Source organism: Nelumbo nucifera, chromosome 2, assembly GCF_055504915.1.
Source record: "Nelumbo nucifera cultivar China Antique chromosome 2, China Antique-T2T, whole genome shotgun sequence".
Classification (NCBI taxonomy): domain Eukaryota; kingdom Viridiplantae; phylum Streptophyta; class Magnoliopsida; order Proteales; family Nelumbonaceae; genus Nelumbo; species Nelumbo nucifera.
This window is the reverse complement of record NC_142650.1, coordinates 43,050,481-43,122,569: the sequence shown is the minus strand read 5'-3', so window position 1 is coordinate 43,122,569 and position 72,089 is coordinate 43,050,481. Positions and strand designations below refer to the sequence as shown.

Sequence of the window (72,089 nt, the reverse complement as noted above, 5' to 3'; positions counted from 1 at the left end):
CATCCAGCTGCTGGATCGTGACCAGAGGTCGAGCTGCAGCAACAGCCATTGAGAGGAGCAGTGGATGGGATTGATGGACTAGGGTTTAGGGAAATGAGAGGGGAAGGGGAAGAGAGGGTGAAGAGAAGGGTGGTTAGAGACAGAAATCTAGGGTTTTGATAGATGTTATATGTATCCTAGACAAGATGTCAAAATTACGAAAATGGCCTGCACTTGGGTTAAGGAGGAAAACGAGCAGACGAGAGAACTGTGAGTGATCGTGTCCCAAGTTCCAAAATGATGGATGCTTGCAGAGAGCTAGGACCGTTCGATTAGAAGAAAAAATCCAAATTACTGGAATGACCACGAGTGTAGGAGTGCAACTTGAGCCGGGTTGGGTTAGGAGTTTGTCAACTAATCAATTTGCCCAAACCCTAGCCTGACCCAGTGACCCAGAGCCTGTAATTCAAATTCTTCAACTCGGGTTTACAGCAAAATATGTCAATGGGTCGAGTCTAGTTCGGGACAAGGTTTATAACCCAGATTAATTATTAATCGTTCCCAATGATTAGATCTGTTAATGGGCTGGGTTGGGCTCGGGCCAGGTTTTCACTCTTAATTAACAGGTTTTTTTTAAGGCCCGATCATCAGGCCTACAACTTGGGCCTGAGCTCAGCCCTCATAAAAAGCCCAAAGCTCGGGCCTGGGCTCGAGGCCAAAGTCTAAAGTTTATATCGCTGCTATTGCTAAAGCGACTGAACAGAGAGAGAGAAAGAGATTATAAAGAAAAAAAAAAATAAAAAATATTAATATATATATCATAATAAATATTATATATTTTTATATAATATAAATTAGTCGAGTCGAGCTGAGTTTTTTGACAAATCCCAGGCCCGGCCCAAAACACAATCAGGCTTGGTGTTTTGGGCCCGAGGTAAGGCCCACGGGCCTAACTACATGTCCAAGCCAAGTGCAGGCCTGGCCGGGCCGTCGGGCTACCCAGCCCATGAACAGTCTACGTATGATAGATTCATAATTGGATATGGCTCAATTAGACCCGATTTTATTTATCTATAACAACTTATGATAATAAAACTTAACAAAACGGTTGATAAAAATATTTACCTTTTGATAATATTAAATTTACTCTTTTGGACATAGAAATAGTAAGTGTGCACAGTTGATGTATATACAAATTTCAAATAATAGTAATATTAGAGATATGTTCAATTTTTTTATAAAAAAAATATTATTTTTTATAATTTTTTTATATTTTTATCTAATTTTAAATTTGTATTATTTAATTATTACATCTGATCCATTTTATCTAACACAGAAAATTGTTTTATTTATGTCAATTTTAAATTTTTTATTCCATTTCCACAACCAATAAAATAATTCTTTCTTATGACATTTATTTTTATGATGAATGTATAACATTATGCGTGTTTCCCAACTTTTCTACAAAACTCTTTATGTTATTTTTATAGTTTTTAGTATTTCTATCTATTTTTAGATTTTTATTATTTATTTATGGCATCTTGCATTAGCCTAAACCATTGAATTCCCGGTCTAGCCCCTAAATATAAAAGAGCTCCCTTTCAAGAAAATTTTTAAATTTTTATTCTATTTTCCCACTATCAATAAAAATAATTTGTACTCAACACATTCAGTTAGCATGAAGGTTATATAATATTAAGTATGTGCCAAATTTTCTACAATACATGTAAATCATATTAAAAAAAATATTTTTGTGAAACCATATTAAAACAATATATGTAACAAAAGAAAAATATTCAATAGCTATAAACGAAATAAATTATAACTTCTCATAAAATCATCACACGTGTTAAGATCAAGTCCCTTGTTAGAGCAATAAATCCCCATAAAACTTAGAAGAATTGCCTTCAACACTATTTTTAAATGGAGTTTGTGTTCCCTAAATTGAGGATGCAATTAAGGGTGTCCATAGACTGGTTTTGGGCTGAATTTCATTTAAATCAAAATCAATTTAGGGTATGATGGAGGACGATTTAGCTCGATCTCGTAGCATCGGTACATGTGTGTGTGACATTGCTCAAACGATGACTCAGCGTGACAACACAGCAGGCGCAACTACAACTCGGAGGGAAGGTCCCACCAAGTTTAGCCCGGCGACTCGACGGAATATACTCACCGGGAGCTGCCTGGCCTGCACCGCCACCCCGGGGGCTAAGGCACCCTGAGCCACCTCCGAGCTCGGGGTCCCCCTGACCTTTCCTAATACCCGAGCTCCTCCCAGTGGATCTCGGACCACCCAGACAGGAACACATCAATCTGCCTATAAATACCACGAGGTAATGACACCTCGGGCCAAACAGCTCGGCTTAGCTTGCCACAGGCAGCTTGCCTTTTAAAAGATAGCCAGGCACAGGGTAGCTCACGGAAGGGTAGTCCGGCACATCGCAAGAAGACCTCCCGCCAACCACCGTACCCGACAAATCTGGGAACAACAGCCATATCCCTCGTTAGACAGCGTCGTGTCTGCCACCTTCAAAGGGTGCCTTACACCTGACAAGCACGTACCCTGCGGTGACGGCCTTGCGCGTGCCACCTTAGCCCAGCCAGTAACGGCTACGGCAGGATGACAGTGGCGGTTATACCCGCCCTGTCAGAAGCCAAGGGGCCAGAGGCAACGGATTTCTGTTATAAGGAGCTTAGTATCAAGGAGGACAGGTATGATCATTATCATCTTCTACTCTCGTGCTACCTGCACTCTTAGCCTTCATCTTCTCCTTGCTTCTCCTACTGAATACTAACTTAAGCATCGGAGTGTTCCCATCGGGCAAGCCCCCGGGGATTCTTCTTCTTCTCCATCTCAGGTATCTTCCAGGAGCCATGTAAGTGCCATCTAGGAGTGACCGGATTGCGCACCATCATTTGGCGCCGTCTATGGGAATACGCTTTTAAAAGCCTTCCTCTAAACCTTCATAGTTCTTCCTTCTTTGAAAAAATCGACACTCATGGCTTCCTCAAGCAACATTGGACGAAGCATGGAGATGAGTAACTCCAGGGAACAACCCAGGTTCCCACGGTCTGCATTGGGCAGTTCACCATTCCCCTTTCGGTGGACGGAGTCCCCAACCTGAGCACGTCGCGAGCAACGGCGCCTGTGGGTGTTCCCCTGCCTACCTCGGTCGAAATGACCTTGGCTGAACCAATTGTCATCCCTCTGGCGACCAGCCAGAGCCAGCTCGACGATTTGATGCAGTGCATGCGGGCCATACAAGCCCAAGTGCAGCAACTCCAGCAACACTAGCTTTATCAGCAGCAAGTGTTGCACCACGTCTCCCAGTACCAGTATTAGCAGCAATTCCTTTAGCTGCCTCAACCTCAGCTTCAACAGCCGCAACTCCCTCCTCGGCACCCAGTCTCACCGCGGGCTAGGTCTCGCTGCCAGGAGGAGCGTCTTTCTCACCAAGGGGAAGTCCCTCAAAACCCTCATAAGAGCTAAGCCTCCTCCCGCGGCAAACAAGAAAGACTGGTCCACATCGTCTCAACCCTCAAAGCCTGATACCCCGTTCCTAGAGAACCGGTTCGAGACCCTGGCCGCAAGCTCCAAGCAGGATCCCTTTGTCTGCAGTCATCACCAGCGGCCTAAGCTACTTCCTGCACACACCATTCCTGACAGCACAGAGGTAAGCAGCACGAATGTCGAGCCCACCAAGAAGCAGAGACACCGCCTCCGAGCTCGCCGATCTGCCACCCACAACTTGCCCGAGCTCAAAGCCAGAGAAGAGGTAAGCTCAAGCAAAGCTAAGGCTCCCCTCCTTTCAGTTCCATCCCCCCTGTCTTCCGAACTCCTAGCAGTTCCAATGCCTAAAGACTTCAAGTTCCCCCCTCTTGATAAGTATGACGGGTCGTTTGACCCAAATGACCACGTAGATGCCTTCCAGTCGCAGATGCACCTGGCGAGAGCCAGTGAGTCGTGCATGTGCGTGGCCTTCTCCACCACTTTCAGAGGAGTAGCCCGCACATGGTATCGGAACCTGGCACCCGGATCAATAAGAAGTTGGGCGCAGTTCGCGCAAGCCTTCACGTCCCACTTTGTCACTAGCAAGCGGTGCCTGCGAACTGAAGAAAGCCTCCTCAACATAGTGTAGAGAGAGGGAGAGTCCATTTGGGGCTATATCAAGCGGTTCAACGATGCGTACATGCAGATACCTCACCTGGACCCCACTGTGCGCCTCGCAGCAGCCAAGAAAGGCATGACGCATAAAGAGTTCAAATGGCACATGGTCGTCAACCAACCGACGACCATAACCGAATTCCTTAAGCTCGCAGACAAGTTTATAGCCACGGAGGAAGTGATCAACCAGAAGGGCGAAGGCGCGCCCGATAAGAGAAAAAGGGAAGGAGAGCCTCCCATTCAAGGGGACAACCGAAAGAAAAAAGATGCAGCTCGGGGGGCAAAGTCGGGTCAGTCATTCCAAGCTCCTGTAGCGGACCAAACTGATTACACCCCACTGAACGTGAAGCTGGCCGAAATCCTGATGGGGATCAAGGACGCCCCGTATGTGAAGTGGCCACCCCATTTGAGGGGGAATCCCAATGAGAGAAATAAGAACCTGTACTGTACTTTTCACAGAGATCACGGTCACAGTACCGAAAATTGTAAGAACCTTCGCGATGTGATAGAGGAGCTCATCCGTCGCGGATATCTAAGGAACTTTGTACAAAATAATAATAATGATAGTAATAAAACAGGTCGGCAAGGGGAGCACGGTAAGGACGCTCCCGAGTCTAGCAGTAGGCCGGCCGAACAGTCGCAGAAGAAGCCTCCGGACCAGTTCGGGGCACCATCCACGTGATAGTGGGAGGCAGAGAAGAGGTAAGCAGCATGAATGTCGAGCCCACCAAGAAGCAGAGACACCGCCTCCGAGCTCGCCGATCTGCCACCCACAACTCACCGCGGGTAGTCAGGTCGGGAGGACCTCAGCTCACCAGGTCCACATCGTCTCAACCCTCAAAGCCCGATACCCCATTCCTAGAGAACCGGTTCGAGACCCTAGCCGCAAGCTCCAAGCAGGATCCCTTTGTCTGGAGCCATCACCAGCGGCCTGAGCTACTTCCTGCACACACCATTCCTGACAGCACAGAGGTAAGCAGCACGAATGTCGAGCCCACCAAGAAGCAGAGACGCCGCCCCCGAGCTCGCCGATCTGCCACCCACAACTTGCCCAAGCTCGGAGGCAGAGAAGAGGTAAGCTCAGGCAAAGCTAAGGCTCCCCTCCTTTTAGTTCCACCCCCTGTCTTCCGAACTCCTAGCAGTCCCAATGCCTAAAGACTTCAAGCTCCCCCTTCTTGATAAGTATGACGGGTCGTTTGACCCAAATGACCACGTAGATGCCTTCCAGTCACAGATGCACCTGGCGAGAGCCAGTGAGTCGTGCATGTGCGTGGCCTTCTCCACCACTTTCAGAGGAGTAGCCTGCACATGGTACCAGAACCTGGCACCCGGATCAATAAGAAATTGGGCGCAGTTCGCGCAAGCCTTCACGTCCCACTTTGTCACCAGCAAGCGGTGCCCGCGAACTGAAGAAAGCCTCCTCAACATAGTGTAGAGAGAGGGAGAGTCCATCCGGGGCTATATCAAGCGGTTCAACAATGCGTGCATGCAGATACCTCGCCTGGACCCCGCCGTGCGGCTCGCAGCAGCCAAGAAAGGCATGACGCATAAAGAGTTCAAATGGCACATGGTCGTCAACCAACCGGCGACCATAACTGAGTTCCTTAAGCTCGCGGACAGGTTTATAGCCACGGAGGAAGAGATCAACCAGAAGGGCGAAGGTGTGCCCGAGAAGAGAAAAAGGGAAGGAGAGCCTCCCAGTCAATGGGACAACCGAAAGAAAAAAGCTGCAGCTCGGGGGGCAAAGTCGGGTCAGTCGTTCCAAGCTCCTGTAGCGGACCAAACTGATTACACCCCACTGAACGCGAAGCGGGCCGAAATCCTGATGGTGATCAAGGACGCTCCGTATGTGAAGTGGCCACTCCATTTGAGGGGGAATCCCAATGAGATAAATAAGAACCTGTATTGTACTTTTCACAGAGATCACAGTCACAGTACCGAAAATTGTAAGAACCTCCGCGATGAGATAGAGGAGCTCATCCGTCGCGGATATCTAAGGAACTTTATACAAAATAATAATAATGATAGTAATAAAACAGGTCGGCGAGGGGAGCACGGTAAGGACGCTCCCGAGTCTAGCAGCAGGCCGGCCGAACAGTCGCAGAAGCAGCCTCCAGAAGAAAGGCCAGTTTGGGGCACCATCCACGTGATTGTGGGAGGCTCGATCATCGCGGGTTGTACTTCAGCAACAGCTCGGACGTCAGTTCATGAAGCTGCTCGGGAAGAACAGAATCCTCCGAAGCGGCCAAAGACAGAAGAGTCAATTTTCTTAACAGAAGATGATGCGCGAGGGGTCCATTACCCCCACGACGACGCGCTTGTGATAAAGTTGATGATCAACGACTTCGTGGTCAGGCGCGTACTCGTTGACTCGGGCAGCTCAGCGGATATTCTCTTCAAAGCCGCGTTCGACCAGCTTCAGTTGCAGGGAAGTGACTTGAAGCCCGCGAACACTCCTTTGGTGGGCTTCAGCGGAGAAGATGTCAGGCCCCTTGGGAAAGTGACAGTACCTGTGGAAGTCGGCACATGGCCCTACGTAGTCAAACTCAACCACGACTTCCTGGTGGTCGCGACCCCCTCCCCATACAATGCCATAATAGGTTGTCCGATCACCCATGTCCTACGGGCAGTGGTCTCCACTTATCATTTGGCAATGAAGTTCCCTACAGACTTCGGTGTGGGGGTGGCGCGGGGCGACCAGCTCGAGTCCCTGAAATGCTATGTCGCCGCCTTAAAGGGAAAGACCAAGGTGGCCGACGACCTCGAACTAGAGCGGCCTACAGAGCAAGACGAAGAATGAGCTGCACCCACGGAAGAAACAGTCGCTGTTCCGACCTCAGCCGCAAACCCAGCTCGAACGCTTCAGATCGGTGCTTCCGTCCAGGAACCTCTACGATCCGAACTGGTAAGTTTCTTATTTCAAAATTTAGATGTTTTTGCATGGTCCGCGGCAGAGATGCCCGATATAGACCCTAACCTTATAACTCACAATCTGAATACTAATCCTGTAGTTAGAACCATTAGACAGAAGAGACGCAACCTAGCCCCGGAGTGGTGGAAAGCGGTCGACGAGGAGGTCGAGAATCTCCTCGCAGCTGACTTCATAAGAGAAGTCCACTACCCGAGCTGGGTAGCCAACCCCATTCTGGTAAAGAAAGCTAATGGCAAGTGGCGCATGTGCGTCGACTACACCGACCTAAATCGAGCCTGCCCAAAAGACTGCTTCCCGCTCCCCATAATTGACCGTTTGGTGGATGCGACCTCAGGGCACAAGTTGCTGAGTTTCTTAGACGCCAATTCGGGCTATAACCAAATCAAGATGGACCCGGCGGACGAAGAAAAGACTGCCTTCATCACGGAGTTCGGTCTATACTGTTACAAGGTTATGCCCTTCGGGTTGAAAAACGCAGGGGCAATTTTTCAAAGGCTTGTAAATAAGTTGTTTGCGCCACTAATTGGCAGAAAAGTAGAATGCTATGTAGACGACATGGTCGTCAGAACCCAATTTTCACATGAATTAATACAAGACTTGTATTTTGTTTTTGAAATTTAGCGTAAGTTTAATATGAGATTGAATCCAAACAAGTGTGTATTCGGTGTGACCTCGGGCAAGTTCCTAGGATACATCGTTAAATGGCGTGGCATTGAGGCCAACCCGGATAAGATTAAGGCTATCTTAGATATGAGACCACCCCGGAAGTTGAAAAAGGTTCAGAGGTTGAATGGCCGCATAGCCGCCCTGAGCTGCTTCATGTCCAAATTGGCGGACCACTGTCTGCCATTCTTTAAGGCAATTAAGAGCAAAGGGTTCGAGTGGACCCAAGACTGTCAGCTCGCATTTGACGAGCTCAAGAAATACCTCGCTAGTATGTCAATCTCAACCCGGCCCGATGAGGGTGATGTTTTAGAACTGTACCTCTTGGCGAGCGACGAAGTGGTCAGTTCGGTACTAATAAAGGAAGTAGATCGGGTCTAGCGACCCATCTATTATGTTACTAAAGTATTGCAGGGAGCAGATACGAGATATCCGGAGATAGAGAAGTTGGCATACGCACTGGTAGTTGTAGCTCGGAAGCTCCGCCCATACTTTCAAGCTCACACTGTTATCGTCCTCACCGACAAACCTCTGAGGCAAGTCTTACTCAAGCCCGAGGTCTCCAGTCGGTTGACGAAGTGGACCGTTGAGCTCAGCGAGTATGACCTCTAGTACAAGCCGCAAACTGCCATTAAGGCTCAAGCCTTAGTAGATTTCATCGCCGAATGCACATTCAGTTCCAAAATTCCCAGGCCGGTTGAGTTCGAGCCCCGTGAGGTAGCAGCCAGTGTGGCATCTCTCCTAGTTTGACCAAACGCGAGCTGGGATGAGGAGCCCTGGATCCTTCACGTAGATGGCTCCTCGAATCAACAGGGCAGCTGAGCTGGAATAGTCCTGCACGGCCCAAGTGGCACGAAACTGGAGTACGCGCTACGCTTCGAGTTCGCGGCATCTAACAATGAAGCAGAGTACGAGGCGTTGATAGCTGGACTAGCTCTAGCCAGAGAAGTAAAAGCCAAGCACATCGTTATTTGCAGCGACTCCCAGCTCGTGGTCAACCAGGTCACTAGCGAGTATGAAGCTCGCGAGCCAACCATGGTCGCCTACTTAGCCAAAGTCAGAGAAGCCCTGCTCAACTTCCAGTCACACTTTATCAGGCAAATCCCTAGGTCGGAACACTGAGGCCGATGCCCTGTCTAGATTAGCCAATGCCAGCGACATCACCATGAGAGCCGTGTACATAGAGGACCTGCCTCGGCCTAGCATTCTCGGGGGGCAGAGGAGGTCGCTCCCGTCGTTCAAGCAGAGCCGAGATGGATTGACCCGTTCGCGAGCTTCTTGCTACACGGGACCCACCCTGCAGAACGCAATGCAGCGTAAGGCAACCAAATACGTCATGATAGACGAATGACTATACCAGAGATCCTACACGCTCCCCTACCTGCATTGCTTGCGACCTACCGAAGCCGAGCTCGTACTCCATGACACTCATGAGGGGTTGTGCGGCAGACACTTGGGGGGGCAGGGCCCTCGCCCAGAAGGCACTTCGACAGGGGTATTATTGGCCAACAATGAAGGCATATGCTATTGAGATCGTTAGAAAATGTGACAAGTGACAGAAGCACGTCAATATTCACCATCAACCCGCTGCCGACCTCAAGTATCTCACCAGCCCGTGGCCCTTTGCACAGTGGGGCATCGATCTACTCAGGCCATTCCCGCCAGCAACGGGTGGGAGGAAGTTCTTAGTAGTAGCAGTGGACTACTTCACCAAGTGGGTAGAAGTTGAACCCCTTGTAACGATCACGGCCCGGAACGTCCAAAACTTCTTTTGGAAGAACATCGTGTGCCGCTTCGGATTACCTCGGGTGTTGATTTCTGACAATGGCAATCAGTTCGAGGACATCAAATTCCAAGACCGGTGCCAAGACATGGGAATCCGGTAGAATTTTACTTCAGTCGCACACCCTCAAGCAAACGGTCAGGCATAAGTCACGAACAGAGCCATCCTCCGCAAACGGAAAGCACGGCTGGACAGAGCTAAAGGGTTGTGGGCAAATGAGCTACCCAGTGTTCTATGGGCCTACCGGACCACGGAGAAGACCACCACAGGAAAAACACCCTTAAACCTCACCTACGGCACCGAAGCAGTTATCCCCGCAGAGATCGAAGTCCCTACGCTGCGACTAAAAGCATACAGTGACCAGGCGAATGAAGATGAGCTCCGTACCAACCTCGATCTACTTGACGAAGTAAAGGACCTCGCGTACATCAGGACCGCAGCCTACCAGTAGAGAGTAGCTCGGTACTATAATGCCAGGGTCAAGAAGCGGAACCTCCGCGTTGGTGACCTGGTTCTTCGTAAAGTTATGGTACTTGAGCCCGACGCTGGTAAGCTTGGGTCTAAGTGGGAAGGACCTTACCGAGTGAAACGAGTACTCGGGGAAGGAACATACAAGCTCGAGACCCTCGAAGGGAAACAAGTACCTCGGGCATGGAATATTGTCAACTTAAGACAATACTATTTGTAACAACTGAGTAGGCTACGAGCCACTCCCCGAGCCTAAGGGCCAAAATGCCGAGCTAACATGACCTCGGCGCAATAAGACACAGTCGCCTCTATGGCATGGGAAAACTCCAGGAGAACGGATTATAAGCCGCTCCTCCAGCCTAAGGGCTAAAACGCCGAGCTAATGGAAGACCTCGGCAGAATACAAGACCTAGTTGCCTCGTCGGCATAGGCTAAATACTTGCGATGCCTAAGGCACAGGCAGTTCGGGCGAGAACCTTGTGACGGATAGCCCGCCCTGGCATGCAACAAGTTAAACCCGTAAAGGACAACTGGTGTCAACTTAACCCGGGCACAGATAGGTCGGGCATGTACCCTACTATGTCACAAACCTCGGTGTACAGAAGGCTACCCCTACAAAGTGTTGGAATACAATTCGGGGCCACGACAGTTGAGGAACCCTCACTTCGGGTAATTAGCCTAGTAGCCTAACAGTTTAGAATAAGACAACCACTTCGGCAAGTAAAAGAACATTGCACAAGTGTTTTCCAAAGTGAATTTTTCATTACATAAGCTCCACTACATTGCCTAAATATGTGCAATACAAAAGAGAAGGAAGTCGAGCTCGCAGGCCCAGAATACAAGGAGCACCTGACTATTTGGGAGGCTCATCAGCCTTACTCGGGGCTTCTTTAGGGGCCTCCTCGGAAGAATCAGTCAGATCGGTAGCGTCAACCTCCCCGTTGCCACCATCATCCTCAGAGTCTGGGTCATCCGCGGCCTGGTGTGCCATGTCATCCGTGATGTTGAAAGAAGTGAAGGCACTTATATCCAGGTTGGGGTAGGCACGCCTTATCCACCACCGACCGAGCTTGAACCCCCTACGGTAGGCCTTTGAGATCACGTTATCGAACCTCAACGACTTGACGTAGTTTATGAAAGACTGAACCTTGGTCTACTTCAGAGCGTCGTCGAAGATCTCCGTCTTCTCCTTAATATCGGCCTTAAGAGACTCCACCTCGTGCTCCAAGGCCTCCTTGGTTCCCTTGAGGGCCTACATCTCGAGCTGCGAAGCCTTTTGGGCCATTTTGAGGCTTTCCACCTCGAGCTTCAGAGCTTCCTGACCAACTCGGAGCCCGTTCACCTCGGCCTTCAGCCTGTCTCGTTCACGGGCCAGCTCCTCCCTCTCTAACGCCAAGGCGTCATTCAGGCTCCTCGGCGGCAGCACTCTCCAACTGATGGACCTTGTCATGTGTTGCCTTCAGCTCGGCATGAGCCACGCGGGATGACTCCTCAGCAGCCAAAGTGTGCCTCAGGTGTTTGTCAGATTGGAAAGTCAAGGCATGCACGACAGTGTTCGCCTAACATAAGGAAACTTGTCAGTAAAAAAAAAAAGGGATAGAGTGTTGACTCACGGAATACGAACTTACCACCATGATGTGGGTTGTAGCGCGGCCCCCGAGCTGACCTGGGGAGAGTTCGACCCAACTCACGACCTCTGCATTGAAGACGCCCCTCTTACTTTGGTCGAGGCTGATCTCAGGATCCAAGATGGACTCCTCCTCCTCTCCGGTCCCTAAACTGGACGCCGCCGCATTTGTAGCGCGGCGAGCCGACTCTTTGGTGGTCTCGGCAGCTGCCCCAGCAGAACTCGGAGCCTCAGCGGCAGCCCCGGCTGGCTCGTCCACCAACCCCTCCGTAGCCTCTGGCTTTTGGGGTGGAAAATCACCCTCCAGGTCTATCACTGGAGGGGCATTGCTGAGCTCGGGCTCAGGGGTGGGAACCCGGGGATGATCGGGCTCGGGGGAGGGAGCCCTCGGCAACTCCACACGAGCCTTCTTGGCAACCTGCTTTTTCCTCTTTTTCATTTGATCGAGGAGCCTAGGAGCCGTAATCCTTTCTTCTTTGTCCATGGGACCTGCAACAAAGTTGGCGTCAGTAAACCCGAAGACACCAAGCAGATAAAAGCAAAGCACTAAAAGATAGAAATAGACCTACCCGGGCTCAAACCGGCCTGAACGAGCTTCTCTTCGACGATGTACTCCCGATGATCGAGCTTAGCCTGAGCCCATGAGTGGAAGGTCTCCCACATCTACTGGTTGAGGGCGATGCTGGTAGCCTGGGTAGCCACCCTCTAGCTAGTGAGGAAGGGCCACCCCGTGCTGGCCCAGACCACAAAATAGTCTCGCTTCTAGGCTAGGACCTTGCTCGGGAACTTATGCAGTAGCTTGAAGCCTGGGCGAGGAGACAAGTAGTAGACTTTCCCATGCTTGGGGGGAGCGCTAGAGGCGCTCTTCTTTATTAACAATATGGAGCAGAGTATGTCCACGTCCAAAGAGAACTGTCGTTCGCGACAGAGGGAAATGGTTCCCCCCAAATTTTGAATGGAATTGGGGTGAAGCTTGTCCAGTGTGATGCTGAAACGCCCCAACACCTCGGGGATAAGGGGGTGAAGAGGGAGACGAAGCCCACCGACGAGTTGTTCCCTGAAGATCATGACCTCATGTGGACCGTGCTCCCAGGGGAAATTGCCGGTGGGAAGGCTGTAGGAGTACTCTGAAGGAAGGTTAAACTGCTAAATGAGGTATTGGAGCCTCTCTAGCGTCAGAGTAGAAGGATCGAACTGATCCGGCATCCGACCTCGATGAGAAGTGGACGCCAGTTTACCCAAGGTTGCCCGTGCCTCGTGGGAAGGCCGGGCAACAGCAAGGTCACCATGACCCGAGGTGCCCGCCTCGGGTCCGTCTGAGAAACTGCCCCCACTAGACATAAGGAATAATGAACTAAGGAGAAAGAAAAGAGGGAAGACTCGAGGACTCACCAGAAAGAGACGAAACCAAGCTGGAAGACCCGAGCTCAAGGCGAAAAAACACTTAGCGACGAAGGAAAATGGCCAGGGTCCCGCTATTTATAGCCACGGGGCCCGGTAGCCAACGGTCAAGATTGGGTCAATCCAACAGACCTCAAAGAAACCGGCTGCGAGACTCTCAAGGCGAATTTGGTTTAGTGCATTTTTTGGCGTCCGCGCAGCATGAAGCGCGTGACGTCCGTGCATGAATTGACTCGATTTTTTCCCTCCGCACAAACCAAATACCCAACCGGTCCGGCCGCTAAACCGTCCAACATCGTGACGTGAGAACTGAGCCAAATCCACCCAGCAAACCATGAACTCCTCGCACTGGGGCCCCGTCCCCAGCATGGGGAGTGGGGGCAATTGATGGAGGGCGATTTGGCCCGACCTCGTAGCACGGGTACACGTGTGCATGACCTTGCTCAAACGATGACTCAGTGTGACAGCATAGCAGGCGCAACCGCAACTCGAAGGGAAGGTCCCACCGAGTTCAGCCCGACAACTCAACGGAATAGACTACTCGCCGGGAGCCGCCTGGCCTGCACTGCCACCCCCGAGGCTAAGGCACCCCGAGCCACCTCCGAGCTCGGGGTCCCCCTGACCTTTCCTAATACCCGAGCTCCACCCAGTGGATCTCGGACCACTCCTAGATAGGAACACACCGATCCACCTATAGATACCCCGAGGTAAAGACACCTCGGGCCAGACAGCTCGGCTTAGCTTGCCACAGGCAGCTTGCCACTTACGAGATAGCACGGCACAGGGTAGCTCGCGGAAGGGTAGTCTGGCACATCGCAGGAAGACCTCCCACTGACCACCGTACCCGACAAATCTGGGAACAACAGCCATATCCCTCGTTAGACAGCGTCGTGTCTGCCACCTTCAGAGGGTGCCTTACACCTGACAGGCACGTACCCTACGATGACGGCCCCGCACGTGCCACCTCAGCTCTGCCGGTAACGGCTACGGCAGGATGACAGTGGCAGTTATACCCGCCCTGTCAAAAGCCAAGGGGCCAGAGGCAACGAATTTCTGTTATACGGAGCTTAGTATCAAGGAGGATAGGTATGATCATTATCATCTTCTACTTTCACGCTACTTGCACTCTTAGCCTTCATCTTCTCCTTGATTCTCCTACTGAATACTAACTTAAGCATCGGAGTGTTCCCGTCGGACAAGCCCCCGAGGATTATTCTTCTTCTCCATCTCAGGTATCTTCCAGGAGCCACATAAGTGCCAGCTAGGAGTGACCGGATTGCGCACCATCAGGGTCCATTTGGTTCATAGCTAGAGCTGGAATCAAAATTCGTTGGAATCAGAATCGTAATGACCTATTCCCATAGTTTGTTTGGTTTAGGTAAGAATCGGAATGAGAATTAAAAACAGTTGAGGTGAGAAATCACAAATGGTCTCAAGAATATTTATGGAATTTTCTAAGGACAAAATTTATCCCTTTATATTTAAATTTGCTGATAAAAAATGAGGCCAAAAAGGATAATTGGTTATTGATGTTAAATGAGTTGAAAATAGGTAATTTAAAGATATTCAGTTCATTCAATCATCTCTCATTAAATCCAACATTTTAAGATATTAACTTGCATGGAATCATATATTTAAGTCATTTTTGTTTCTTCCAATCATTAAGTTATATTAATTAAATCCATACTTAATAAATTAATAATTTCAATAACATAAAAGCTTATACTTTTAAAATCTACCTAGCAAAAATAGTATTTTCATCTAGGTGGTGGTAAGAAATTAAATCATTTTGGGTCAAATGGGTTAATCCATGTTGTCACAATTAAATAATAAAATTAAAAAATAGATAAAATGAAAAAATAGAAATTAAAAAAGTTGAGAACATTTTTAGCATATATATTAAACAACAATAAATATGATAAATAAGAAATGTTTTTATTAATGATGACAATGGAATGTAAAATTTAAAACCAATTGGAAATAATAATATTTTCCTATTCTCTCTTATTAAATCCTATATTTAAGATATATTTTTTTCATCATTAAATTATTGTAATTAAATCCATAATATTAATTTTAATAGTATAAGAATAAATATTTTGAAAAGTAAATTGATAACAAAACCATTTTCTTCCCTCATAGTGGTGGGCAAGCAATTCAACCATTTGGGGTCAAATGGATTAATAAATAATGTCACAATTAAATAATAAAAAATTAAAATAAATGACTATGAAATGTAAGAAGTATTTTTATTAATGATAAAAATGGAATGCCAAATTCAAAATCTACCTAAAAATGAAATGATGTCATAGTCAAATAATAAAATTTTTAATAATAGAAAATACAAAGAATGACAAAAAAAGATAGAGAAAATTTTGGGCACATATCTAATGTTATACATTTATAAAAAATAAAATATTGGGTACATCTCTAATATTGTGCATTCATTATATTAAACAAAAATAAGTTTTATACATAATAAATAATTTTATCAATGATGGAAATATAATACAGAATTTAATGTCAACCTATAAATCAAACAATTTTTATTTTTAGATGGTGGGTTAGTGGTTTTTGTCAAATGAAATATATAATTTAAAGGAAAAATTATAGTCAAAGCCGGTTGTACATTTAAAATTAGTTTGCAGGTTGATCCAAAAACCAACAAAACTCTAACAATGGACTCTACATTTCAAGTTATAAAAACCCCCACCATGTCATTGAAGGCTTATGTGGTTGTTGCCAACATGGGACATTTAGTCAATGTTGGACACAACAAAAGACTATATTGAAAATAGGTTTTCACTTTCTCTCTCAACTCCCTTTGTCTCTCGATTTCCCTCCCTTCTCTCTCACTCTCACAGTCATCGCTCGATCTCTTGCTCCACCTATCTCTCCCACTCTCTCACCTTCGGTCTGTATCCAAATCAAAAACCTCTCTCTCTCCCTCCACTACAAGAAAATAGGTCTATAGCTACTACACTGTAGCTACAGACATAAAAAACTGTGGCTGAAGTATGGGATATTGCTAAATATTAATTTATCCGTAGCTAAAAACTTTTATAGCCATGGATTTTAATTATCCGTAGCTACAAGTAATAGAAACAAGAAGCTAATTTGTAATCACGATCATTTGTCCGTGGCTAAAAGCTATTTATGGCTATAGCCACGGATGTTAGTTATTGGCGGCTATATAATTTATATAAGAATGAAGTTGACATTTAGCTACTGTCATCTCGTCCGTAGTTAAAAGCTATTTATATTTATTGTTTTAAAATTTGAAGCTTAGATCTTCTAAAACGGATGCAGACAATTTTACCCCTTAAGAAGGATAATTTTTTAGTAATTTCACTAAAAATCAATGGAATATATGGTTAATAAATAATAAATATTTTAAAAATTTAACAAACTAATAAGAAGTTATAAACTAGTAAATAATTACTACAATGACTAAAAATAATATAAAGGTTGAAAAATATAAATAATTAATAATTAAATGATAATTAAGTAATTGCTAAAAATCAAAAAATTCATAATTTATAAATTATTTGTAATTTTTTGCTAATGAATTACAGGAATAAATAATGATTATTAATTAAAAATAATTAAGCAAACAATTTAAATTAATAAATTAATTTATTAATAACTCAATAAATAAATTATCAATAAACTAATGATATATATATAAATTACAAATAAATATGGTCATGTTTTGGATACCATGTAAAGGGCAGTTAAGAAATTATAACACCTAGCCAATAATTTTAAGTTTAGCAAAATTTTTTCTAAAGCGTAATAATTATGTCCCTTTACCATAAATTGAATTAACCTCAATACAGGAGACAAAAACATTTAACATAGGGAAGTAGAGAAGCTAGGGCTATGGGTGTTCAAATTCAGTTATCAAACCGGTGTTCAAATTCGGTTTTTGGTTTTGAGTTTGGTTTGAGAAAAAAAAATTCAGTTGAACCAAACTGAAAACCAAATTAATAAAAATAAATACATATATTTATATTTTATTTATAAATATTAATATATATATATTAACATTACTATTTATATTAATACTAATGTATAATATCTATTTTTAATTATAAACTAGCGAAGGGCCTACTTTGTAGGGGCTGAAATGGAACTGTCCACCCGTTGATTCGTTAACTTGGTTTCTGGTAAAAAACCGTTGAATTGGTCAACGATCTATTGACTCGAACGGTCAAACCATCGACCCGTTGACCTATAAAATGTTTTTGGCCATTTTTTTAATTGGAAACCATTTAGGCAACCAGTTCCGTTTTATCCTAATCTTGGTCATTGGCAAAAAATCGTTGAATCGGTCAACGATCCATTGACCCGGGCAGTCGAACAATTAACCTATTCAATGGTTTTTGGCCGCTTTTTTATTTTTTATTTTAATTTTTGTTGTCAAAACGGGTCATCCATTCGAACCGAATAGTCAAACTGTTGACCCAGAAACCGGTGGCTATAACGATTTCATTTTTAGGTCGTACGAGTCACATGCTTGAATGACATAACACGTATGGTACTGCTTAATGGACCTCACACACTTAATTTTTTGCTTGTAATTTTTGTTGTCATAATGGGTCGTCCATTTTTTTTTTTAATTGGGAACCGTCTAGGCAACTAGTTCCATTTTACCCCAATCCCAATCCCTAGCAAAAAACCATTGAATCGGTCAACGACCCATTGACCCGAGTGGTCAAACCATAAACCCATTGAACCCGTTCAATGGTTTTTGGCAATTTTTTTTTTATTTTTTTAATTTTTATTGTCAGAATGGGCCGTCCGTTCGAATCATCGACTTGAAAACTAGTGGCTATAATGGTTTTATTTTTTGGTCGTATGAGTCACATGCTCGAATGACATAAAATCATTGTTTTTAAAATCCACCCGGTTAGGAGTCCGGTTATCGGGTCAAATTCGAATGCTCGGCCCATTATGACAAAAAAACCCAGTCAAAACCGTTTGAATTGTTTGATATCTAGTTATTAGCAATATTTATAATAACTATTATATATTTATATAATTAAATATCTAACAATTTATATAATTAATAGGAAATGGGTTGTTCTCACATGAGAATCTATTCGTAAGAGTAGATTTCATTTCCTATAGGGAGAAAGCACCCCTATATATATTTTAATAATAATAATTATTATAAATATAAAATATATTTATATTTTAACTAACTAAAGTATCTGAATTAAAATCAAATCAAACCGATTTAAATTTAGTTCGGTTTGATTCATGAAAATGACCTAATCGAAAACCTAAACCCAGCCCAATCTTTTATGAGTTAGGTTAAGTTAGGATTGACCTCAACCCCATATAAGCCGTCCTATCTTGCACCCTTATGCACAACTACCAATAGGAAGTCAAGGTTCAGTCCCTATGTGTTTTGTTAATAAAGATGCAAAACCTGAAACGAACCCAGCCCGTGAACGGGTTTGGCATGAAATTACAAACACACGCGGGAGGGAAAGGGAATATTGATTTTCCCTCCCTTTAATAAGGGAAAGTTTGATCTCTCTTTTTCCCTCCCTCTCCCTTGAACCGGAGAGATTCGATCTCTTTTACCCCCTCTCTCTCTCTTCCATGAAAAGAGTTGAATGTAAGCAGTAGCAGTCGAGCAAAATTGGGTAAATTTCTTGAGTACGTCTAATGGCAAAGGTTGGTGTGTTCAAGTGAGATATCTCTCATCTTATTTCCCCATTTCCCCCTTAGATTCCTTATTTTTATTCATTTTTTCTCAGTTCTTTTGCTTGCTTTTACTAGTTTAATCCCTTGCCACGTCTCATAGTTCTTGTTCAATTGTGGTTAGGGTTTCCTAGCTCTTCAATTTCGTGACTAATATGTTTTCTTTGTACTGATTAAAGAGGTATGTTTGTGTTGGTTTTCTGTAATTCTTTGGTTTTCTTTCATAAAGAGACCCTAAATTCTTAAATATTAATTTGTGACTAATCTATTGGCATTGGACTGATCGATACTTCAAAATGCCATTGAGAACTTGGTACAACTATTACCGGCATCCAAAGCTCCAACCTCCAATCTTTGTCAACAAGACATGATAATTGATTGGAGGTAAGTATATTGCTTCCTTTAAATTATTGAATACTCGACCAAAGATTTGAGGGTGGATTGTAAGATTTCGGCAGGGTTACATTACTTAGGTTTCTTAATAGAAACAAACACATTTGTAAGATGCTGTTTAAATATTAAATTGCCCCAAAAAAATAAGATCCAAATCTATGATTTTGTGTAACATAGCAGGAAAGGTTAGGTTTCCTAATGTCAAATGAGCCGTTGTGATAAAAAAAAAAAAATCTTAGTTTTTTATATTCCTCCAGAGTTGTCAAGGTTAAACATCACCAATAATGGGTCTAAAAGCCTACTCTAGGTAGATAATACAAGAAAACCGAAAAAATATTCCATTTGCATATATAGATGTTAGGTATGTTTTTAGTTTTCACAGACATTAAGATTTCAGTTTAGTGGGTATCTTTCTATTATTTTATTATTTTTTTCTGCACATTAATTGTCTCCTTCATTGACATATTCGATGTTAGAAATTAAATCTTGAAGCAGGATACCAGCAATAAAAGAGGTTACGGGCTGTGAGGAAAGGTGTATAATTGAGGTTTAAAAATCAATATTATGGCTATACATTTAGTAGAGAATGAAAGTGTGAAAAGATGAGAAACAAATATTTTTTCTTTATTCATCTCTTATTTAAAAATCTAGAAGGAAAAGATTAGAATACTTATCTGTATATATATACCCATAAGTATATTTCTTTAAATGAAGGCCATAGGATTATTTGATTCAACAAATTTTCATTAGTATTTTCCATGTCATGTAAAATAATGTCCATATAGGAATTTTTCCTCCTTTCAAGAGTGATTTCTAGAGGCAATCAAATATTTAATAATTTAATTTTATCACAACCTTCTTATTGCACATGGTTCCTACTTGGATTTGTCTACGCTTAAACATAATAATGACATTATGAAAATGATTCCCACTAGATTGAACACCTTGACCTTGAACTTCCTATAACTTATCAACTCCATTTCATTTATTTATTTGTTGGGTCCTAGATGCTTGTGTGTTTGTCCCTTCATACCATTTAGTTGGTCGGAAAAACATATTTACTATTTGATCTGATGCTTGAATATTCAATGCATGGGTGAGGGGCCTCCCTAACAATCTAAGCTTGAATGATCTATTAGAGTTAGAAAACAACTAGTTAATTAGTTCGGTTGGTTGGGTTTAAGCTAAATTGGTTTTACTTGATGGAAAAATATCACTATAAATATCAACCAATGGAAGACATTTGATCTCAATAAGAAACAAAAAGATACTGATCCTTTTATTATTTGGTCGTAAATTGATGTTTAGACTGTTGGGTTCTTTGATTTTTCTATCAATGTTTTTTTCTGATAAATAACCTAGTTCTTTGATTCATTTGGTTGTCCTAGATGGTTTAGCAATAATATGGTGCTGGTAGTGTTTATTAAGTTGAGATGTATTTACCTTTGCCACCAAGCTTAACATAGTTAAACTCTTGTATTTAGCTTTTAAGAAAGGAACCTTTTGTATTTTAGATTTTGTATGTTGTGACATTCCATTTTATTTGTCAATTAATTTTCTACTTGTTACTTTAAAGTTGGTCTTCTTTGTTTCTAGAAGTTGACTATATTTTCAATTTACTAGTTAATTTCTCAGTTTTTGTCCATTTTATAAGCATGCATTTGAATGGCTGGCAATAAGGATAAGTTCATAGTAGTCTTATCAGTAAGTTTTGTGGACGGTTGTATATTTTTAGTGGTCATATAAGATTGAAACATTGAATTGTGCTCTTGTCATCTGATATGAGGAGTATCTAAACTAGTCAGTTGTGTAAATTGCATTAAATACATTATCCAATTCTGGTCCCACCTATTTGGGTGGGGAGTGGATTAGATATGCATCTAACTTCCAACATTTCTTCTACAAGAAGTGTCTGCTCTCTGTCTCAAACTCATGTTCTCATATTTGTCAGCTTATGATTTTTCCTCTTTGATTGCATTATATTAGGGAAAATCTTTTCCATATCATATCGGGTGAGATGGACCAATCACCTTCGACTTTCTGGTTCGATGAATACAGGGTATCACAGGTAACCGGTTTCAACAACAATTAAAATCACATTTCAAAAAAAGAAATTCATTTCAAATAATAAAGATGTTAACGTCTTTCCGTTCGTTCTTCCTCCTTGGATGAATCTCTTCCACAGTCGTCTCTTTCTCTCTCTTACTCAAACTTCACATCACCAGCGAGGATGGAACCAGTGGCGGCATCTAACCACCGGTAAATCTCTATCTCCTCTTTCTCTGTCTTTCTCTCCTTCTCTCTCGGTATTCGATATCATATTTGATTTTCTTTATGTTCTCCATGGACGACACCAACCGGCAACGACAAACACATTTCTAGGTGTTATCTCATTCGCTGGACACTGTTATTAGATCCATCTTCTCTACATTTGTGTATATGTTGGAGTGGGAATGACGAGTCTTGTTTTCTTGTAGGTGGCTTGTGGGCCATATTGACAGACCAGAATAAGTGCTGGAGTGACAGAACTTGCAGCAGGGATCTACACAACGAGGTATTGGTGGAATTAATGAAAAAGAAACTTGGAATACATGTATATTTGTAGGTTGATTTTTGATTCTTAGGGTTGCTTTTTGGCAGCTTGGAAATGAATTCCATTGCTTGTTTAATGTCAATTTCATGCAGTTGTCAAACTTCAATTCATACTTTGTTAATGTGCAGTAAGTTTACAGAACAGAAATTCATTAGTACCTATACCCTTCAGGATGAAACTTGTCATGATCAAATACTGAGTAGTTTAAGTGCCCATTTATTCAGCTAAAACTGTTTGAACCTGATATCAAAGGGCAAAACTTCTTAAGAATGAATTAGCCACTGATCTTTAGGCCAAAAAACGTATTGTAATTTTTTTTCAGAGCAAATTTGTTCCCTTGAAGTTCGACTAGAAGAGGGAGCTTGAAGAAGTTGACCAGAAGAGGGAACTCGAAGGAGAAGTTCGACCAGAAGAGGGAGCTCGAAGAAGTTGACCAGAAGAGGGAACTCGAAGGATATAAAAATGGGTAACGGAAGATTAGAGATTAACAGATAGGTTAAAGTGTTAAATTTTAATTAACATATAAAAAATATAATTACCGGTTACTTACATAACTCAGGTAACTGCTGTATACGTGGCAGTAGCAGAGGTTTTAGATATGATATGGTTTTCCATATCGTAGTCGAACCCATTATATTAACAGGTTGGAAATTTTTCAAGCTGGTTAGTTTGATAATTTAACCATTTTAAACTGGATTTCTAGAACCCATCACTCTATCCAAGAACAAAATGGGGGAACTACTAGTATGTGACTAAATCTACACCTATTTTGGTATGGTGGTGACTCAGAAACTAACCAACATATTTACAAGAAAGCAAGTACGAGAAATAAAACTTGGGAGTTCTACTGAAGCTACTACTATTTGTGATCTCAGTCCTTGGTGCTTTAAAAAAGGACCTACATGCATATTGTAGGACCTTTATTGGGTCAAAGAAAAAGGCTCCATTAGTTTGCCCAGAAAGTAAGTGAAGAAACTTTTGAAACAAGTGTTTAGTTGGTCTAACAAAGTAGGTCTGGCCCATTATAGGATTTTCTTGGGTCCTAAAATTTTCCTTTAAATGATGGTTATGTTTCCCTCAAGAACTATCTTTAGTTAAAACAAACTTTAGTGCAGATTGCAACATGGGTAAGTAGGGCCCAACAACAATCGATTCTTAAATTATTTATGAAAAATTATTCTCTTTCATTTTCTATCTTTTCTAATCTTGTTTTACTTTCTTATATTTCATTGGCAACCAAATGGAGCCACAAAAAGCACACATTTAATTGGAATAATTTAGATAAGTTGTCAAGACTTACATAAGTGTCTCCACATTTTTTGTTAGGAACATTCAACAAGTTAAGTTTATTCCTTGAATACCTAACACTTGAAGAAATAAAAGAAAAGAAAAAAAAAACAATTAACAATTTTAACATTCAATATAGAATTCTTAAAGGATAAAAACAAATCCACATGGAATATCAGATCGTGTGCTAATATTAAAAGAATTCATCAATTGAGGGGATTGACTTTTAATCACTTTGCAGAATAACATCAAGTTTATATTACACAATTAATAATTAGATTTTCATACATGATTTTATATCTCTAAAATTGTGTTTTCTAACTTATTTTCTATTATTTTTTTTATAGGTTGAACATGCTAAAGGAGATACTCACACGTGGATGGAGCGAGATAAATTTGATCAAATTATATACGTCAAGCTTTTGTGGATTTAGTTTTATGTATTCAAGATCCATAAATTGTAATTTTTCTTTTGGTTTTTAGAACCTTAAATTGTAATATATTTTAAACCCATGGATGTATTAAAGAACGTTGAGATGCAATTCATTTTTTCCATTATATAATCTTTTATTGGAAATTTGCTTTCAAGTTCCATCTTATATTATGAATGAAATAAGTTGTGTTTGCATTTGATACATGGAATAAGGCCTCAAAAAAGTAATAAATAAAATTTCAGGATCTAGCCATTAACCATAGATTAACAATTTTAGTTACAGACAGTGAAAAACCGTAGCTATAGATTCATATTTTGCTACAGATTGCTGAAACTGTAGCTATAGGTTTTTATTTTTTTTAGATAGGTTTATATTCAAATTAAACTGTAGCTATAGTTTCACATTTGTAGTGATATTTAGCTACGGTCAAAACCGTAGCTATAGGTTAGTTTTAGCTATGGATTCTATCATTCGTAGCTATTACCTATAGCCACCGCAGCTATTGCTATTATTTTTTGACCGTAGCTAGGCCGTGACTATTGACCTATAGCTATGGTTTTTTGCATTTATAACTACGGTTTTATTCGTAGCTATATGCCTGTTTTCTTGTTGAGCAGAAAAAAGATGACCGTAAGTGAGATGGTGAGAGAGTTCTCTCTCTCTTTATTTATTTTTTTTTTAATTTTTCAATCACCCAACATTAAAGGGTAATTTCAATATAAGCTTTTTTGTTGTATCCAACATGGATTAAGAGTCCCATGTTGGAAACAACCACATAAGCTTCTGATGACATGGCGAGGGTTTTTATAATTTGAAATCTAGAGCTAATTGTTAGATTTATGTTGGTTTATGGACTAAGTTGTAGCTTAATTTTAAATGTACAACTGATTTTGACTATAATTTTCCCTAATTTAAAGTGAATCCAAAAATATTTAAATTTATTTTTAATCATATTGTTACTTTTGATAATTTTCAATTTCTATCTTAACTATAATATATCTAAAATTCAAGTAATTAATATGAAGAAGATTTTTTCACGTGTAACTCATGTGCTTAATTACTAGTTCCCTCAAATGGGGGAATGCAGGAATGAGAATGGAATTTCAATTCTATTCAATCAAACAGTGGGAATAAAAATGACCCATTTTGATTCCGATTCCAAACTCATATTCTTGCAAACCAAGCAGATCCTTAGATCGGATTAGACAGACCAACAAGACATAAAATTTGACAAATACAGGCTTAATGGTCCAAAGTATTTATTGGATTCAATTGGCCCGTTCCATCCATAATATTAGATTGGGTCGGATTGAACCAACATATATACCATTGATAGAAGATAAGAATACCGACTTCAATGGACCAGGTTTGGGTTGGAAGTAGCAAATCTAAATTAAAACCAATTCGAAGAGACTGGACTGTTCAAACATTGAATTGGGTCGGTGTCGGTCCAAAATGGTCTAAAGTATTCATAGGATTGGATTGGACCCGGTCCATCTGGAATAGATTCAAACTGTACCAAATCGGATTGGACCAAATCCGGTCCAATTGACACCCGTAGATGACCTTGGTCCGTTTTGCATTTCCATCGATACAACCGACTTCCGACGTAGATGGTGGTCCGCTTCCAACGGGAGTCTACGGTCGTCCTCGCTTGTCGCTTGCCGAGGTCTGATAATAGTTAAAATCCCATTACGAACGTACCTCTCCTACATAGCAAGAACAGGAAGGGAAATCGAAGGAGAAAGAAAACAACGACCATGAGAGACCTTTCTGCGCATGCGGCATTGGTCTCTCTGTTGTACGCTGTACTCCTGTTTTCCGGAACCTCTGCCCAAAATTCAACCACCTCAGGAGGGTCGACCGAGGGATGGTCTGCTGTGCATTTGATCGACGATGCGATAATACCTCAGCCCAGCTCCAGATCGGCCGACCGTGTCTTCGCTTTACCCGGGCAGCCTAAGCGCGGCATAGTTGTACAATACGCCGGTTATGTCACCGTCAGTGCTGCGGCCGGTCGGGCCTTTTTCTATTACTTCTCAGAGGGCCCGATTTCTATCAACCAGTCATTGTTCATCTGGTTCAATGGAGGTAATTAATTAATTAGTTTACCCTTGGTCGTTCAGAAGAAACTCTGTTTAATGGTTTTAAGCGGTGTAGGTCCTGGGTGTTCTTCATTTGGAAATGGAGCTATGCTGGAACATGGACCTTTTAGCGTGGGTTTGGATGGGATGTCTCTTCAACCAAATAAATTTTCCTGGAGCAAAGGTTTGTTTGATTCAGTGGCACCTTTTGTCTTCGTGTCAAGCTTCCAAATTCTCTGAAATTACTCTGAGAAAAATGATCAAACATAAGGTGGAACCGGAAATTGTTTGCATTTGCAGTTGCGAGTGTCCTTTACGTAGACTCGCCTGTTGGAGCCGGCTTCTCATATTCCAACAGTTCTTCTGATTACGAGACATACTCCGACGAACTTACTGCAATCGACAACTACAAGTTCTTATTAAACTGGCTAGAGCGCTTCCCTGAATACAAGACCAGAGACGTATATCTTGCTGGGGAGGGCTATGCCGGGCATTACGTGCTGCAGCTCGCTCAGATGATCTTAGCCCACAATGCAGCAGGCAAATATACCAACATCACCCTCAAAGGGCTAGCCGTGAGCACTCTCTGCACCTACATCTTCCCTCTAATTAAGCCCAGAAAGAAAAGCTGCTGACTTTATGCATTTCATTCATAAATGCAGCTGGGAAATGCGATTTTAGACGAGGAAGCTCTTAATCGAGGAGTCGATCATTATCTGGCAAGCCATGGCTACATTTCTTACCGGAGCTACCAGGCTTGCTATTCAAACGGGTCATCGAGTGATTGCTCTCTGCTGGCCCAAGCTAAGGATAAAACCCTTCGATCCATATACCCATATGACATCACAGCTCATGTCTGCAAAGTCACGAGCATCCCCATAGACCTCTCTCAGGTACACAACTCTCTGCACTCTGCTCCCTCCTCTCTCTCTCTCTCTCTCTCTCTCTCTCTCTCTATCTCTCTCTCCCAAACTGTTTGATGAAAAGAGAGAGAATTTATTTGTTCATATATTTCTGTTGGTAGTCTGCAAATGGTCTATACGAATGTGATGTGCAACGCTTGGTCTCGTACCTCAATCTTCCAGATGTGAAGGCAGCTCTCCATGTGAACTCTGCGGTTTCGTCCAAGGCCTGGACCAAATGCAACGAGTAATAAAACTAGTTTAATTTCTGTCTGAATCTCACGTTCTTCTCAGTTCTCAGAGATGAATTACAGTCATTTGAGTCATAACTCGCCTTTTTCTTTCTGTTGATTTGTAATCAGGAACATTTCTAAAGCGTACCAGAACACCAGCTCAAGCATGTTACCCGCCCTTCGGGGAGTTGTATCTGCCGGACTCCAAGTTCTGCTTTACAGGCGAGAGACTATTACCAAAAAAAACTCAGTGCAAGTGTTTGATTTGTGTTTGTGCTGTGACTAACATTTTTCAACTTATCATTCTGATTTGCAGTGGAGATGCTGATGCTATGGTTCCGGTGTTGTCTACAAGATATGCTTTGAATAAGCTAAATTTGACCTTGTCTTCTAATTTCAACCTCTGGATGAGCAGTCCAATTGAGGTAGTGAGTTGAACCCATTTGCCTTCCGTTTGGATAAGCTCTTGATTTTGAGCTTTGGGGTGTGGAAAACAAAGTTGAGCAAAAAAAAAAGGTGTTTTGAGCTTGAATCGGTGCCACATCAGAACCACATTAGCAAATTTTGAATAATTGATTATTTGGCTGTTTGGTTGGCTGAACATCATCAAATTGAGATCAAATCAGCCCTCTACAACGTCCACAGCACATCCCCGCCGGACTCCGGATGGATTGGACGGCCCAATATGACATATTGTATTGGACCTAGTCCGTCCATAATGAATTTATATTGGATTGAGCCAATATCTGGTCCATTGATAAAAGATAAGAACATAAGTGTCAATGGACTGAACAGATTGGATAGTATCTGGAGCAGTCCAAAATGATCCAAAATATCCAGGTCCATTTGTAACGGCCTCACATTGGGCTGGATTGGATTGGACCAAATCCAGTCCAATTGACACCCCTATGGCGGGGATGCGCTGTGCAACGTTGTGGGGGGCTGATTTGAACTCCATCAAATTAGTCAAAATTTGATTATTAAAAAATCGGACTGAAAAAAATGGAATCATAATTTTTTTTACAAGTTGATTCTTTTTGGAAGATATGACATGTGACATAGATATTAGAGATAGTTCCCATAAGGCCCGTTCGCTTTTCGGTAAGTTATTTATCTGGGTAAATGCAATTAGCTGGATAAGTTTTTCCTAGAAAACATTTACTTGGGTAAGTGCATTTACCCATGTTCTTTTATTTCCTAGGTAAATAAGGTAATGACCATTTTAATCATAAAATCCACTATTAAAAGGGGCATTTTTGTCCCATTCAAGTGTTAGCAATATTCCCCCTAGGTGGGAAAGTTATTTACCTATACCCAGGAAAATAAACTTTCACTGGTCCCTACATAAATCTGAAAAATAAACATGGGATTCTGGGTCAATGAGAACTAAAATCCCATGACCAACCTTCCCCTCTCAAAATCCAAAAAAAAAAAAACGCCCCCTAAAAAAAAATCACCACTAATAATCACCGCCAAACAAATTTATACGATATTTCTAAAAAATTGGGTGACATGGCAGCACTGATACCAAACAAACAACTTCTCTGATTTTTGTGAAATCAGTGATCTCATAAATTAGTCATTTATCAGAAAACTGATCAAAGGAATAATAATCAATCTCAAACACCTTCTTAGTTGACATGTCTTGTGACCAGCCTTAGGGGCAAAAGCACAAATCCTGAGTTCTATCAAACACAACCTAAGTTTTAATATTTTGATGTTTTTAACCGTGGTGTTTTTTTTTTTAACTTTTTTATCTTTTATTGTGATTCTGTACAGGTTGCTGGGTACGTGGAAGCATATGAAGAAAATTTATTGAAATTCGCAAGCGTGCTGGGGGCAGGTCATATGACCACCTTGACCCAAGGATCCAAAACGCTGCATCTGATTGGGCGGTTCATCAACGGCACTGTTGTAAATTAATGTAATTTAATCTAATTTTGGCATAGTTTCTGACCAGTGCAACTCTTTTCTGTTTCACCCTTCATGTTCAAAGGTCAATGCTTTAAACCCCAACACCAAAGCTGATTTGCTTTCCCCTCTCACAGTGCAGGGTCATCGGTTCAACCATATACTCCAATTAGTTTAGCCATGTGGTCATGATTAAGAAAAAATCAAAGTTGTGATACAAAACAAAATGACCCATTTAACAACTTATCAAATGATTTAATTATTTGGAACAATAGATTGTTGATTAAGGGTGTGTTTGGCATTTATACTTGCATGAGATAGTCCACCTTAACTAGAAAGGTGCATGCATGGTATTGATTATTGGTATTTGTGATTGAAACATTAGAAATAGCAATCTAAATTCATCAGTTTAAAAGCCAAGATGATCTTGGTCAAAAAGCCAAAAGGGGTTGAGGGTTGAGAGAGAAAGAAGAGGGAGGGGGGAGGCATGCATCAGAGTTTGAATCATGGAAGATGAAAAACACTACACCGCTTCAGATTAATTTTACATCTATGCCCCACAGCATATCTCCGCTGTATATTGGAAATACCTCCCGATGATAGTATCAGAACTGATGATGTTATCATCAAGAGATGTTCCAAATACACGGCGGGGATGTGCTGTGGGGCATTGTGGGGTGGCCCCTTGTAGGGCAAAGATGTGAACTCATCTTTGTCATGGCAACAAAAGAAAATATTAGGGCTGCATTTGGAAAGAGTACAAATCCTATTTCTGTGCATATATACATTTTGATTCAATTTTGCTAGTATTTGCACAATAATGCAATTGTGTATTAACAATGACAGAAAACATAATTTTCATTGCATATTTACACTCGAAATGAGAGGTAAAGCTGCACCGAAAAAAGGAGTAAAGTATTTACACTCAAAGTGACCAATATTAAAAAGGTATATTTCAAATTTTCAATATCAAAATTTGTGTTTGCATCATTACAACTAAAAACTATTTGACAAGAAATAAGTTTATCAATACAAAATTAAACAAACTTTACATTTGTATTGACCAAAATGTACTCTACATATCTGTGTTTAATTCTATTTGCACTGTTTCCAAACGCAACCTAAAGATAGAATAATCTATGGATGCAATTTGGCTGGATTTGTACCCCTACATTAAAACAGGAAATCACAGACAGCTTACAGAAAGAGCGAGGGCGAAAGAAATTGAATGGCACACCGCACATGAGAGGACTGTTGGGGTTAGTTTATCTGGAACACAAGCAAGAAATATAATCCAACCGAGGAAGTTCCTGGAATTGACTCCCCCTTTATAGGCGTTATAAAATTTTGTTAAGTAGTAAGTAATTACTCAACGTGCTCAGCGTATGTGCCTACCTTGATCTTGACTGCACTGCACTCATCAACCACAATCTTCGACAGTGGATTTCCTGCACTACCAATCACTGTGCCGATCATTACTTGTTACGAGGGGATCATGACTCCCCTAGTTACACTGTCCACAGATTCACAGTTGGCATTGGAACCAAAAGCACCGTAGTAGGGTTAAATTGGACTTTAAAGGCTCAGTTTGGAAGGAGTTTAGGGGTGGATTCGAGCCGAGTTGAGCCAAATAATTGGTTATTCGAGCTCGGCTCGCAGGAATAATATCAGGCTTGAGCTTTAGCTCGAGCTCGAGCTCGATTCGAGCTAGAGACTTGAGCTCAAGTTCAGCTCGGTTAATAGCTCGCAAGCTCAAGCTTAGCTCGGCTCAGGCTCAACTATAAGCCAAGTTTTTTTTTTTGAAAAATAAAAATTATATGTATAAAATTATTATTTTTTATTTTCTTAGACAAAAAATTAAGAATTATAAAAATTATTTAATATTATATACAAAAAATAATTATAAAAATTATTTACTATTATACATAAAAAATAAAAATACTATTATATATAATAAAATTATCATGTGTATGTATGTATGTATGTATGTATGTATGTATGTATGTATGTATGTATGTATGTATGTATGTATGTATGTATAATAGAAATTATTTATTTAATACTAGGATCGCGAGCCTTACAAGCTGAGTTTCATTGAGTTCGAGCTCGGATCGATTAGCAAACGAGCCTATATATCGGGCTCGAACTCGACTTGAAGCTCGGTTTAAACTGAGCCGAGTTTGAATAGCTCGTGAAAGGCTCGGCTCGTGGCCACCCTAGAAAGAGTACAAATACAAATATGTACAGTACAAAATACAAGGTTTTGCACTCTACATATTTGGAAGGAGTACAAATACAAATTTGTAGAGTGCAAAACCTTATAGTTTGTATTATTTTATATGTATTTGCACAGTACATATTTGTTTTTGTACTTTTACCAAACTAAGCCTCATGCACATCTGCGTGAGGTTAGTGTGAGGTTGCTCTTTGGGGAGTAAATCTAAATTTGGCTTTCTTTCAAATCTTGGACCGAAGGTAACTCTTACTTGGAATTAGAGATGGTCTATTGATGGCCATCATTTGTATTTTATTTTTGGGAGAATGACGGTTAAGCTCAGAATTTCTAGGCCCAAAGTACAATTGGGGTAGATGCCAGCTCGGAATTGATGCTAATTCACGGGTAGGCATTGGTGTATAGAATGGGGGTATATGACATTTTGAATATTTATAGGTATGTAGTGGAATTAAGAAATCTGCATTGGGCCTGTCCGTACTTTTCCGTTTATTTTTTGGGCTTCATGGTATAGAATTGGATATGGTTCATTTGAAAGAAGAAGAAATCCTCTCTGTCCTAAACATTCCAAACCAAAGGCACTTTTTGACTAATCATAACCCTCCACGAATTTTAATGATAATCCACAGTTATCACTTTTATGATCCCGATTGATTGATCGTAAGTTTTTCAAGTATCATGTCTTTCAAGCATCATAACCCCCACAAAAGCGGAGAGGGTAGGATCGAGGAGGGGGTGCATTTCATGAGTGGAGAGGGTTTGGATTTTGAAAACCCAACTTGCTATGGGTTTTGAGGGGGATATAGGGGTAGGGTCTATAATTTACCCGGAACTTGCTGCATTGCTATCCCTATATATATATACATATAAAATTTACAGAGAAGTACGGACAAGTCCAATGCAGATTTCTGATTTCCACTGCAGAGCTATAAACATCCAAAATACCAAAAACCCCCACTCTACACACCAATGCCTGCTCGTAAATTGGCATCAATTCGAAACTGGCACCCACCCCATGAATTGGCATCATTCTCCCTAAAATTTATTTTATACATTAAATAATATATATTATAGGTCTCATCATAATATTTATATATAAAATATACAATATTATTTTGAGGAATAGAATATAACATAATATAAAATATATACATATGTATAAGTTATCTATAAATTATATAAATTTGTGCGAGCAAGGCTTGAAGCATTAAGCGCCGGCCTGAGCACAAAACCGAGGCCTACGCCCAGAATTTATAGGTCGGGCTGAAAATGATCTCCCCATACAATACCTAGTTCTATCCCTAGTGTAATAGTCTCGTTTTTAAGATCGTCACTAAAGTTGTAATCCTTTGAACACCTCTTTCTGTGGTGATTAAAGTTAATTCGCCTTTTACCCAAATATATAACGATGGGCTTAGGCGCTCAGCCACTATCGACGATGGGCCCTGTTCTGGTTTATCGATAGTGCTAGAATATGCATATTAGAGTATGAAGTTCCTACTTCCACGGTTATTGACAATGACAACGTCTATAAAACGTGAATAGAGCTCATAGTGTTAAGGTCAACAATATATCTTATTAGTCAAACTAGTCTGTTTCTGTTACATGCCTACTAGCATCCAGGGTCCAGGAGTCCCAAGTGCAAATCAGCACATATCCTACCAAGAGAGGAAGCAGATCGAAAGAATGCTACCAAGTATGACGACTTCCAGTTTGCTTCCATGCCATTACCTTTGTGGAAACAAGCTGCACCTGCACGAACTAGATCTAGCATCATCAAATAGAAAAAGTGTATCATCCAAATGGGGAACAAAAACTATCTAGTGGGTTAAACAAAATTGTTTTTTCCTTTCTTGCCTAAAACCCCTCGGTGTAGTTTTTGCGTCAGAAGCTCAATTCTAAACAGTACTAACCGCAAGAAAACATACAAACTTCTTCCACATGCTACAAATGCCAGGCAGGCTCTTTCTGTTCTTTTCTCTGAAAAAACTACTCAACATCTGGGCCCTTGTACAAGCCGCAAATACCTAGTCTGAGTGATTAGACAATCTATTTCTTCTTCTTTGACTTGGACAGCGATTGAGCATATGCAGTTCCCTGACCAGAAAGGGGGGGTGTTACTCCAGAAAGAGAAAATACAGTGGAGAAATGATGATCATGATCTTTGAGAAACCACTCACCTCCAACCATTCGTCCATTGAAGCATCAGTTGTTCCAGTCCCCACTTCAACCTTGGGTGCCCTCTTAGTTTTCTGGGTAATGGAAATAAATGCAAGAAGTTAGATTAATAATGATTTTTCTGTTCAATAATAGAGTAATTCGAACAATTGCATTTGCTAGCATAAAAATAACAAGAACAGCAGAATACAAGAGAGCAAGACCTTGGAAAGCTGCTGAATTCGACCATACATCCACAATCCAAAAAGGCCAAGTAGAGCAAGTCCAAGGGTAACAAGGAAAACAGACTCAACACTGAGAAAACCACCAGCCTCAACAACTTCAATGGTACCATTGTAGAAAGTGCTCTGGAATGGTTGCTGATCTATCTCGTAAACAATTGTACCCACAAGATCAAATGACCCAGGCTGCAAGAAGAGTTAGATAGTAAGAAACTCAGGATTGTTTTCTTCCAATTTTGATTGATATGATGCTTAGGAAGTAGCTGACCCCATATACTTGGGGCAAGGCTTAATTCAGTTGAGTTGTACTGAGACAAAGGGATCAAAAAGCAGCCCTTTGTTATTTTTAACAAACTCATATGCAAAGGAGAAACCAATGGATGATCAAATAACCATTGCTTGAGATGCATTTCAATTACAATGAGGTTATATACCTGCAAGTACTTGTAAACAGAAAATATGTATGGAAAAGTAGCCTGAGCAGAAGATGGAACCGTTGCATTGTTAAAAACCTGAAATCCAGAAAATGTTATATGTTAACAATGAACCCTTTCTAAAAGCAAAAAAAAAAATGCAAAATAAATGATAAAATAGATTACACCTAACATGAAACTAAGAAGAAACCATGTTTGCATACGAACCAGATTATAATAAGGACTTGAAAATATTCACAAGGATGGAAATGCAGGGTCAAGGAGAAAATTCATGAAATATTAAGTAGAAATACTCAATGCTTAACCAATTTCTACAAGACAACTATTCAAAACAAAAGAAAAAGAAAAAACGAAAGTATAACTAAAACAAGAAGAAATGCCTAATTATCAAAAAAAAAAAAAGTAATACCTCTCTTAGAAGTAGATCATGATTAAGCATCGCATACATACAACAAAGTTTTAATTGTAGCATCCCTATGTTTCCTGGGTCCATGAACAAAGAACTTGTAATTGTCTAGGCCCCTAAAACACAGAACTTGTTGCATGGCCAGAAGATCAGGACCCATCACTAGATTAGTCTCACCTGATAGAGGATAAGGTCATTTACCTAATGTTGGTTCCAGCTATCTGGGTTCTTGGGAAGGGGTGGAGAAGTGCAGACCTAACCTTGAGCTTTTTTTCTTAGTTGGCACAAAGTGACTGTTCTCAGACTTGAACTAGTGTTCTCATGCTAGTCAGCATAGTGGTATCATTTACAACCTTCTAAGTTGGAGAATTCTCTGGTGGGGTTTTTAAGAGTTCTAGTAGAAATTTTCTCCACCTTTCAGTTGTATGTGGCGAAAATATATAGTCATGATCATGTTACAACTTACAAGCATGTTTTTGGTCCCAGTAGATATTTATGGTGGGACACATTGAATGGAGGGCTCCGATCCTCTGATTATATGGTTCATGGAAAGCAATGTGGTCAGAGCACTTTACGGGTCATGTGAACTCATAGCAAGTTTTTTTCCTATATGTAAAATAAATCAGTTGCATGAAAGGCATCATCTACATCCTAAAATACAGCTACCAATCAATTAAAAAAAAAAGAAAACCAATCTGAAAAAAACCAAAGCTGAAGTGAGTACCCAGGTGTAGATTGTTAGTTGAGTCAGTGATTTAAAAGGCGCGCCTAGGCGCATAGGCGAGGCACATTTTAGGGTAGGCACCCTGCCTAGATCCTAGGCGCAGCACTTTCAAAAGGCGCACACCTGGTGCGCCTGATGCGCCTTGCGCCTTGGCCCATGCGTGCACCTTTTGAAAACTGTATATTTTTTTTACTTTTTTTTGAACCTACCATCTGGGCCGGGGGCTCTACCCCTGGACCCCGACCACGCCCCTCGAGGCAAGCCCAAACAGGTCCATGTTTGGGTCTGAAATTCTTAATTCTCACACAAAAAATAATGATTTTATAATTTTATTTGCCTTTTAAGAAGATGTTTTATTAAGATGAATGAATGAACAACATCAGCAAATAGGGGGTTGCCTCGAGGGGTGTGGCACAAAGGCGACTTGTAGAATTAGGAATGTAATATGTTTTACATCACATTAGCTACTTGAAGTAGTGCAATTGAGAAAAAAAAGAGATTGCGGGTTTTACATGCTTGAAAATGCTTTATATGTTTAATTTTCATTTGAATATGCTTTCCATGTTATGGTTATGTATTTTAATTTTAGATAATAGGTTTTTTGGACCATTAATTTTAAAATTTAAGTTTATATTTCTTATCAATATTATGTTTAATATTTTTTTGAATATTTTGCCTTTATCTTATCAAGGCGCATGCCTCGCCTTGCTTCAAATTGGCCCTTGCGCCTTTATTGTGCCTTGCACTTTTAAAACACTGAGTTGAGTCAAAGGAAGATTCATCAACACTTCATACATGCTACTGCATCTGACACCTACAAGCTCACTACCATTCCATGGCAATGGCAGAGGATACATACCAAGATGCAAAGTTAACATCAAGTACCCCATTCCATGCATGCTAGAACATGAACACCTTTCTTTGAGTAATAACCTTAACAAGAAAAAAAAGTACTACTTACAATGGAAAAACAGAAATAAAAGTACTATTCAAAAAATAAGATAAAATGCTAGACCAGTCCTACAAAGGCATATGCTAAAAGACAATGTTTTCCATACACCATCGCATTAGCAGGGTTGCAAAACAGCTAAGCTATCTGCTAGTAATGCTTTAACAAATGATTTCATACATATAACCTATTTACAATGCTCTAACAGATAAACGATACCACCAGGGACAAACTAAGGTGTCGTTCGCAAGTCTTTTTTGAAAGATCTTCTGGAAGATTTAACAGCCAAAAGACGTAGTGAGCTTTTACATGACGATCTTGGCAGCCCAAAGATCGTTTGGTTGGAGGTGCATTTTTCCGCGTGAAGACAAGACTTGAGCAAGCGGGAAAAAAGGCGAAAAGCTCCATTCCTAGCTTTCCGAATATAGCCCGAATCGGGCTTCTCGCGTCTTTTGGTGGAAAGATCTTCCCCCCAACCAAATGGGAAATCAAAAGACAAAAATGCGATCTTCCAGGCTTCTAAAGCCGACAGTCCACGCAGAAAGATGCGCCAAACTGGGCCTAAATTATCAATGAGCCAACAATAACTGTCTATAATATGCTCAAAATTTTAGCATGTTATGCAACTATAAATAAAAGATTTTCAGATATGAAAATTCACCTAACATCAAATTATATACAAGTTTCCATTGGCAGATATTATTTGCAAAGTAGACAAAAAAACATGTTTTGTTTTATTGGTAGCATTTCAATTGTGACAGACTAACAGTAATCTTCCCCTCTTGCATTAAATTTACTAGTATGACAGCCCATCCCCTTGATTTATATTTCCCCAAAACAGCTGGTTTCTTTCTACTCCTTGTCTATCCAATATGCCTGCCACATTGTTTGATGACCTCTTCACCTGCTTAGCCATTGCTATTAACCCCATCATAAGCTTTTTACCACTTTCAATATATAACTATACTGTCATCTGCCTGAATCTATTATTTTGACCCAATCTATTATGATTCCAGAGTCTCCTACTATCATGTCTTTGTAATTTTCAGCTTTTTCCAACTTCAAACCTTGAAGTACAGGTACTATCAATAGCTTGCCTTAATCGAGTTTCCATACACTATAGGTCCTGAGTAGAGTGCCATTATGTGTCCCAAATGGTTTCTAAAAACTTCATAAATTCCCGAATCCTCTGGATTGCCCCTGCTGCATCAATCAAATTTAGTGTAATTTGGTTCTTTTCCAGCAGTGTCTAACGTATCACCAAATGAATGAGAGATAATTCTCATAATCCAAAAATTATAAATCACTTAGAAATATATGGCATATGCTCCTTCTGTTCCTGGAAAAATCATTTGGTAGCACTATCTGAACATATTGTTACTGTGATATCTAAAAATGTAAAATCGATCTCTAACAGAAAACATGAATCCTCCATAAAATGTTAAGAGAAAGGAGGTGGATATGAATAGCCATCAACTGAAAGAAGAGGTACTTGTTGCTGATACCTCTTGGTTCACCAACAGCAAAATCAATTAAAACAGCAAAAAAAATTATTTTTTTACAAATTACATATATATATATATATATATACACACACACACACAATATACAATCCATGATCAAGAGGAAACCTTTAGTCTGTGCATACAGTTAATTTAAGAGAAAAATCGTGTAATGTGATGCAATAAAAAGAAATAACAAAGCAAAAGGAACAAATGAATATTTTAGAAATTATTACAGTGTTTCTGAATTGAAATCGTTGTATTAAAATTTAAAATACTATGGTGCTACGATGGATTTATATACCAGCCAGTATTGAAGCAATAATCTACTAGGAAGTTCAGCACTAAAACAACTTCACAAATAATAAAGATCAGCTAGATTTCAATGGCTTCAAAGTTCAAACTGATTAAATACAAATCAAACCTTGCATGACATAATATTATGCCATGCATGCACAGAACCAGACCCAGTGACCAAGGAATTTTTCAATTTCCAAGCAAAGAAACTACCCAGCCATAAGTAATTAAGACATCTAACAATGCTGCAAATCCTCAAACTATTAAATATCCACTGAACAGTACCTACAAGATATTTTGACTCCCTTAATAATGAACTTGTAGCCCTCATTTTGTGCCTGAATACAAACTTTGACCTCTTAAGACTGCTCCGTTAGTCCACTTAAATATTCTAGATAAAAAAAGTCTGATAAAATTCCCAAAGAACTCTGAATTTCCTAGAGTAAAAGGCAATAATTTGTTGTCCTCTTTTACATTTCACAAACTTTTCAAGATATATTTTGTCATGTGAGGATGCTTGACATTAAAATGAATGAGATGTCACATTAATATAGTTAGGATCATTTGCTCACAGAAAACTTAGAAGGATTACCATAAGGTCCTTAGAAATTAAGTAACATCACTATTTGCTACCGTGCTGGAATGTGTCGGAGGAAATAATATAAAGGTCAGTGGAAGTTAACCTGGTTGCATCATGTGTAAGTTTTTAAATCCATGGAGTCTCATTCCTAGTCACTTCTAGCCTGGTACAGGTAAGCTCATACAGTAGAGTGTTGATGTTATATGATTGGGAAACAAAATGCACTTATTCATTATTCTCGCATATATCCTCAAATAAAGGATGATTTTTTAAAAGAACATTTTGCAGCGTATATCTATAACTTACCATCTGCACTACATCAATAAGTCATATAATAACTCTAGAAATATGATTTTTTTAATCCAAATATACACAGACATAGAGAGCAAATTTACACTTTGCAGCTCTAAAATATACTATACTTTAATGAGTTACTTCAACAGTTACCAGACGCACTTGTAAGAGGCACAAAAAACAGAAATATATAGCCACTTTCACTGAGTCACTAAGGGGCCCTTTGACAACAGCTGAACCAAAAAGTTTATTGCCTTGTCTTTTAGTGAATAAGTTTTTAAGGATGCTGTTGGCTCTAATGGCTTATGGCTGAAGTTGAAGTTCGGCAGATTAGTATACCCTTCATTATTTTATTATTTAATTATTTTATCCACTAAAAGATAAACCAATAAGTCCTTTTAAGTTCAGCAACTTCAGTTGTTATCAAACAGCCCCCAAGTCTACATGTTTAATTAAGTTCATCTACCATCAATATCTTAAGCAGAAAAAAAAAAGTTTCAGAACATGAAAATCAGATTGATGACCTGTAAATACAATAGGCATGCATAAAACAAATAAAAGTCATATAAGGTTACCTGTGCAGTGAGGTTTTGGACCAGCAGCCGATGATCAAAAGGAAGATGAACGCTAGCCTTAATGGCAATGATATTCAAACTTGATTCGCCTGTATTTTTCATCCAGACAGAAGTCATTGAGTTAAGTTGTGGATACAGCTACAGTTTGTTCAATGTTGAAAGATGAAAGGGACCATAAAAACCAGCACTGTGAGCAGGGAAGATACAACAGAAGTTGAAACTACAAATTGGCTAACACAAATGAAACTTTACCTTCATTGTTAACTCCAACTAGTAGTTCAGTTTCTTCCCCTGCAGGAACCACTGCAGAGCACAAAGGAAACTTAAGGAGGAAGATAAAATGTAAAAACAAAAGAAAATGAAAGGAATCAAGTTAGAAACTATCATCCTCAATAGATGAAATCCTTACAACGTGCTGTATTTTTGGGGAAAACACAGACGGTATCAACTCCCGGAGCTGGATTAAAGTTCCCATCACCATAAACTTGGACATCATCACCAACAATCCCAAGATCATCCCCTTCAGCAACTTCAGCTACTTCGACTTCGGAGTCAGATTGGCACCTAGAAACTGTCCAGGGAAACGAAGAGGAAGTAATAACGATGGTCAGATAAATCCACCTATAATATGTAAACAGAAAATCAGTAGACGATATGTGCTTCAATTGGTTCCAAAGTACAATCTACATTAAATCATGCAAGCACCAGATATCAAAATAAAAGAAAATCTACTCGACTTGTCTATCAAGAAACCATAGACCCCAAAACATAAATGGAACCGCATCAACAACAAGCGCGAACCGACCATATAAATGTAGAAACGTTATAGGAACTCGATCGACACAATAACTAGAGGAATTTAAGCAATGACCTTCATTAAAAGGCAGAGAAAAAATGGAAATGAACCAATTTGAGTGACAATTGCCGAGCAGCTAATATAATAATTAGAAATGGATATGCAAGTCGCCGTTGATAAATCTCACAAAAATTCATACCAATGGTCAAGTAAATCTAAAACCGATCGAAATCTGAGAAAAGCATGTCACATTTCGGATTACTGCATGCAGAATTCGGACGCGACTGAAACAAATTCTAAAGAACATAAGGTGGACAGATCCGAAAATTAAAGCTTCCTCAGCGTAAAAATGAAATCCAAAATTCAAGGAAAATGAAGCAGGTCCAGATCTGAAAATTAAAAAACAAGAGATAAGGAAAAAAATATACCTTGGAGGAAGGGAGATGCAAGGAGGAGAAGAGCGAACAAGAAAACCCTAATTGCCATTGGAGCGCGTCTGAAATGAGTTCACGAGCCCTCGATCTGGCGCACGATAAGAATAAATTGAAAACTCAGTGTTTTCAAAGTTTTCAACCCATTGTTGTTGAAAATTCAGTGTTTTTAATCCGCCGTTGACTCGGACGATTGAACCATTCGAACCGTCGTTCGATCAAAATTCCGGGTCCGGTTGATCAGGTCAAAAATCCGGAAATTGTTAATTTTATGCTTTTTATATTGGTAGAGGGGATTGGTAGGGTGTCAATTGTATTTGAGATTTGACGTAATTGAATTGAATTCAGATAATTTAAATATCTAATTGGTTGAGTGTCAATTGACAACCTAGTGTCCGAATTTTCAATTTGCGATAATTTGATACCCGATGTTAAATTCCCATCAGTTAAAGGACTCACGTGATATCAGGTGCGGGTTAAAATTTTCAAAATGCCAAAATTACCCTTTACGAAAATATAAGGACCTTTTCTCTTCATTCTGGGTTTAATGAACAAAAGAGAAGAGAGCCGACCTTCCTCTTCATTCCTAGCACTTCCATTCCATAGTACCCATACCTTGAAAACTCACATACCAAAGCGGTACATAGATCTGAACTGATTCCATGAAGGTTTTTCTCCAGTTGTGTTTCCGTTTTATTATCCTTTTATTCCTAATTTTCTTGAATGAAAATGAACCTATCGTCTCTCGTCGACATCCAGCTTACCCTGTAACGAACACTAGATAAGATGGTTGGAAGGTCAAAGAGAGGGGAAGAGACGCACATTTAGGAATAGAGAGTCATTGTGAGAGAAAGAGGGCGATGGAGACGGAGCGCCTGCTATCTCGCCTATATGGAGGAACCAATGCGCATCTTAGGCGGCAAGGCTTCTTTCCTTCGGATGCCAAGGAGGAGACGAGATGGTTTGGTGCCATAGAATGAAGGAATGTGGCATTGGAGAGGCCATTAAGGTGAACGCTGGTCGGAGTCATTGCCATGTCGAAAGAACATGACAACCGTTCCGGTTAGCTCTGCTCTATATGCTATTCTAAAATATGGTCGAGGATAGCGGTAAGCCGAGGTGTCATCGGGAAGAGATAGACAAGTGTCTTATCCGTTTATAGCCGGTCGCTCCGCTTTTTCCAGTTCAATTGTTCAGGTTCCACTAGTTGATTATAGTCGGTCGCGTGGTTGTTAAAGTAAATAAACATACCCTGGTTGTCTCTTCCGGCGCCGACAACAAGTCGTATTCTCCAGCAACGGCTGAGTAAGTAGTGGGCGCAATAATGTTCCAGCGACGAGCAACAAGAGTTGTCCTTCGGCAATGGTACTGGATTCTTTGACTTCGACTTTTCCGGCATCGTATACAATCGTCGAAATTGGCTTTTCCGACGACGCATTCGCTTGACACCACCGGTGTGAGGGAGTTGGTTTTTGGATTCTCTATAAATGCAAGTATGAATAGTGGTTCCCACTTGCATTGGTCGAAATAGATGATGGGTTATTTTTCGTAATTTTAATCAGTAATTCATTCATTATTCGAATCAACGGGGGTATTTAGGACTTATTATCTTTTAACTAACGGAAATTTAATATCGGGTACCAAATTGTCGCAAATTGAAAGTTCGGGTATTAGATTGTCGCGATTTAAAGTACGGATACTAAATTGACACTCGGCCTAAAGTATAGGGCACCTATCGGGAAATTTCCCTAATTTATATAAACTATATAAATAATTTATATATTTATATGCTTTAAATAAAATATTTATTTTATATATTTATTAATTACCTAAAATAATTCTGAATTTAGATATTACGTAATTTGATTCGAACTTTGATCCATTTACACTCGTAGGAGTAGGGGAAAAATTAAGGAAAGTTGCATGAATCAACCAATCCTCTGCTTTATTTGCTTCCCGATAGGCACATTGCTTTATTTGCATGAATCAACCGATACGTATCATATTGGGGGCTTTTCAATACGTTCGTATAAGGAGTGTTTTCGGGGTTTAACCTGATTAAGGGGATAGACAGTCCATAAACCTATAACCCCCCTCCCCCCCCCCCCCAAAAAAAAAAAAAAAAAAACAAAAGACAGGCCTTAATAATCTTCTACTCTCTCACACATCAGTCTTCCCCCCACACACAATATTGAGCGCTTGGTAGAAGGTGCTTTTAAAGTCAATATAATCTTGTTAGGATTAAACTCTAAATTATCGATTAATTAGTATGGCAAACAAGAAAAATAATTGAGGAATATGTGAATTATAAAACAAATAATAAGAGCAAAAGAAAGGTAAAGATGGCACCAGATTATGTGGTTCGGTCAAAGAGACCTACATCCACAGGAGAAGAAAGAAAACATGTTTATTCATGTCCTTGATGAGAGAACTACAAATTGACCACCTTACTAGTGCCAAAATGCCTTTAACAAAGCCTTGAAGCACTCAAAAAAAAGGGCATAGATGACTGCTTTGAGTTGGTGTGAGAGAAACCCTTAATGGCAGCAGTGAAGAAGAAGAACGATCCAAACAGAGTAGGAGCAGATCTTGTCAAAAGATGGTGATGGAGTTCTCCCAATCTTTTCAGCCTTCTAATGCTCTCTCTCCATACTCCTACTACCCCCAGGAGGCACCCCTTTTATAGAAGAAAATAGGGAAGTGGAGGAGTCACAATAAGTGCAGCATTTTTTGGTGGTGTAATTGTGACTGTTACAACATTCATACCAAAAGATAAATGTAGCAGTTTTTGGTGGTGTAATTGTGACTGTTACAACATTCATACCAAAAGATAAATGTAACAGTTTTTGGTGGTGTAATTGTAATTGAGGCTGTTGAATTACTTAGCCACACCAAACGTCAACAATCTCCACCTTGGCGATAATTCAAACAGCAAATCTCCCTCTCCAAATGCCCCAAGGGCATCAAGCATCAAATGAGACAAGACCCACCAAGTCGATTAAAGCATCGAACTTGGATGATAGTAATGGCTTTGTCAACATATCTGCAAGATTCTCAGCGGAAGCTATTTTGTTGACCAAAACATGACCATCCTCAACAATATCACGAACAAAGTGATAACGCACATCAATGTGCTTGGTCCTCTCATGAAACATCTGGTCATGAGTCAAATGTATGGCACTCTGACTGTCACAATAGATCACTGTAGCCTCCTGTCTACCTGTGAGTTCACCAACCAGATTTCGTAACCATAAAGCTTCCTTAGTGGCATCAGCCACAGCCATATACTCAGCTTCAGTCGTAGACAAAGCAACAGTCGACTGAAGTGAAGCTTTCCAGCTAATAGAGGTACTCCCCAAAGTGAAACAATAGCCAGTGAGAGATCTCCTCCGATCAAGATCTCCAGCATAATCGGAATCACAATAACCGACAAGCTTCTCTATGGATCTTCCAAACTCAAGGCAGAAATTAGATGTACCTCTCAAATACCTAAGGATCCACTTCACGGCTTCCCAATGAGCCTTCCCTGGACAGGACATATAACGACTCACAACACTGACTGCCAAAGCAATATCTGGATGCGACCATACCATAGCATACATGATGCTACCAACAACACTAGAGTAAGGCACACGAGCCATATAGACCTTCTCCTCATTAGACTTCGGTGACTGCTTTGCCGATAATTTGAAGTGAGTTGCTAGAGGAGTGGAGACAGGTTTGGCATCTGACATGCCAAAACGATCAAGAACTTTCTCAATATAGTTCTGCTAACTGAGAAACAGTTTCCCGTTCTCACGATCACGAATAATATCCGTACCTAGAATTTTCTTCGTTGGACCCAGATTCTTCATCTTGAACTCACTGTTCAAGACAGACTTCAGCTTCACAATTTCAGACTTATTCTTAGAAGCAATGAGCATGTCGTCAACATATAATAACAGATAAATGAAGGAATCATCAGAGAGCTTCCTGAAATAAACACAACTGTCAAAGGCACTCCTGGAATAACCACTAGAAGTCATAAAAACGTCAAAGCGCTTATACCACTGCCTTGGAGACTGCTTAAGGCCATACGAAGACTTCTTCAACAAGCAAACATGGTCTTACTTTCCTTCTACAACAAAACCATTTGGTTGTTTCATATACATCTTCTTTTTCAAATCACCATGCAAGAATGCAGTTTTAACATCTAACTGCTCTAATTCCATGTCATGCATAGCTACTAAAGCAAGCAAGGTACGAATAGAAGAATGTTTAACAACAAGGGAGAATACTTCGGTATAGTCAACACCTGCAACATGACTGAAACCCTGTGCCACTAACCTTGCTTTGTGTCGAGCATCCTCAACACTAGAAATATCCTCCTTAGTCTTGTAGACCCACTTGCACCCAACAATTTTCTTCTTTGGTGGTGGTGATACAAGCTCCCATGTGCCATTCTTTTCGAGAGATGCAATCTCCTCTTCCATGGCAACTAACCACTTACCACTATCTAGACCGGATATGGCTTCATCGTAAGTGGTCAGATCGGTAGTGCTATCTACCTCACAAGCGATGGTCAATGCATAAGACACACAATCATCAATTCTACTTGGTGGTCTTATCTGTCGCCTCGGTCTATCTTTAGCAATAGTGTGCGACTCCTGATTGGGCTGAACATCATCTGATGTGATTGGTTCATTTGACTGAGAAGGCTGTGAAGAGGGACTGGGCTCCACCTCCACCTGCATCCGGTCATCTTGTGATGTACCTAAATCACCTGCAACAGAATCCTCCTTCCTTGGAGATAACATGTGTGATTCATCAAATATAACATCACGGCTAATAATAATTTTCTTGCTTGAAGGGCAATACAACTTGTAACTCTTTACACCGGAGCCATAGCCCACAAAAATACATTTCTTGGCTCTAGGTTCTAACTTCCCATCGTTAACATAAGTATAAGTAGGACAACAAAAAATTCTTAAAGATGAATAGTCAGCAGGAGTACCTGACCAAATCTCAAATGGAGTCTTAGCCTCAAGAGCTGAATGCGGAGATCGGTTCACCAAATAGGCTGCCGTGGAAACTGCCTCGACCCAAAAAGACTTATCCAAACTTGCATTGGACAACATGCAACGAGCCCTTTCCAAGAGTGTGCGGTTCATCCGCTCTGCCACACCGTTCTGTTGTGGTCAACCAACATAGGTGCGGTGTCTAACGATACCTTCCTTCAAACAATAATTTGTAAAGTCAGACTCACAAAACTCGAGCCCATTATCAGTCATCAACCTTTTAATCTGCCTCCCTGTCTGCTTCTCAATCATAGTTTTCCACTGCAAGAAGACTTCAAACACATCATTTTTATTTTTGAGAAAATACACCCATACCTTTCTGGAGAAATCATTGATGAATGACGGAAGATACTTTGCTCCACCCTTCGAAGAAACACGAGAAGGGCCCCATAAATCTGAATGGATGTAATCAAGTGTGCCTTTGGTCCTATGTATCCCTTTGGCAAAGCTAACCTTTTTGTGTTTACCAAACACACAATGTTCACAAAATTCAAGAGTATCTGTGACATGCCCACAAAGTAAGCCCCGCTTGCTCAAAGAAGTCATCCCTTTCTCGCTCATATGTCCGAGCCTCATATGCCACATCTTTGTAAGATCTTCCTTGGACATGGATGACGAGACCAAAGCAGAAGATTCTATCACAGTACTTCTCTGCAATACATATAATCTACCAACCTTGTTAGCTTTCATAACTACCAAAGCACTTTTGGTTACCTTAAGAACTCCACTTTCAGCTGAATATTTGCAACCCTTGGAGTCGAGTGTACCCAAAGAAATCAGGTTCTTCTTTAGATCAGGAACATAACGGACTTCATTTAATGTCCTCACAATACCATCATGCATACACACCCAGACGGTCCCTTTACCCACAACCTTGCAAGCTGCGTTGTTGCCCATCAAAACAACTCCACCATCAAAATTTTCATATGTGGAGAATGCACTTTTGTCGAGACACATGTGGTAAGAACATCCTGAATCCATAATCCATTTTGAACTCTTCCTTGCAATTGCATCTGCAATTAGCAGAAGATCATTCTCTGACTCATCCGCCGCAACACTTTCTTCGGCATGAGGATCTTTCTTTGTGTCACCACTTGCCTGATGTTTCTGCTTATTTTGCAACTTGAAACATTCAGCCTTAACATGACCTTTCTTTTTGCAGTAGTTGCAAGTCAAATTACAATGCTTTGACTTACTGCAGCCACTTCTTTCAGGTGGCCTGCCACGAATAATGAGACCCTCGACTGTAGAGTTACTTGGGTTATTGGTCAGTTGATTATCAATCAGTTCGCGTTGTAACAATGTATTCTTTACATCTTCAACTGTAATCTCCTCACGCCCATTCAATAAGGTCTCTCTAAAATGCTTATATGATGCGGGTAAAGAACATAAAAGAGTGATAGCCAGATCTTCATCATCAATTACAACATCAATATTTTGTAGATCCATGACAATCGAGAAGAACTCATCAAGGTGGGTTTTAATCGAGTTACCTTCCCGAAGACGAAGGTCCTTAAGTTTGCTTTTCAGCAGAAGCCGATTGGTCACGCTCTTTGTCATATAGAGTGACTCCAACTTGAGCCACAATTCTACTATAGAGGTTTCTTTAGCAACTTCACGAAGAACCTCGTTCAATAAGCACAAATGAATAGCCGACATGGCTTTCATATCAATCTCCTCCCACTTTTCATCGGACATGGATTCATGCTTTTTCTTTTGCCCCGCCAAGGCTTTCTCCAAGCCGTTCTGAATTAGAATCGCTCTCATCTTGAGCTTCCATAGACCAAAATTCACAGATCTATCAAATTTCTCAATGTCAAACTTCATTGATGCCATTAGTAACAAAATTAATCGGTAATAATCCCAAAAAACAATGCTCTGATACCAGTTTGTTAGGATTAAACTCTGAATTATCGATTAATTAGTATGGCAAACAAGAAAAATAATTGAGGAATATGTGAATTATAAAACAAATAATAAGAACAAAAGAAAGGTAAAGATGGCACCAGATTTATGTGGTTCGGTCAAAGAGACCTACATCCACAAGAGAAGAAAGAAAACATGTTTATTCATGTCCTTGATGAGAGAACTACAAACTGACCACCTTACTAGTGCCGAAATGCCTTTAACAAAGCCTTGAAGCACTCAAAAAAAAAGGGCATAGATGACTGCTTTGAGTTGGTGTGAGAGAAACCCTTAATGGCAGCAGTGAAGAAGAAGAACGATCCAAACAGAGTAGGAGCAGATCTTGTCAGAAGATGGTGATGGAGTTCTCCCAATCTTTTCAGCCTTCTAATACTTTCTCTCCATACTCCTACTACCCCCAGGAGGCACCCCTTTTATAGAAGAAAATAGGGAAGTGGAGGAGTTACAATAAGTGCAGCATTTTTTGGTGGTGTAATTGTGATTGTTACAACATTCATACCAAAAGATAAATGTAGCAGTTTTTGGTGGTATAATTGTAATTGAGGCTGTTAAATTACTTAGCCACACCAAACGTCAACAAATCTGAAACCAAAACACAAAGTTTCAAATCCATCCAAAAACAACTTAAAATTTTAATGCTTCTTATATTCACAAAATAAAAAATTTAATAATTGTTTTTTGGTTCCGGGGATATCAGGAATACTTGGGTGGGGTTGGGACGCATGTGGATATCTCAGGAATCGGCATCACATCAGAGCCACATCGGCAAATTTTGAATGGCTGATTATTCTGCCGTTTGGTTGGCAGATTTCTAAGAAATCGGAAAATCGGTCAGAAATTGATTATTAAATCGGGCTTAAAAGAGGAATGACCATTTTCAATGATTTCTCTTTCAAGCTGATTTTGATTTTTTGAGTGATGTGGATATGGGAGATAGTTATCATTAAAGAAAAAAAAATCACTACTAATATTCATTATCAATGATACCAAACAAACCATTTCTCCATTTTATTTTGTAAAATCACTGATTTCATAAATTAGTGATTTATGAAAAATCAGAATCATCATCTCATTTCCAAACACCTCCTTAGTTAACATGTTTTGTGACCTGCCTTGAGGGAAAAAGCACAAATCCTGAATTCTATCCAAACATAATGGCATGACAAGATTGACAGAGGAGGGATGATAGCCAGTCGGTTGAAAGTATTTCTCATGGTCACGGTTCCCAGTTAATGTAATTTAATCCTAATTTTGGCATAGTTTCTAACCAGTGCAACTCTTTTACCTGCATTTCTTCCATTCTGGTCCATGTTTTAAACCCCTACTCCAAAGCTTATTTTCTTTCCCTTCTCACAGTTAGACCTATTCATGACTGGGCTTAGGCTTAGCTTTTGCCAAAACTTGAATGGGCCTGGCCTGAAGCCTAAGCCCAAAGCCCAGTCCGTGAACAGGTCTAATCAGTGGAGGGGTCATCGGTTCAACCATCCAACCCAATTAATTTAATTATGCTGTCAAGATTTGAAAATAAAGAGATCGGCTTTCATCAGGGTAAACCTATGCTCACATCGTTCTAACAGCATTTCACAACCTTACATTGGGAATATCTCCCCATAAAATAAAGCCATGTAAGTACAGAGATATTCTTAATGCAAGGCAGTAAAGGCTGCTTGAATAGGCTGAAGCCAAACTCGAAAAATAAATGCATCAAAAGATTTACGCCCCATTTGGTTCGAAGGAATAGGGGTCTGGAATCGGAATTGAAATGGGCTATTCCAATTCCAACTGTTTGGTTGGGTAGAATTGGAATCCCATTCCTATTCTTGCTGGAATGGCATTCCCCCATTTGAGGGAATGGTCATTTTGTGCCCCTCCCTTGAGAATGAAATATCATTTCTATTTATTCTAATTCATATTCTCATTCCTATCTGAACCAAACAGATTATACATTCCAATTCCAATTTTGGAGGATTTTGATTCCGATTCCAACTATGAACCAAGTGGACTCTTAATTATTTAGAACAAAGTATTATTGATTAAGGTTGACTTTGGTACGATTATACAAATGTTTCATAAATGTGTCTCACATTGCAGGAGATGATCGCCTTAACTAGAAAATACCTTTATCGTAGAACAAAAAATATATATTTTTTCACAAATTTGTGTTGATCAATTCGAAATATTGCATGTAGAAATGATAATAGTATCAAATACAACCAAAGTCAACGGTTCTTTTTGTTGGTGTGGCAGAAGGGATCTCCCTTCGTTGGAGATTTTTAACTTTTAAGATCCTATATACTGAGATAGGGGGAAGATTAGTGACTCCAAAGTCAAGGAAATAAAGGAGAAATAAATTCAGTCGAAGGGATTAAAAGGACCCATGAAAAATTCATAAATGTTGGATGGACAAATATATATCCAACCAATGTTTTTAAAACCGGACCGGACCGGATGGTCTGATTAGAAAAATTGGGAACCGGTCACAACCTGTAATCACTTTTTGGCCAAAACTGTTGATTTGGTCAATAAACTGTCAACCCGGACAACGATTTTTGGTCGTTTTTTTTACTTCTTTATTTTCATTATTATCTTTTATTTATTTTTTGTCAAAACGGGCCATCCATTTGGTTTGAATGGTCAGACCATTCAACCCGGAAACTAGACCCCATAATGGTTCCCTCTTCAGTTCGGTTTTAAAAACCTTGTATCTAACAACTTACTGTGACATACTACCTTGAGTTCGGATCATACCCCCTATTGATAAATTTGGAAAAACCAGTGAATTTCGATCCAAAGTCTTTCAAGTTTGAGGTGATGTGGGGAAACAATGATGAAGCGTAGGCTAGGGGTGCTCACAGTCCGGTTAACCGAACCGTGGGATTTTTTTAATCGAATCGACCTGATCGGTTTTTTTAAATATCCAAACCGAAACCGAAATTATGCAACCGGTGGACCGGTTAGCCGTGGTTCATTTTTCAGTTTTTTTTATGCACCGAAAATTAAAAAAAAAAGGAAAAAACCTTCCCTCTTGCAGTCTTGCATCCCTAGTTAGCTCAATTTTGAATAGCTAATCCTCCCTCATGCTTTGGCCTTCCCTAGTTCAATTTTTTATACACTCAAAATTAAAAAAAACGGGGGGGGGGGGGGAACCTTCCCTCTTTCACCCTACAAATATCTTCTTATAAACCTTTCAATCATTGTGGTCCATATTTCCTTGGACCTCTGGCTAGCTCTCAATGGCAACCCCAAGAACCTAGCTGGTAGAGAGCCATACCAGCAACCCAAGACAACCCTATGTTGGGCATCTCCCAAGGGATAAGTACACTCTTTTGGATGTTTATCTTTAGCTCTGATATGCTGCATCAAAACATAGGCACCTGAAGACTTAAAAGAATTTTCCTACAAATTAAAAAATATATTAAAAAAAGGGAAACTTCCCGATAAGTACCCTGTACTTTAGGTTGAATGCTAATTTAATATCCCAAGTTTAAAACACGACAATTTAGTACCTGAATTTTTGAAACGCAACAATCTGGTATCTGTGGTTAATTAGTCGTTAAATAGCACGTGAAAAGACAAAATTGCCCTTGAAATATCATCTAATTTTCTTTATCAACTTATCCATAATATGACAATATAAACATCTCGTAATATCTCGAATGAACACGAGAGCTGCAGCTTTACTAGTACCTGCCATTAACAACGGCTCATCTCGATTTCTATTGTTGCTACATATCAGTGGCAAAAATTGATAATCTTTAATTTTTCTCCTTTGTTTTTTAGAGTGAGACTGAAGATTGTTTTGTTGGTTGGGATTGATTCATAAGAGTTGAGTTAATTCTTTTGGTTCGGCTTGGGAGTTATGGGCAGATTTGAATTTGCAGTGGTGCTTTGCAAATTTAATTTTGATGAAGCAATGGTTGTTTTAGCTTGATTTAATAGGAATTAGGAATAGTTTTCTCGAGTGGAGGATTAGTTTTGTTCTTGGTATGCTTGTATGGCACACGTTAGCAATAGGAAATATACAGAAGAGATGACAAAGCAACAGGTTTTTGTTGACAAATCGGTTGCCGTTCAAGTAATGGCAGATGATTGGGAATTCTGAAGAAAGAAAGCGCCAACGGGAAGAAATAAACGATAAGAAATAGTTAAAAAAAAAACTAACTGTTCCAAATTCTTGATGGCAGCCATCGGAGTTGCGTTCCTGTGGGAGGTAAGGTTGAATGCGTCGGGGCAACTTAGCGAGGTAATCTGATGGAGACGAATGCCACAGAAACAGAGAATGTCGTCGCATGTGGAGTTGGGTTGTGGAATGTTTATGTTACAACTCTACAACAAGCTCTGAAGTGAGTTGACGCACTTCTGGGAGTCATTCGGTACCATCGGACCGTCTGGCAACGTGGGCACAGCTGACGGTACCTTTAGTGCTGACCTAGCATGTGCAGCAAAGAGCCAGGCAGCGAGCATCGGACAGCAACGGCTACGTCGAGGTTGTGCCCACATGCCTCACTGACACCGCCAAAAAGCTCTTTAGAGAGGTCGAGATGGCATGTTTGTGCTTGCGTTTGGACGGGAAAGGCGGGAGCGGTGTTTGTACCAGAGAAATCACCCGGTGTTTGTACCATAAAGAGATGAGATACGTGAATCCGAATAATAACGAGAAGTCCATTTTATTTGTGTCTAAAATGTGAAGATTTTCTCTTATCATCCGAGAGAAAAGAATACAATATATATATTATTTGAAACAGAGAAACGTACATCAATGCCTTATGAACTACTCCATTAGATCCTCGAACATCCAATAATCCAGACTTCTATATATATATATATATATATATATATGTTGAAACAGACAAACATACATCAATGCCTTATGAACTGCTCCATTAGATCCTCGAACATCCAATAATCCAGACTTCTCCCCTGTTGCCCTGGCTATTGCAACCGAAGCCAAAGAAGGACGCGGACCACCTCAGCATTTCATTTAATGTAGAAATTCAAAGAGAGGCAACAGTAAAGAAGAGAAATCATTCGGGTTTCGGAACTCGGAGGGAGATGCAATGTGCGCTGATGAATGTACTCTCCTAGAAATCCTTTCCTTCCGAGATTCCACCATAAGAAGAGGGCGCTTTTCTGGAAAAAAACTTTCCTTTTACCCCATTAAGGATTATCGGTTTAGAGAAGAGATTTTCCAATAATAACAATTGTTACTCTGCAACCAAACTCTGCCTGCTTCAAGAAAGATTCAAGGATTATCTGTTTTATTTCGTGAGAAAGAAGATAATGAACAATGTTTTATTTTAAGGGTAATTTTGACATTTTCAAAAATATTAAATCGCACATGAGGTCACCTGATATACATAATTGATGGCCCATTAATGGTAGGTACTAAATTGTTGCATTTCAAAAGTTTGGGTACTAAATTGGCACTCCGCCTAAAGTATAGGGTACCTATCAGGAATTTTCTCTAAAAAAAACTCAGAAATACTAATATCTCTATCACCTAAAAATTCTGAAATTGGTTTAGGAATGGCTAGGAAGAAAACCTATTTAGTTCCCCATGGATTATTTCCTTGCTTCTAATTCTGCACCATCAACCCAACAACTAACTCCTAAAATAGGTACTAAAAGAAATTACCCACCATCAACATTAAATAAAAAATTTGTCATCTACTACTATAACCTTGATCAAAACATCAGCAAGCCAGTCCCATGGTCTATAAAAGAATTTATAAATTTCTTCACCCGTCATGTTCTCACTAATTTAAAGCAAAAAGCAACTTAAATGACAATGTGCCTCACCTTATCAAGATATCCAAGCCAAAATATGAAATAAAATTGTCACCACTTAATCATTTCATAGAGCAGCATGGTAATCACTTTGAAGCCTACTGTTCCAAGCCCTTCCCTCTCCATCTCCCATCAAAATTTCTTCTCAATGATATAATTCCCTTATTTGCTTGTTGAAAGCGTCCAATAAAAACCCACCCAGAAATTTCTCCTTTGGATGCATGGTATGAACACCCAAATAGGATTAAGTGCATTCCTATAATCCTATTTCATAGTTCTTTGATGTGTATTTGGACTAAAAATAGATGATTAAGCAAAATTAACACTTTGGCCCGATCACTCTCCAAACTTGCCCAAAAGTTTTTGCACTTCATTTATAGAGTTAGAACCAAACACAAGTGTGGTTGTAAAAGAATTAAAATAAATAAACAAACTTGTATTCAAAAAATTAACCAAGACAAAATCAGTCCTATAGTAAAAATATTATTTTTCTCTTGCATCCCTAGTTCAAACAACTGTTAACTATCATGTGTCTTCCTCATTTTCAAGGTTTTCACAAGAATATTTATGGAAGATCTCAGGTTGTATGAGTTTTCCAAGTAAAATACAGATATCTACTAGCTACTCATTTATGAAGAATATATAGGCACATTGACATACACACCTGGGCATTGCAATCTTGTTGGTGAGTACAATGCAAATATCATGCAAGCTTGTTGTTGTTGAGCTGCAATGCTTGTTGAGTGTCAGAGTATTGGCCTCTTAGGGCAAGTATTTTTGCATCAAGAGCTAGTGACTAGTGAGGGCCTGAACTAGAAAAACTTGCCTGCTGAATGGTAATCATATTATCATTCATCTTTCATAAACATGTAAGCAATAAACTTGCACATCTATCAAAATTAAAATTAATCAATCAACCATGCAATTTGTATCATAAAAACCACAACCACAGCCACAAGTCTATAACCATGAAAAAAATTAAGAAAACCATAAGGTTCACAACCACAAGTCTACAAGGACCACAACTGTAAAAAAATAAACAAGTTCACAGTTTCACACTTCACACTTCACAACCGCAAACACAAGTTCCACAACCGCTTAACCACTTAATCATCAATGTTGACAAGAGGATGCTCATTGATCAAAGATAACATTTCTACAATAAAAAGATAAATGCAAATTAGAATTACTATAACAAAATAAACAAGAACAAGAAAAACAAAATTGAAAAACACAAACTTTACCTGATTCCATATTTTCAATCCCATCTAAGCTCTCCTCTATATAAGTTAACCATGTGACATTCGCAACCAATCTTGTCCACAAATGATAACTTCTACCATTCTTTGAATTAGAGAACTACGAAATGAATCAAGCACATGACCTCCGGTGCTAAAAGTCGACTCAAATGCAACTGTAGACACAGGCATAGCTAATAAATCTCGAGCCATCAAAGAAAGCACTCGATATTTAGAGGAATTAGTTTTCCACCAAGCCAATATGTCAAATGATTTATTTTTTGGATCTTCACATTCCTCCCCTAAATATTTATCAAATCCTATTTTCTTCTCTACACCTCCTTGGCCCGTTTTTTGCTTGTTAAATAACGAATACATGAAATCAACAACATCCTCAACATTCTCAATTTCCATATCATTTGGATCCTGAGATTGATTACTTGAGTGAATATTAGGAAATGACTAGGCTAAACTATAAAACTCATATATAGAAGTCAAAATTTGTTTCACATTCTCTTTTAGCACTTTAAAAGTATCAATATCATATGACTCATTAATAACCCAATCCACATACTCCAATTTACATCGGGGGTCAAGAATAATTGCAATGAATAACATGGTGTTGATATTATTGACATTTTCCCAGTATTTGTCATACTTCCTCTTCATCTTGGAAGCCATAAAACTAATAGAAAAATCATCACTCTTACACCTCCAAGAAAGAACAATTCCAATACCATAAATTTCTTTCATGTATTCATTTCTAGTTACATAAAGTGAGCCAAACAATTTCAACGTAGTTTCATAGAAAATTTTAAGAAAAGAAAGCAAACCACGAGCATATTCCCAATTTAATCAGTAGGCAAACCCTTGTTTTTAACATGAGTAAGATCATCTACATATCTACTATCAACACTCTCCAACAAATCAAACACTTTTGAAATTACAAAGCAGATTCAAGCATTAAGTAAGTAGAGTTCCACCTAGTTTCAACATGTAGGCAAACATGACCCCTACTCACTACCTTTTCTTTCTCCATAATCCTTAAATATTTGCAACCTTGCTGGTGAAGACCTTACATATTTCTTTGTAGAACGAATCCTGAAAATAGAATCATCTACCTCTGATAACCCTTCTTTGGCAATTAAGCTCAAAATATGTGAACCACATCTCATGTGTAAGAACACACTTTTTAAGACACTTCCCTTCCAATTATTAAGTATTTTCTTTATGTATTGAATCCCTACATCATTTGAACTTGCATTATCCATCGTTACAATGAACACTCTTTTAATGCCCCAATCAAGTAAACACCTCTCAATGGCCTTACCAACTCTCTCTCTTGAATGACTAGAAATTGAAAATACAGTTAATTAAAAAATATCATATTTATTAAAACACTATTAATTAATAAATGCATTATTTTTGAAAACAATGTAATTATTAATAATGTTTTTCAATAAATACTATAATTAAATATAATTTTCTTGTAATGTATTTATAAATAATTCTATGCTATTTATAGCTTAAATTATAATTATTGTTAAAAATAATATATTTATAAATATTGTTTTTCAATAAATACTGTAATTAAAAAATACTATAATTATTAAATTATTGTATTTATTGAAAATATAGCAATTTATGGAAATTAAATGTAATTTTCTGCTATTTATACCTTAAATTATAATTATTGTTAATTACATCTTAAAATTATTTAGTTACAACTTAAAAATAATTATTATTAATTAATAAATACATTATTTAATAATACTATAAGTATTAAATTACTATATTTATTGAAAATAGAGTTTTTCAGGAAATTAAATGTAATTTTTTTTGTAATTTATAGCTTAAATTTTAACTACTGTTAATTTACAGTTTATAAATTATTTTGTTACTCTTTAAAAATAATTATAATTACTGTTAATTATTGTTAATTAATAAATACATTATACCATATGATGCGCTATTAATTACTATTAATTAATAATTTTTTAATAAATACTATTAATTATTTAAAAATACTATAATTATTATAAATACTGATAATTAATAAATAAATTACTGTTAATTATTACTATTAAATGTAATTTTATGCTATGTATAGCTTAAAATATAATTACCATTAATTACAGTTTAAAAATAATTACTGTTATTTAATAATAAATACATTATACCGTATGATGGACTGTTAATTACTCTTAAGGGCAAATTTCTTAAATTGACCATATTGCTTAGCTAATTGACAAACTCTACCCTTACTGTTTAACTATTGTCTTAAACCACCCCTAATCCCTATTGTTTCTAACAATTGTCATCACCACTAAATCATAATGGAAATGATGAAATATCTCTTTTGCCCTTGTTCTCTTCCTCATTTAATTTAATTCAAAAAATCCCCTTTCTTTTTCTCCCTTTCTCCATGCCTACGTCAGTTTCTTCCATTTCTTTCTCACACTCTCTCCCTGCCTCTAACACTTACAGTGGTTGATTTAGATGGATTGTCAAAACACAGAGCTCTATTCCCAAACCACTCGGACAGTTGAACAGAAAAGAGAACACACCTGCGGCCTCTCTCTCTCTCTCTCTCTCTCTCTCTCTCTCCCCCTCTCCTTCTTCTTCTCCTTCATTCTCTCTTGTTCCCTTCTCCTATTTCATCACCGCCAAGTTGCACTAGCGGATTTAAACTCGTTGCATTTTGTATTTTGAACTTTTAAGCATGTTTTGTAGTTAAATGACCCTGCATTATAAAACAAAGGGGTTTTTATTGTTCAGTCCACTCCTGCAAATCTTAGCTCCACGGTACAGGTGGGATAAATCCTAACCGTGGATCGATGCCAAATCGACAGACATGATGCATTTTATAGGGGGTTACTAGTAAGCTAACTCGAGAATGAGACATGACACCACACCACATGTGACTTGTGGGCCCCATGATTCTTAACATTGCATTCCGATTGAATGAATGTTGGTGTGATGGCCTGCACCGCATCCTGCTCGTGGATGTGGGGCTAAAGAATTCTGAGCAGGGCAGATCAGTCATTCTTGATTCCAAATCAAAACATAATGGTACATTTTGCTATAGTTATTCATTTATAACCTTTTTTTATTAGTTTTGGGTACGACGACCATGATACTGGAAAAACTTAAAACAACTTCGACAGGGAAGAGACGACGTGGCAGACCGAGAACCTACCACATGGACATGCCGTCCAATATGCTAATAGCCATTCGTAACAAACAAATGACTGACTTTTTCACAGACCAAGTCATCCCACTAGAAAGGGTGTTGTCCCAAACAGTAGTCACATTGCCTCAGCTTCCCTCCTCGACATCAAATGACCACCCCTTGGAGAACTCCCTTTTGCAGAGCCAGCAACACCAACCTTCCGCAACTATGCAGATAGAGATGGCAGACCCTATGGTTTCGGTGGATCACTGTGTTACAGACCAATCATTTTTGATCCCAGTAGACTCTTCTAACATCCTCCCTTAACTGCCATCCATGTGTTAGCATTTGTAGGTACGTTTTGCAAGTTTTTTCATTCGATTGTGGTCTCCTTGTTTCCTAACCTACTAGTGTATCACCATGAAAATCATTGCAGAGGAGCTCATAAAATTTGTCAAAACAGAAAAACCTGACATCTTATTCCTCTCGGAAACTAAGCTTACTCCTGAAAAGAGTTCTTGACTAACTAGCAACTTGACATTTACAAATTTTACCTTTTATGAGGCTACCGGTCAATCCGGGGACCTTCTTTGTTGCTGGTCAAATTCGATTCAAATCAGTGTTAACCATAAAAGCCCTCACCTAATTCATTTAGACATTTTAAACTACCCTAATCAATCTCCCTGGCAGATCCTTCTCTTCTATGGCCATCCCATCAGGAGTTACTGGGGTAAACTATGGGAAGACATTTATCACCTTCAGGCACCCTCTCAATCACCCTGGATTATACTGGGTGATTTAAATGACATCTATAAATCAGAGGACCACAAGTCCTACAGGGGCAAGCCTCCCCACCTATCCAAGCATCTCCAAAACTTCATACAATTTTTTAACTTAATTGACTTTGTTCTGGTGGGGCCACAATTTACTTGGACGAATGGTCAAAAGGGTGCTTCTAAAGTTCTTGAAAGACTTAACTGAGCCCGAGCTACCCCTTATTGGTGTTAGTTATTCTCCAACACCATTCTTCGCCACTACCCAATTATTAACTAAGACCATGGTCCTCTGTCAGTGGACACTTGCCCAATCCCCCCCACCACAAAAAACCCCATTTCCATTTCATGGCATTCTGGGTTGACCACCCTGGGTGCAAAGAATTAATTGTTGACTTGTGGAGTCAGCCCATGCAAGGTTCACCAGGCCACCAAATTGTCAGCAAACTAAGAACCTGCATAAATGCTCTCAAGTTCTGGAATAAAACCCAGTTCGGGCATATATAAAACCACATCCGGAGAGTCTCTGAGAAAATAGCAAATTTACAACTGAGGGCTCTATCAAGGGAAGAGCAGCAAGAACTGCATTCTCTTAAAGACCAATATAACTATTGGCTGGCTAAAGAAGAGCAATTGTGGAGAGTGAAATCAAGGGAGTTATGACTTAGAGAATGAGACTGAAACACAAAATTCTTTCACCACATGGCCAATTTCAAGAACTCTAAGAACACCATTGATTGGCTAAAATGTTTGGATGGCTCCTGGACCTCTAATAGGGATTCTATAATTAATAATTTCAAAGAATCACTTCTACAAGTGGGAGGCCTTCCAGAAGTCTTTAATCCAACTCAACTAAATGGCCTGAATCTCCCAACTCTATCCCCTCAATAGAAGGACTCACTCTTAGTTCCCCTACCTTTGAGGAAATTTCATCAGTGGTTAAACAATTTAACCCTCATAAGGCACTAGGACCTGATGGCTTCACTCCTTTCTTCTTCTAGTATTTCTGGAATATAATTGATCAGGACATTTACTCCATGGTGCAAAGATTTTTTAACATAGAATTTCTGCCTAAAGCAATAAACAACACAAATGTTGTCTTTGTACCCCAAAACAACAAGCCTATGGATGTCTCCAGTTTCAGGCTAATCAACTTATGTAATGTCCTCTACAAGATTATCACAAAATGGATGATGCAGCGCCTGCAACCGATTCTATAAGACTTAATATCACCAAATCAATCGGGTTTTCTGAAGGGAAGACAAATCTCAGACAATGTCTTGCTAGTGAAGGAGATTCTGCAAAAGATGAAATCCCAGTCCAAAGGTAAGAAATACATGGTTATTAAATTAGACATGTCAAAAGCTTTTGATCGTATGGGTTGATCTTTCTTGTCCCATCTTCTCTACAAGATGGAATTTCCAGACAAATGGTGCAATTTAATTCACCAGTGTATATCTACAACCTCCTTCTCTATAAAAATAGCTGGTGAATCTCATGGCCAATTTTCTCTAAAAAGAGGATTAAGACAAGGCGGTCCAATATCTCCGTATTTGTTCATACTAGGGATGGTGGCTCTCACTCATCTATTAAACAAAGCAATGTCATTGAATCGGCTTGAAGGAGTGAAAATAAGTAGATTCGGGTCTCCAATCACTCACCTTTTCTTTGCAGATGACTGTATCATCTTTTGTAAAGCAGAAGTAGGGCAAGCAAGATCTTTGGTTTTAGTTCTACAAGAATTTGAAGAAATGTCAGGTCAAAAAATAAACTACTCCAAGTCAAGCCTATTTTTCAGCCGCAATGTCCCCAGACATCACCGAAGAATCCTCTCCCACATGCTCCACATATCTCGCTCCACGATTGGCTCTAAGTACCTTGGTACCCACATTGATTCAAACCAATGCTCCTCACACAAAGATATCTTAGAGAAGGCTTCTTCAAGAGCCTCATCTTGGAGTTCACAACTTCTTTCTTAAGCAGGGAGAACTACTCTAGTTCATTCGGTTTTGCAGGCTATACCAGTGTACACCATGACCATAGAATTAATCCCTCAATCAGCTTTGGTGAAGCTGGAAAAAATCATAAGATCGTTTTGGTGGGGGAACTCCAATAAAGCATCTACTCATACAATCTCATGGAATAAAATCTGTCGGCCTAAGAATCTGGGAGGTCTAGGCTTCAGATAAAAAAAAGCCATGAACAAAGCCATGTTTTCGAAGCAAATATGGAGACTGCTAACAGCCACCTCAAGCATTTGGAGTTGCCAAATTAAAGCCAAATACTTCCCTTACAGTTCATTATTTGCAGCCAAGAAAGGTCATCGGAGTTCTAAATGGTGGCAACATGCTTTCAAATTACTATAACAACTTCGGAAAAACCTACTCTGGGTAGTGCACAATGGGAACTCCATTCATGCAATTTCAGACCCATGGGTCCCCACCCTTGCTGGGAATATACCACTTTTGAAAGATCCATTGTTACAGCCGACATCTACCAATCTATTATTCTCTGATCTTCTAAACCCAGATGATTCCTGGGACATCCATAAGTTACAGCATATTTTTCAAGATCCTTCTATAATACACATCACAAACACCACTCCAAACCTTAGCTCCTCGAATGATAACCTGATCTGGAAAGGTAACTCCTCGGGGATCTATTCGGTGAAATCAGGTTACAGACTCTTGGTCTCTGAAGAGGGATTCTCATCAACAACTTTTTTCGAGTGGAAGCTCATATGAAAACTCAGAATTCCATTTAGGTTCCAGCTATTCCTATGTAGTGTGGAAAGGCATATCAACTAAGAATAAATGCCATGCTTGGTTGCGGGAAGGGGATCAAATATGTGTTCTCTACAAGACTCAAGTTGAGATAGCCCATCACCTTTTCTTTCAATGCCCTTTTGCTAGGGCAATCTAGTGTGAAGCTCAAATTGGGTTAAATCCATCACTTTTGCCCATGAAACCTATACATCAGGTCATAAAGGAGTGGTTCCATGAGTTAACTATCCACTTTGGTAAACAACAAGCTATAAATAGCTTAGCCTGCTTCAACATCCTAAGCTACCATATTTGGAAAGCTAGAAATAAAAAATTATTTGAGCTCGTGGTGTCGGACCCGAAACAGGTAGCCAAGCTAGTGTCTCAGTTCCAATATGATGAACCATCAGCTCAAACCCTTCTTGATGAAGCTAATCGAGTTCTCATCGGCATGGATATGCAGGATGTGGGTTCTACATCAGCCACTCCAGTCACCACCTGGTTTTTGCAAAAGGAGCACCTTGTTGGGCTATTAACATCCACGACGCTGAAATTAGAGCACTCTTAGAAGGATTGCGTGAAGCCCAAGCGCATGGCATCTCTCATCTAAAGGTCTTTTCTGATAATGAATCTTTAGTAAATATGGCAAAGTTTGGCACGACGAGCCATTGGGTTGATCAGCTACACAATAGCCAACTTGAAAGACTAATATCTACTTTTATTTCTCTCTTTTGAGCATGTACATAGGCAGTATAATCAATTGGCCCATACTTTTGCTTACTTATCGTGTAAGGGCCAGTTTAAGTTACACTTCAACTCACGCTTATCTCCTCATGTAACTTTCAGCATATAAATCTATTTTTGTTCTTTTGCCAAAAAAAAAACTATATCATACCATAGAATTGAAATCAAACCCGTTCATTTTTATGGATCAACGTCAGCCCTTGCAGGGAGGGGGTATTATCGAGAAGATAAATAAAATAGAGTGCATTACTCGTAATCCTGGCTACAATGATGATCTGTTGCTTCACATCCAACTTCACCATCCCATCAACGTTCTGAAATCCATCAAGGCACGTGTCTTCGCTTGTCAAAGCAGCGCTGACCCATGCGTTACTCATCTGCTCCCGGAATGTTCCACGGTGAAGTCCAGGCCGGGTTTTGCACTTATGATAAGGGCTATAGCTTAGGCCCGGGCCTGGCCCGGCCGGGGTTCCGAGCCTAAAACATAAGCCCTAGCCCATGTCTACACGTGCCCGGGCTGGGCTTTGCACTTATGATAAGGGCTATAGCTTAGGCTCAGGCCCAACCCGACTCAAGGTTCCGAGCCTGAAACATAAGCCCTAGCCCATGTCTACACGGGCCTGGTCCAGGCCAGGCCTGATTTTGGGCCCTTGTTTTTCATATCTAAAACATTACATATCTATAATATTTTATATTAAATAACATAACATGCATATAAACTTATTTTATACATTATATAATATAAAATATTACATATAATATAAATTATACATGTTATGTTATAATATTTATATATAAAATATATAATCTAATGTAAAATAACATGTATATATATGTATACGTTATACACAAAAGGTGTAAGTTTAAATATATGCAGGCCGGGCCGGGCTTGAAGTATTAAGCCCAAGCTCAGCCCTAAAATTTGCAAGCCTGATGTTGGCCCAGTCCCGAGCTGGGCCTGAACACAAAACCCAGGCCCAAGCCTGGAATTTCCAGGTTGGGCTGGGCCGGGCTGAAATGATCACCCCTACGGTGAAGGTGTTGGACAAAGCTCTGAAAGCGTTTTCTGCAACTCATCTACCGAGTCGGATAACTGCTCAACGCAATCACTGATTGCACCTTTCTACCTTTTGTCCCCATTGTGAAGCTTTTGGAGTCGATCAAGACACCAGGAGATGCTTCAAACACGACCGAGGGCTGAGGATGATGGTTAAGCGAGATCATTGGGGGTTGGGGTGTTAGCAGAGCCAGTGTAGGAGAGAGTTCAAAAGCAGAGGTTTGGGTAACTAGCATGCATACATGATGAATGGACGAGATCTTGTTTAGCACTGGAAGAGAAATACAGTAAGAAAACCAAGAATGTAAGGAAAGAGAATGGAAACACCATTGCTATTGGTTTTTAGGGAAGGAGAAGAAACACTCACCGGACGATCGAATGTAGACTAAGACTTATAAGTTATATCCGACTGCGAAGGGTAATTTTCCCTTAATGTTAGTTTTATTATATATATAATAAAGTTGAATGTGCCATGTTAGCATGCCTCTCCTTCCTTCCCCACCCTTTCCTAATTTCTCATTTTTTTTTAAATTCCGCATAATAGCATCTAAACCAATCAATAGAGTTTGCAATAAAAGTTTTTGTAGGAGACGGTTGCCATTCTGATGCATCTCCCGTTGTAGGTACTTGTTGTTCACCATGACCACAATGGCAACAAGGTACTAAACCAATACAATAGAGACACCTGCGACTAGTTCACAACTTGGCACGAACTTGCGAACCTATGATGAGCTCAAAGCCACGACATACCTGTGACGGGTTCAAGGTTACCACAGACTTGCGATGAGCTTAAAGCTATCACGAGCTTGCGATGAGCTCAAAGCCATCGTAGGTTGGTGATGAACGAAAAAATAGTGGTTAGCCAAAAATGTTCATAGTAGAACATCCAATAGGATTAAGTTGGACACGTCAGACCAGTCTTGACATCATCCATGTCGTATCAGCACAGGAGACCCGCAAAAGGAAGTAGCAGACGTGTATTATGAGAATCCTCAGACGAAAGGAAACTTTGTTCCGGAGAGATCTCATAAGACACGTGGTGAACTCCTAGCAGTGTTCCCCTGACAACTGACACGGAATCAAAGATTCTCTTTCCATATGGGAATCAAATTCTTTTGACTCCTTCCTTTCAGGACCTTGGGATCTCTCCCTATAAAAGGAAGCATGAATCATAACGAACATATGACTCTGTCGATAGAAGCCCTTAAGCCTATCCTTTGCTTCCAACCTTCCTTCATCCTTTAAGGAAACCATCACACTTAGCCTTACCACACCACTCGCACCCGCCATAAGATTTTTTTTCAAAGAATGTGTATTTCGAATGTCTTTCCGACTTCTTCAGTAGTTTGAGATATTTCGAATGTCTTTCTAGCTTCTTCGGTAGTCTGAGAACATTGGAGATAAGTTTTGGAGAGGTTTATAGATCGGTAGTCTAAGAATATTGGGGATAAGTTTTAGGTTGGTATATTTTTTTCATGTGTTTTTCTTTTTATAGTACTTCTTCTATTTTTGAAATGCATCAGTTTTCCATTTCAGGTTGGTATTTTTTCAGTTTAGATAAGTTTTGGAGGTTTTCCTTTGATTTTCAGCTGCGCTTTTGGTAACTCTTCTCTATTAACATCTTTATTTTTTCAGGCACATTTCCACCAAGAAACACTTCGTTCAAGCCAGTTCTGACCTTTGAAAACTTGAAGAAACAACATCAATAAACAGGTATGATTAAACTTCCTTTAAGTCGGTTTTGTCATTTCATATTGCAAATGACACCCAAACCATCTCACTAGATGTAAAAATTCCGGAAAAAATGGAAAAAAAAAGCAAAAAAAAAGTAAAAAAACCAGAACTGGGTTATCGCATGACCCATTTTAGCATACAAGTGAAGAAGACGATCTAATCGGGTTGTCTTCCACCTGCTTTCGAAAATACTATTCGGATAATAGTGTAGGTTGAGAAAACTGATGTAACCGTTTTTGGTCACGTACCATTTTTTGTGATGTATAAATTTTTTGGCTAAGTACCTCGTTGTTTGACCCGGTGGTGACGTGCCTTGGTGATGAGCTACTTGGTGGCGAACTCCCAGGGGGAGAACTACTTGGTGACGAACTGCCTGGTGGTGCTCCCTGGTGGCGAACTGCCTAGTGGTGCTCCCTGGTGGCGAACTGCCTGATGGCGAGCTGCCTGGTGGCGAACTGCCTGGTAGTGCTCCCTGGTGGCGAACTGCCTGGTGGCGAACTGCCTGATGGCGAACTGCCTGGTGGTGAACTGCCTGGTGGCGAACTACCTGATGGCGAACTCGTCACTTGACTTGCTCCTAGGCGATCTGCAACTCAGAGGATGGTGGAGCTCCCTGGTGCAGCGCAACCCGACTACCCTCCGCGTGAGGTGATTTTCTCTCCTTTGTAGACGGCGGGAGCTGGGGGACCTGCGAGAACTGAATCAGAGGACCCGGGGGTATTTTCCCGGCGGGGACTCTCCGATGCCTAAGTTAGCATTCTGATTACAGAGGGCTTGGAGAGAAATGAGAGAGCTAGAGAGCGGGGGTTACCATACTTTTTTCTCCCCATGGCTTTGGGGGTCGAAGTCCTTATATAGTGGTGCCCTCGCGGGTTAGGTGGGTGAAAAGCCTTCAAATGGTAAGATGTCATATCCCGTCAGAACCGGGGTACGATGATGAACTCCTCGAGGTTGTCAGGTTGGCGCTTGTGCCAAGCGGCCAGGTCGGCGCCTGGGCCAGGTTGTCAGGTCGGCGCCTATGTCAATCGGCGGGTCGGTGTCCGGGCCAGGTTGCCAGGTCGGCGCCTGTGTCCGGGCCAGGTTGTCAGGTCGGCGCCTGTGTTAGTCGGCGGGTCGGTGTCCGGGCCAGGTTGCCAGGCCGGCGCCTGTGTCCGGGTCAGGTTGTCAGGTCGGCGCCTGTGTCCGGGCCAGATTGCCAGGTCGGCGCCTGTGTCCGGGCCAGGTTGCCAGGTCGGCGCCTATGTCTGGGTCAGGTTGTCAGGTCGGCGCCTGTGTCCGGGCCAGATTGCCAGGCCGGCGCCTGTGTCCGGGCCAGATTGCCAGGTCGGCGTCTGTGTCCGGGCCAGGTTGCCAGGTCGGCGCCTGTGGCAGGCTGATCCAGCCAGGTCGCGCGTAGGTCGCGCCAGGTCGCGTGCAGGTCACGCCAGGCCAGCCAGACCGGTGCCCGGGGGGGACACCAACTTGGTAAGTTGTTGCTTGGGTGCTTGCCTAGTTGTCACGAGGTGCCACGTGTCGCAATTTCACTGGAGGGCCAAATCTGCCCTCATAAAAAACCATGTACTACACGAGTTGCATAATAATAATAACATTATTATTATTATTATTATTATTGTTATTATTATTATTATTATTATTATTATTATTAATATTGTTATTATTATTATTATTATTATTATTATTATTATTGTTATATTTAAATTGAACGGTCCATGTCAACATGTCTCTCCTTTGAGAGATGCTATTTATCTATTTTCTCCATTTTTTGCATTTTTTCTTATTTTCTTTTGTTTTAAAAGTATAAAACAATAATTGCTTATCTTGATTAGATTAATAAAGTTGCACACTATTAGAGAGAGGCCTTTAGGTTTTCCAAGGCCTCTTATTTTAATGCATATTATTATTACATTTAAGAGAGAGAGAGAGGTCCGGTTCCTAGGTCGAACGGTTTGATCATTTGAACCAAATGAACGACCCGTTCTGACAAAAAAATAAAAATAAATAAAAATAACCAAAACTGTTGGACAGTTCAAACGGTTTGACCACTCGGATCAATGGTTTGTTGACTAAATCAATGGTTTTTGGCGAAATAATGGTTTTGGGGTAAAACAAAACCAACCACCTGACTGGTTCTCGGTTTTTTTGGTCTAGTCCAATTTTGAAAACCATGATATAAATCAAATAATATAAACATGTTGAGGTTAAACAATCAAAAAATTAATAATTTAAAAATCCACTAAACTTTTACTAAAAATAAATATTAACAAAACTTAGTAAGTATTAAAAATGTGTTTCAATTCCACTTAAAAATCCAACTTAATAAATGCTAATAAAAATAAGAAATTTAAATATAAAAATATTAATTGATAGTTTTAAAATACCAACAAGTAATTAAAAATCCAAAAAATTCTGAAAAATCTAAACATAATTAAAATACTAAAAATAATTAAAAATATTGAAAATTAACAATATTTTATATTAATAAGGGTATTTATTGAAAATAATTAAAAAGTAAAATAATAGTATTTTATTATTAAAAATAACAAAAATTATTAAAAAAATACCCAAGCCAGAAATTATTGAAAAATATTGAAAATTAGCTGTATCTTTTTTATTAACTATGGTATTTATTTAGTTATTTAATTTATTTTTACTGAAAGCAAATGCAAATTAATTTTGTAGTGACTAATATACAAAAATAAATGATGAAAATAATGAAAATTATTGAAAATTACTCATATGCAAAAATTACTAAATAATAATGAAAAAACACAAAAAATTAATGAAAAACCCAAAAATTCTGAAAAACCTAAAGCTTAACTAGAATACTAAAAATTATAAAAAAATTAAATTAATTGTATTTTAGTGCAAAAAATACTGAATTATAATGAAAAAATAATGTATTTTAATTATTAAGAGTAATATAATTAACAATAATTAACAGTAATTATAATTTAAGCTATAAATAGTAGAAAATTACATTTAATTACCAAAAAGTTATATTTAATTACCAAAAAATTACATTTAATTACTTTTAGCCAAGAAATTAGCAATATTTATGAAAATATGATAATTTCCAGAAATTATTGTATTTTAACTAAATGCAATAATTTAATAATTACAATATTTTAATAACTAACAAAATTTGAATAATTAATAATAAAAAGTAACAAATCGTTTATAACTTAACCTAACCTAATTAGATCTATAAATTTGCAGGCTCAAGCAACTATTTTCTTTTGAGTTAGGTCTATCTGAAATATGCACCATGCCCACACATTATCCGGGATAATTAGATTTGAAGTCTAATTTGGTGTCAAACTTTTGGAGTCCAATGATGGCTTTAGCGGATAGGGCCCAAGCTAAATAACCCCTGAACCCGTAATAAGTTCAACTTGAAAGTTATATGCATATATGGTAAATATTATTATATAATATTTAAATAACAAATTTTATATTATTATATATATATATATATATTTATTTATACTAAACTAGAATTAAATAAAAAACATAGTTTTATAATTAACATGGGCCTCTTTATCAACAGAAAATGTGCAAGCTCGAGCCCAGCCCAACCATTGGGCCTAGATCTTGAGCCTAAGTCCAGCCCTTATATAAAGCCCGAAGCGCGAGCCCGAGCCCGAGCCCGAACCTTGATATGTACACAAAATGTCTTGTTTTTAGTATACTTTTATAAACTAATATTATATTAATTTAGTAATAATTTAATAAATTAATAAACTAATTTATATTTCCTAATAGTAAATTGATATTTATTAACAATTTAAGAAGAATATATATTATATATAACATAAGTACTTTTTTTATATATGTAATAGTATCGGGTGAGGCTTATTTGAGAAAACCCGAGCTCGAGCCCACGAGCCTGAAATTTTGTCCAAGCCTTAAAAATAACGGGTTAGGCCGTCGAGCTACCTGGCCCATGAATAGGTTTAATTGTATATATAAACAATTATATACATGAAAAATCATATGAAATAAAAATTTAAACATCTTTTTCAAAATTTTTAAAAATGAACCTCTCATAGCTTGGCCCAGCCTGCAACCTGGCCTAGCCTAAGGCTTGGCCCAACACGACCTGATTTACACCTCTACTTGAACCCACCCAATATTGGGGGCGAGGCGGGGAAATTCGAGGATTCCCCATCCTTGATTGAGAGTGGGGTGCCTTGCCCCTGAACTTGCCCAACATTGAGGAGTGGTTGCCTTGCCTTGAACCCGCCTGACACTGGGGACACGGCGAGGATGGGGTAGAGTGTCTTGACTATGAGGCAGGGACAGGGATGGGGTACCCCACCCTGAACCCACCCCGTTGTCATTCCTATATAATTGTTAATTATTAGTGAAATTAATAAAAAAGTTGACTTTTATAATAATTTTTATTTATTTAAAGTTAATCAAAATTTCATTTAAAAATAGTAACAATTATTAAAATTACTATAACTTATTAATAAAACTAAATTTATTAAAAAATAATTGTTCATATTAAATTAACAATAATTATTTTCTACAAATCAACATTAAATGAAAATACAATTATTAAAATTTTAAATATTAACAATAACTTTGAATACATTTAGTTAATTTACAATAAATTTTAATTATTAATTTAATAATAAATAAAATTATTAAATCTTTCAGATTTTTCCATGCATATATAGATTAGTGCGGCCTTATGGCGCATCCGGAAAAAAGGAAATTAAAAAATTCTTGAAAACAAATGCCTTCCCCCCCAACATGCCTAGAGAAAAGGCGAAGCATATATTAGAAACTACGTCCGTGTCACTGTCATCATAAAAAGGCAGCCCAGTAGACAAGAAGGGTGCACCTACATTAGTCGGAAGCTTTCAAAATCAACTCTGATGCTTCGATGAAGACAGATGGTCATTGCGCAATTGTTGTCTTAGCAAGGGATAAGATGGGGAGAGTTCTGATCGTCTCATGTATGAGCATGTATATTTGTTCTAGTAAGGAGGTGGAATAGCTTTGGCAGGTTATGAATCCATTTAGTAGCAGCCAAGTTCTACGGGAGAAGGATTATCATAGAAGGGAGATTCAAGACTCGTGATTGAAGGTCTCCAAGGCCAAGGCATCTCAAGTCCTCCTTGAAACATTAGGAACACGTTAAAGCCACATGATTTTATTGGCTTTTAGTAAGAGCCACATGAATCCATGTCCCAATAGGCAATAGCTAAGATAGTCGCTTGGTGTCCTTGAGGTGATCAAACTTCTATTACTGTAGGCTCTCTGTAGTAAGGTAAATGGATCTATTCTATCCCTACCTCTTAAGTAATAGGCCTATCATTGGATCGGATTCATCTAAGAGTTCGATTCGATATGCTGTTGGTTGCATCCAATTCCAATCTGAAATTCAATCACATTATGTGTAGGGAATCCGAGTTTGAATCCGATCAGATTTTTCGAAATTCGGATTTTAATCCAACTCCGATTGAAGCTACCTATTTTGACAGTTGAATTGGTCACAATTGCTGAGTCATTAAAACAAAATCTATAATCAATAATTTTTTATTCAAAAGTTTTGAAACAATTCTGTAATATATGTAAAATTTAAATTCTTATTTCAAAAATTTTGAAATAATCTATAATTTATTCAGAACAGACGAAAACCTATGGTCAATAAGCAAACAGTACATGAGAGCTCTATGGCCAAGAAGAAAACCTAGGCGAGAAATGTACGGCAACGACAAGAAAAGAATGGCGACGGCAACTTGGTTGTTGCAGAGAGTGAGAGTTGAGAGAGGAGATAACGATAGCAACTTGACAAATGGCAAGGCGAGTTAGGCGACGACAAGAGAGGAGAAGTGAGAAGAAAATGTCGACTGTTGAAGTATCGAGTGAGGGTTTAGGATTTTAGGGCTGGCCGATTAGGAATTTGAGTAACAGATTTCCTCATTTACCCGTAAGAAATTTTATCTATTCCATTAATGTATAAAAGTATATAATATCTGATTCGAATTTTTATCAAATCGGATCGGGTGAATCTAATTAAGTTCGATCCAATTTTTAATTGGATTCTACTTTTGCCATCCAAATCCAAATCCAATATGACATTTACCTCATCCGAATTCGGATATAGAATCGGGTTGCGGGTGTAAGGGTATCGCTGACATGCCTAGTGTGTATAATATACAATATCGAAATAAAAGTAGGAACTACATGAAATATTTTATGCAAAAAGGTTAAAATTTTTGTTATAAGACAGAAGGTTTGGGTTTGATAGACCAATTCTGTTTCCTATCAAACCAAACTCAGCCTAAGATAGAGTATCCCACCTACCTTAAGCTGTCTGATTCGAATTGTTACGAGTGGATGGACCATCTCTAATATAATACATATTATATAATATTTTATATTGTATAAGATATAATATATATTAAATATATATATTTAGTATTTCATATATTGAATTTTGAAGTCATAGGCCCCATAACCTGGCATGGGCGCAAGCTATGGTCCTTATCATGGACACCAATGTTTTAAAAGCTGATTCGGAATTGGAATAGTTTTAGTCGCCGGTTTTTAAGTTGATGGTTCGATCGTTCAGTTTGAATAGATAATCCGTTTTGACAAAAAAATTAAAATAAAAAGTGGCTAAAAATCATTAAACGGGCTAACGATTCAACCACTCAGGTCAAGGGATTGTTGAACAATTTAATAGCTTTTTTGTCAGGGATTGGATTGGGGTAAAACAAAATCGGTTGCTTAAAAGATTTCCGGGCCAAACAATCTGACCGCTTGGATCAAAACCTTGATGGACATTGAGCCTGGTTTGAGCTTTTGCCAATGTCATCGTATGATCATCCCTACTCTCAACACTCAACAGTAGTCTTGTTTGAGGATCCATTTGGGAGTGCTTTGCTTTAGTCACTTTCTCTGAGTTGTTTTAACTTTTAAGGTCAATAAGTCCATTTGAGAAGGCTTTTAGAGTTGGTTGAGCCACTTCAAAAAAACTATCAAAATTATGTTGGGAGGGCTTTTCTGGCTTTCCCCTGTATGAAAATCATCTCAATCGAACTACGACAAACTATAACAAATGGGTCCCACCATATATGAAATGTACAATGTGAGATTCTGTTGATAGAGGGTTAGAACATATTTTGTTGGTGGGTGATTTGGACTCCTCAAATGGATACTTTGAGAAGTTTTGTTGGTGAGTGATACCAAGTTTAATAAAATTATTTTTTTTTAATTTTTAGACAAAAAATTAAGAATTATAATTTTTTTTAATATTATTTATAAAAATGATTTACTATTATATATAAAAATAAAAATATTATTATATTTATAATAAAATTATTTATTATATGTATGTATGTATGTATGTATGTATGTATGTATGTATGTGTGTATTATTATATAAAATAAAAATTATTTATTTAATACTTGGCTCGAACTCGGTTCAATTAGCAAATGAACTATATATTAGGCTTGAATTCGATTCGAAGCTTGGTTTAAATCGAACCTAATCAAGCTCAAATAACTCGTAGCAGGCTCTACTCGTGGCCACACCTAATCGAGCTCAAATAACTCGTAGCAGGCTCTACTCGTGGCCACTTTGTTACCACTTGCCACTTATTTACCAACAAAAAAATGGAGTTCACTTC

The 72,089-nt window shown here is 39.3% G+C and overlaps 3 protein-coding genes, 1 long non-coding RNA gene and 1 pseudogene across 10 annotated transcripts in view; 2 read left to right on the top strand and 3 right to left on the bottom strand.

Moving 5' to 3' along the window:
- LOC104599344 (large ribosomal subunit protein uL4) overlaps nt 1-148 on the bottom strand; it is a 4,587-nt gene extending 4,439 nt beyond the window's left edge. The window contains exon 1 of the mRNA XM_010261852.3: nt 1-148. This exon is cut by the window's left edge and continues 1,058 nt beyond it. Within this exon, the coding sequence (XP_010260154.1) occupies nt 1-49 (49 nt within the window). The 5' untranslated portion in view covers nt 50-148.
- Nucleotides 149-18,390: 18,242 nt separating this feature from the next.
- Nucleotides 18,391-23,572, top strand: LOC148802148 (uncharacterized). 5 transcript variants are annotated; one of them, XR_016082219.1, is made up of 6 exons: nt 18,391-18,709; nt 18,861-18,917; nt 21,116-21,197; nt 21,315-21,388; nt 21,607-21,683; nt 23,357-23,572. It is a non-coding gene; the product is annotated as an uncharacterized LOC148802148 (long non-coding RNA). The 5 variants fall into 5 exon arrangements; XR_016082218.1 differs by having other exon boundaries at nt 18,391-18,723; XR_016082216.1 differs by lacking the exon at nt 18,861-18,917 and having other exon boundaries at nt 18,392-18,709.
- Nucleotides 23,573-25,149: 1,577 nt separating this feature from the next.
- Nucleotides 25,150-28,878, top strand: LOC104599342 (serine carboxypeptidase-like 28). Of its 2 annotated transcripts, XM_088898942.1 has the most exons (9): nt 25,150-25,534; nt 25,604-25,711; nt 25,828-26,102; nt 26,190-26,420; nt 26,552-26,676; nt 26,792-26,884; nt 26,979-27,087; nt 28,442-28,586; nt 28,711-28,878. In XM_088898942.1, exons 1-8 carry the CDS (start codon nt 25,204-25,206, stop codon nt 28,583-28,585), a joined length of 1,416 nt encoding a protein of 471 aa, XP_088755068.1. In that variant the 5' UTR covers nt 25,150-25,203; the 3' UTR covers nt 28,586; nt 28,711-28,878. The 2 variants fall into 2 exon arrangements, with proteins under 2 accessions (XP_088755068.1, XP_019053613.2); XM_019198068.2 differs by having other exon boundaries at nt 28,442-28,878.
- Nucleotides 28,879-32,362: 3,484 nt separating this feature from the next.
- On the bottom strand, nt 32,363-40,431 carry LOC104599341 (translocon-associated protein subunit alpha-like). Of its 2 annotated transcripts, XR_735508.3 has the most exons (9): nt 40,191-40,431; nt 39,376-39,537; nt 39,219-39,269; nt 38,967-39,055; nt 33,640-33,717; nt 33,188-33,391; nt 32,987-33,058; nt 32,720-32,903; nt 32,363-32,558 (listed from the first exon to the last, which is right to left on the bottom strand). XR_735508.3 is itself a non-coding variant. In XM_010261850.3 (8 exons), the coding sequence occupies exons 1-8, from the start codon at nt 40,246-40,248 to the stop codon at nt 32,856-32,858; spliced, it is 762 nt and encodes a 253-aa protein (XP_010260152.1). In that variant the 5' UTR covers nt 40,249-40,431; the 3' UTR covers nt 32,363-32,855. The 2 variants fall into 2 exon arrangements, 1 of the variants encoding a protein (XP_010260152.1); XM_010261850.3 differs by having other exon boundaries at nt 32,363-32,903.
- Nucleotides 40,432-61,816: 21,385 nt separating this feature from the next.
- LOC148802147 (pectinesterase inhibitor 3 pseudogene) lies at nt 61,817-63,039 on the bottom strand (annotated as a pseudogene).
- Nucleotides 63,040-72,089: the final 9,050 nt, after the last annotated feature.

Excerpts from the sequence above, each read along its gene's own strand:
- LOC104599342 (XM_088898942.1), top strand. The coding sequence starts at position 25,204 with ATGAGAGACCTTTCTGCGCATGCGGCATTGGTCTCTCTGTTGTACGCT. Across the intron at positions 26,421-26,551 it reads TCCCCATAGACCTCTCTCAG|TCTGCAAATGGTCTATACGA; the intron begins GTACACAACTCT and ends TTCTGTTGGTAG. Across the intron at positions 27,088-28,441 it reads GGATGAGCAGTCCAATTGAG|GTTGCTGGGTACGTGGAAGC; the intron begins GTAGTGAGTTGA and ends GATTCTGTACAG.
- LOC104599341 (XM_010261850.3), bottom strand. The coding sequence starts at position 40,248 with ATGGCAATTAGGGTTTTCTTGTTCGCTCTTCTCCTCCTTGCATCTCCC. Across the intron at positions 33,718-38,966 it reads TCCAAAACCTCACTGCACAG|GTTTTTAACAATGCAACGGT; the intron begins GTAACCTTATAT and ends TCTGGATTTCAG. Across the intron at positions 32,904-32,986 it reads CAATGGACGAATGGTTGGAG|GGAACTGCATATGCTCAATC; the intron begins GTGAGTGGTTTC and ends CTTTCTGGTCAG.